Source organism: Apodemus sylvaticus, chromosome 6, assembly GCF_947179515.1.
Source record: "Apodemus sylvaticus chromosome 6, mApoSyl1.1, whole genome shotgun sequence".
Lineage (NCBI taxonomy): Eukaryota > Metazoa > Chordata > Mammalia > Rodentia > Muridae > Apodemus > Apodemus sylvaticus.
Genome location: NC_067477.1, coordinates 21,468,347 through 21,525,381, shown reverse-complemented (window position 1 = coordinate 21,525,381; position 57,035 = coordinate 21,468,347). Strand labels below are relative to the sequence as shown.

The 57,035-nt window shown below is 40.6% G+C and overlaps 1 protein-coding gene and 1 pseudogene across 2 annotated transcripts; both read right to left on the bottom strand.

Annotated features, from left to right (window-relative positions):
• Nucleotides 1-4,324: 4,324 nt before the first annotated feature.
• Nucleotides 4,325-9,224, bottom strand: LOC127687878 (ATP synthase F(0) complex subunit C2, mitochondrial-like; annotated as a pseudogene).
• A 4,051-nt stretch (nucleotides 9,225-13,275) lies between these two features.
• On the bottom strand, nucleotides 13,276-52,633 carry Ppp4r3a (protein phosphatase 4 regulatory subunit 3A). Of its 2 annotated transcripts, none has more exons than XM_052185239.1 (15): nucleotides 51,712-52,633; nucleotides 38,978-39,033; nucleotides 34,752-34,850; nucleotides 31,451-32,068; nucleotides 28,961-29,038; nucleotides 28,740-28,856; nucleotides 27,079-27,234; nucleotides 25,153-25,284; nucleotides 24,953-25,055; nucleotides 22,978-23,136; nucleotides 17,675-17,844; nucleotides 16,685-16,827; nucleotides 15,670-15,860; nucleotides 15,042-15,268; nucleotides 13,276-13,998 (listed from the first exon to the last, which is right to left on the bottom strand). In XM_052185239.1, the coding sequence occupies exons 1-15, from the start codon at nucleotides 51,851-51,853 to the stop codon at nucleotides 13,888-13,890; spliced, it is 2,502 nt and encodes an 833-aa protein (XP_052041199.1). In that variant the 5' UTR covers nucleotides 51,854-52,633; the 3' UTR covers nucleotides 13,276-13,887. The 2 variants fall into 2 exon arrangements, with proteins under 2 accessions (XP_052041199.1, XP_052041200.1); XM_052185240.1 differs by having other exon boundaries at nucleotides 27,118-27,234; nucleotides 51,712-52,632.
• Between the last annotated feature and the right edge of the window lie 4,402 nt (nucleotides 52,634-57,035).

The window sequence follows — 57,035 nt, the reverse complement described above, 5'->3', positions numbered from 1 at the left end:
ATGTCTTAAGAAAGTCACTCTACCTTCTAGTTTTACACACAATTTAAGGTCCTATCCAGTGACACAGAAATGGCATTAGTTACTGCATATCTGAGGTTGCCTGTGGTCACTGATGGACTGGCCAACACTATTCTTTGGCTAGACCTCTTATTCTGGATAGGAAGGTCCCTCTTCCCTGTGACCAGCTCTGCTCTGAACTCCAGGGGTGGTCCAGTTATAGTTAGAAAGGTTTCAAACAGTGAGGTTTGCAAGTCTTGGAAAGCAAAATTGGGAATTGCTTTCCCTGCTCAAGGATTTCTAGGTAAGTTGGAAGTTCACAGTGAGGCATGTAAAATTTTGAAGCGATACACAACCACTGTGTCTTCCTCATCTTGGTCCCGATTCTGCTGCTGCTGCTGCTGCACTAATGAGAACTATTCACTTTGACCTCTATCGTGGGGGGCTGAGTTTCAGGAGAACTAATGAACTGCCAGATAGTGTCCTTCCACTGGCCTTTTCCCTCTTAAAATGTGTCTGTGCAGCCGGGCGGTGGTGGTGCACGCCTGTAATCCCAGCACTCTGGGAGGCAGAGGCAGGTGGATTTCTGAGTTCGAGGCCAGCCTGCTCTACAGCGTGAGTTCTAGGACAGCCAGGGCTACACAGAGAAACCCTGTCTCAAAAAACAAAACAAAACAAAACAAAAAACAAAAAAAGAATCCAAAAAAAAAGAAAGAAAGAAAAATGCATCTGTGCATTTCTGTATATAAATGTGTAAGTTGCTTTTGCAGTTCTTGGATGGAAGAATTCTTTTTGGTTTTTTCGAGACAGGGTTTCTCTGTGTAGCCCTGGCTGTCCTGGAACTCACTCTGTAGACCAGGCTGGCCTCAAACTCAGAAATCCGCCTGCCTCAGCCTCCCAAGTGCTGGGATTAAAGGCATGCACCACCACTGCCTGGTTCTTTTTTTGTTTTGTTTTTTAAGATTTATTTATTTATTATATGTAAGTACACTGTAACTGTCTTCAGACACCAGAAGAGGGCATCAGATCTCTTTACAGATGGTTGTGAGCCACCATGTGGTTACTGGGATTTGAACTCAGGACCCTTGGAAGAGCAGTCAGTGTTCATATCTGCTGAGCCATCTCTCTAGCCCCAAGAATTTCTTTCTTTCTTTTTTTTTTTGATTTTTGTTTTTTGTTTTTTTTTGGGGGGTGGGGTTCGAGACAGGGTTTCTCTGTATAGCCCTGGCTGTCCTGGAACTCACTCTGTAGACCAGGCTGGCCTCTAACTCAGAAATCCGCCTGCCTCTGCCTCTCAAGGAGTACAGCGTGCGCCACCACCACCCGGCTAAGAATTTCTTTTACAGACAGTCTTACTGTGTAGCCATGGCTTAACTTGCTATGTAGATCAAGCTGGCCTAGAACTCAGATCTGCCTGTCTCTACCTCCCAAGTGTTGGGATTAAAAGCATGGGCCACCACGCCCAATAGGAAGCAGGTTTTCAATTTTTATTCTGATAAAGGAGTTTCTCCTCCCTCTCAGGAAATATTGACTCAATCATGATAACTAATAACATTTCTGTGTCACCTGATAAGAACTTAAATTGTGTGTCCAACTAGAAGGTAGGGTGATTTTATGGTTTATTAGCATATATTAATTATGCATAAGTTTCTTGGACAATATCATACATATATATCTCAAATGTACTCACTACCATTACCCTCTCTACCCTCCACCCTCCCTGCCACTCCTGCTAATCACTTCTCTGTCTCTCTGTCTGTCTCCCTCTCCTCTGTCTTCCCTCATTCCCCTTTCCAGTGTCCTTCATTGAGATTGTAGGAGCCTGAGTAAGATATTATTTACAGAAGCATAGATTGACCTCCAGTCTTTACATTATGGAAGAATCAGCAACCATTAATTGTATAAAGTCAGAGAGAGGTGGGGCTTCGCAAATCCCCTCCCACCTCCCCACTCCACCCCACCCCCACCCCCAACAGGATGTGGATGGACTTGATCTTGGCCAGGTAAATAACAATTGCTGTGAGGTCAAGAGTGTCGTGCTGCTGCACGCCCAGAAGAAACAGAGTTTCATGGCTTTTCACTCCATTCTCCAGTATCTAATGCTCTCTACCCCTTCTTCTGCAGCACTCTCTAAGCCTTGAAGCCAGTGATACAGGTTTACTGGTGTAAAGAGGTCAAGCCGGGCAGTGTGGCTCACACCTGTAATCCCAGCACTCTGGGAGGCAGAGGCAGGCAGATTTCTGAGTTGGAGGCCAGCCTGGTCTACAGTCTACAGAGTGAGTTCCAGGACAGCCAGGGCTATACAGAGAAACCCTGTCTAAAAAAAACCAAATCAGGGGGCTGGAGAGATGGCTCAGCAGTTAAGAACACTGACTGCTCTTCTGAAGGTCCTGAGTTCAAATCCCAGCAACCACATGGTGGCTCACAACCATCTGTAATGAGATCTGATGCCCTCTTCTGGTGTGTCTGAAGACAGCTACAGTATACTTAGATATAACAATAAATAAAATCTTTAAAAAAAAAAAAAAAAAAAAAAAAAAAACCAAATCAAAAAAACAAAAAACAAAAAAAAAAAAAACAAAAAACCAAAAAAACATCAAGCACTCAGCAGTCTCTGACTCCTGGGACTTTGAGCAGTCATGAGTTGCTGCAGACCCAGTACCTACCGTAAAAAGATGCTGCTTTGACCAAAGCTGACAGAATCAGTAGCCTGTAGGCACAAGCCCTTATTCAGAAGGCAATTGGATGCCGGGCGGTGGTGGCGCATGCCTGTAATCCTAGCACTCTGGGAGGTAGAGGCAGGCGGATTTCTGAGTTCGAGGCCAGCCTGGTCTACAGAGTGAGCTCCAGGACAGCCAGGGCTACAAAGAGAAACCCTGTCTTGAAAAAAAAAAAAAAAAAAAAAAAAGAAGGCAATTGGATGGGTTAGCAGAACAAGGGCAGGACAGCAGCTTTCTCTCTGGAGCTTGTGATCTCCCCCAGACATGAGCTTTTGACTAGGTTTATGTGTAGCAGGCCTCAGCTGCCCAACTGAGGGTGTCAGGGGCCTCCCTAACCAACAGTTCATAAGGGGTACTGGGGCTTGAATTATTATTTAATAACTGTGGCTTTGGGGAACAGTTTTATTTGCCTATTCAAAGCACCTCTATTCAAATGCTTTAAAAATCCTCTTTAGTTTACTTGTGTACATTAACATGTTGCCTGCATGAATGTACATACGTGTTCCTCGTGTCTGCCTCCAGACAGTTGTGAGCAGCTGTGTGGGTGCTAGGAAGCAAACCCAGTCTTCTGTGAGAACAGTAACCGCTTTTAACCACTGAGCCATTTCTCTAGACCTCCAAATTTTTTTTGTGAGGTGTTTTGGCCTAGCTATGAGAAAAATGCACTCTAGCCACAGGTTTTAGTTCTGAAGCCTTAATTCTATTTGGCCTGTATGTCAAGACTACATGAGGTCTTGGTCACTACTGCTTTGCAATAAACTTTTGTTGGCTTGTTTTGTTTTGTCTTGCTTTTTTGAGACATGCTTCTGTGTAGCCCTGGCTGTCCTGGAACTCACTCTGTAGACCAGGCTGGCCTTGAAATCAGAAATCCGCCTGCCTCTGCCTCCCAAGTGCTGGGATTACAGGTGTGCGCCACCACGCCTGGCTCCTTTTTTCAGATTCTTTCAACAGTGTTTCTATTTCTGGATATGGATATAAACTTGGCACTTTTATTAAATGTGCCAATCCTTCCCAATCTTTTTTTTTAAGATTTATTTATTTATTTGTTTGTTTGTTTGTTTATTTATTATATGTAAGTACACTCACTGTAGCTGTCTTCAGACACTCCAGAAGAGGATGTCAGATTTCATTGTGGATGGTTATGAGCCACCATGTGGTTGCTAGGATTTGAACTCAGGACCTTCAGAAGAGTAGTCAATGTTTTGATTGCTGAGCCATCGCTCTAGCCCCTTCCCATTCTTTTTGTAATTTTTTTTCTTATTAATACAGTATTTAAAAAAAAAAAATTCCGGGCGGTGGTGGCGCACGCCTGTAATCCCAGCACTCTGGGAGGCAGAGGCAGGCGGATTTCTGCGAGGCCAGCCTGGTCTACAGAGTGAGTTCCAGGACAGCCAGGGCGACACAGAGAAACCCTGTCTGGAAAAAACAAAATCTAAAAAACCAAAAAAAAAAAAAAAAACCAAACCAAAAAACAGTATTTATCTTCTCTCTGTCAAACCCTGAGTCAAGCCCTTTCCCCAGACTTCTTGGGGAAGTACAGGAGAAGAACCATACAGGGCAGATGAGACACAAAAGAGCTCTGGGAGGTGGAAGTGGAGACAGCTGCTTCACATGGTAAGGAGGATGAGGAAGGCCACCATCAGGCAAAAGAGCCCCATGGCCTCTGAGAGGGCAAAGTCCAGAAGAGATGTTGCTTCAGAGAAAGGTTCCTGGCATAGCCAATGATGAGACTCCAAAACCAGTCCCAATCCCTGCCCCAGAGCCAGCCACCCCAACTGTTGCAGGCCAAGCTCCAATGAACTTGGCAACTGTGTCGATGTCCCTTGAAATGGCAGTGGTTTGGAAGCTGCGGCTAGGGATAAGTGAGGTCAGAGGCCGTCGGCCTGCCACGCTGCTGAGGCTGGCACGTGCTGGCATGTGTGGTCACTTTAACTCCACTGCAGACAGTGGACGGCTCAGCACCTGGGAAGGGCTCCTGCTCAGTGAGCGGGCAGAGATGAACTTGGAGCAGGGGTGAGGGGCAGAGGCAGGAGAGCTGCTTCAGGGTAGAGAAGAACCTTTTTGTAATTCTTAAGTTCTTGAGGGCTACACTATCACACTGGTCTCACACTGGTCCATTGGCTTGCCACAGGCAGGTTGCTCCTGATTTTGGCATACTCTAGGGCTAGAGAGCTGACTCTCTGGTTAAGACCACTGGTTGCTTTTGAAGAGGACCTGAGTTTGGTTCACAGCACACGCATGGTAGGACTCACAACCATCTGCAACTCCAGGTTCAGGGGATCTGACACCTTCTTCTGTCTTCCAAGGGCATAGTACACAAACATATGTGTAAGGCAAAACAATAATAACACATATATTTAACATCTGTATATAATTAGACATTTTCATCTGTTTATTTCTTTGAGACAGTGTTTTTGTTTTTGTTTTTTTGTTTTTTGTTTTGGATTTGTTTTTTTTTTTTTTCGAGACAGGGTTTCTCTGTGTAGCAACAGTGTTTTTCTATGTAGTCCCGGTATCCTGGAACTCACTCTGTAGACCAGGTTGGCTTTCAATTTAGAGATCAGCTTGCCTCTGCCTCCAAAGTGCTAGGATAGGATTAGGGCATCTACCAGTACTGCCTGGCTTATTTACCTACTTATTTATTCATTTATTGATTGATTGGTTGGTTGGTTTGTATTTTTTTTTTCTTTTTGGATTTGGTTTTTTTTTGAGACAGGGTTTCTCTGTATAGCCCTGGCTGTCCTGGAACTCACTCTGTAGACCAGGCTGGCCTCGAACTCGGAAATCTGCCTGCCTCTGCCTCCCAAGTGCTGGGATTACAGGCGTGTGCCACCACTGTCCAGCATTTTTTTTTTTTGGTATTTTTTTATTTTGTTTGTTTGTTTGTTTGTTTGTTTGTTGAGACAGGATTTCTCTGTGTAGCCCTGGCTGTCCAGGAACTCACTCTGTAGACCAGGCTGGCCTTGAACTCAGAAATCCACCTGCCTCTGCCTTCCAAGTGCTGGGATAATAGACATGCACCACCACTTCCTGGCTTACTTATTTATTATTTTTGTTGTTGTTGTTGGCCTCCTATGTAGCTCTGGCTAGCCTAGAACTCACAGAGTTAGTGCCACCTGCCTCTGTCTCCCAGTGCTGGGACTAAAGGTGTGCCACCACCATGCTTGGCTTTAAAACAAGTCTTTTTTAAAAAGTTTCTGTGAACACAAACTACTTCTCTTCAGATCATTCTGGCTTTCTTTGGGTGCTGCTGGGAGTTTCTGTTGTTTTTCTTTGTCCACATTAACAGATCTCTTTTCCAGACAGAATTATTTTATCTTGGATATAAACATTCAAGTTGAAGATCTATGTACTCTGGAGATATCCTAGTAGGCAGCTGTACTGGCTGTTTTTGTGTGTCAGTGTGACACAAACTGAAGTTATCACAGAGAAAACCTCCCTTGAGGAAATGCCTCCATGAGATCCATAAAAAAAATTTAAAGATTTATTTATGTATATGAGAGTTCTGTCTGCATGTATGCTGTAGCAAAATATAATCCTAATCTGTATCAATATACAAAGTCCGTACCAAATGTAAAAATATTTGGCTTGTTGATGTTCTTTAATCTAAAAGACTCAATAATCTACCCTTTTATCCAGTTATTACTATATCCCCTCTTTTTTCATCCCTTCTCCTCCTAATACTAGATAGGAGAGAAAGGAGGATAGAGGAAAGAAAAGTCCCTGAATCTAAACTCCCTCATTTTGCTTCCTCCTTGTTCAAGACCATAACAACTTTTAACAACCCCCCTTAAATGATGTCAAGTATCCATTCTCCACTGAACGACCAAAACCATCCACCCCACTTCTTGGGAATGGGGGTATCGTTCTCTTAAAATTGTGTCCTGTTGATTTGGGAGTGTCATTTTCCTTTTGGGGCCCCCTTAATAAAATTGGTACATTGGTTAGTCTTAAGAAAGCTAGCTGTAGCATTTTCTGTGCAGTCTCTGCATGCTATGAAATTTCAGGGCTTCTCCGAAGTCTGACTCGAACAGTCTGTGATGCTGGATGATCTAGCTAGTCCTATCGAAATTGTCCTAGATTCGATTTTTAAGGAAACAGCATTGAAATGATCTAAGGCAGAATCACCTGGCCTACTTGTTTTCTTTGGTGTCTTTGGTTTCTTTTGCTTTGCAAACATATAAGCTTTCAAAGATATTATATATTTCTACATTAACTTAAGTTTGGAATGTGCAGTATGCACAATTTAGTTTTTTTGTTTTTTTGGGTTTTTTTTGGATTTGGTTTTTTTGAGACAGGGTTTCTCTGTGTAGCCCTGGCTGTCCTGGAACTCACTCTGTAGACCAGGCTGGCCTCAAACTCAGAAATCCGCCTGCCTCTGCCTCTCAAGTGCTGGGATTACAGGCGTGTGCCACCACCGCCTGGCACAATTCAGTTAATAATGATTCTTTGCTCTAAATGCAAGCAGGTAAAGCCATCTTGTAAGCAGGTAACTTATAAGTTAGCTTAGATTATATAACCAAACTGTAATATATATTTCTATTTATGCCATTATGATAAATCTTGAGAATTCTGTACCTAACAAGATTTGTTGGCTATGTCTAGCTGAAGTCTTGGCTGGCGACATTTTCATGTCTCAGCCAGTCTCAGCGATGTCCCCATGCAGAGGGATCAGTGATGCAAGTTACCTGTTCTATTGGTCTTCATGATTTCTTTCTTTCTTTCTGTTTTCAGGGTGTGTCCTCTTGTCAAATCTGGAAGGAATCCACTGCTTTTCTTTTCCTGTTGAAACAAAGGCAAAATCTCTCCACCAAAGTTACACATTTCTCTCCTTCCAGTCTAAGGTTAGGACATCCTTAATAGGCTGATGTAGTTCAGCATTTTCTCCATAGTTCAGTGTCTCTTGGCAGCTTTGTCATCTGTCTCATTAACATTAAAACATTTGAAAGCAATAACACATTAATCTGTCTCTAGATCTCATATCCCCCTTCCTCTGCCTGGCTAGGAAATCTGGGAAGTGCTTGTTCCCAGACTTCCACTCTGGGTTTTTCTCAGGCTTGGATTTTTAGCTAAGTTTGGATTACATGCCTACCATAATGGATGCTGCTTGTAACCCTTAGACTCTTCCACTGCACCTCTGTTCCCTGAAATAACGACTGAGACTTCGTAGACAGGAATACATGCCTGGGCCCATAGCTTTGGTTCATTTCTCTAGCACGTGACGGTTTCCCCCTAAACTAGTCTAAGTCATGCCACGTGGTTATTTGCCTCTCCTCAGGCTCATGCGGCTCTCTCTATCCATACTTGAGGCAAATCTTTCCCTTGCCTGACAATCTCAGAAGCCCTCTCTCCTTGCTAGAATTCCCACCTTCTATTTCTTCCTAAGCCAAAAGACCAACAACTTCTATTGACAGATCATACAGTACACAAGAGTCTCTCTACAAGGTTCTGTGAATTCTAGGTATTTAATTTTAATTAATATACCATTCTTGCTGCATAAACTGTGGATGACTAAGAGCAGAAAATTTTGGATACAGATGAAATAGTATAGTTATCTCCCTCCAAGTTTTGACTATATCAACATATTTGGGGTTAGAAATGTAGCTTAGCTGGGCGATGGTGGCACATGCCTTTAATCCCTGTCTCGAAAAACAAAAAACAAAAAAACAACAACACAAAAGGAAATGTAGCTTAGTGACTGAAATCCATGCTCAGTTACTGTGCATGTATGGGCGAGTGTGCATGCACACCCACACCCACAGCTGACTTGATTTGGTGGTAGAGCATTTGTCCTGGATTTGACTTCTCAACAACCCCTGAAGCAAGTATATATACACACACACATCCTTTGCAGCGCTGGGATATTAAAGTGACCATCCATTTAGGTAACATGGCATTAAGATAGTTGTTTTACACAAGCCCTTTTCTTTAGCCCTCTGTTACTATGAAGTTTTCAGTAAAGGTAAGGATTAAGAATCTTAAAACTTGGCCTGTAATCCCAGCACTCTGGAAGGCAGAGGCAGGTAGATTTCTGAGTTCGAGGCCAGGCTGGTCTACAGAGTGAGTTCCAGGATAGCCAGGGCTATACAAAGGAACTCTGTCTCGAAAAAAACCAAATCAAAAAAAAAAATAAGTCTTAAAACTTATATGCTCTACTATGCTCTTGCCATTGCCCCTTGCTGGGAACCAAGTTGAGGGTTTCCCATACTGCAGGCCAGACCAGTACCACTAAGCTACATCTTTTCCATTAGTTTAGAGTTAGCTGAGCAATCAGTGGACAGGAAGGACTTCCATACTGGGGCTCCCAGATGCTCACTTCACTTTTGATTGTGGCACACCTACCTTGCCTTATTCTTCTTCAAAAGATGGACCCTCAAGTGCTTGAATAGCAACTTGAATTTCCAAACACCCAGTTCTCCTGGGTTCTTACATGTAAGGCCTGTACCTATCAAAAGCTACCTCATCAGGACCATCATGGAGGCTGAGAGCATACAACTTTATGGTCATTTCCTCTAGAGTAGTGCTTAAGTTATGAGAGCACACAAACTAGTAATTTCTGTATGAACTTGTAAAATATAAACTGTACCTGCTTTTCTTCCTATATAAGTTTGTGTGTATGTATGGGTGATAATATACATGCGACATCAGAGGAAGAAGGCTCATGAATAGAATGCTAACCGAAATTGTCAAGATGCTTGTCTCAAAACAATCCAGAAGCCAGGTCTCAAGTTCTACCTGTTTGGGAGCTGAGACTAAATTGCTTGAACCCAACATGATTAAAATAAGATTAAAATACAAAGCTGGCCCTGGAGAGACACACAGACAGAAAATGATACAGGACGATGCAGGAGGATCCCAAGTTCTAGGCCAGGCTGAGTTCCATCTTTGCTGTTCTGTTGGGTATGGTGGCAGAGTAGGGCCAGGAAAGATTTAAATTTTAGTAATTATTAAAACTACCTCTTCCTTTCTGACAGAGTTCCTCCTCTGTGTAGCCCTAGAACTCGGTTTTTAGACCAGGCTGGTCTGACATTCACGGATCAGCCTGCTTCTGCTTCTGGGACTAGAGGTATACACTATTACACCCAGCAGGAATTATTAAAAATATACTCAAGGCCGGGTGGTGGTGGCTCACACCTGTAATCCCAGCACTTTGGCAGGCAGAGATCGGGATTTCTGAATTTGAGGCCAGCCTGGTCTACAGAGTGAGTTCCAGGACAGCCAGGGCTACACAGAGAAACCCTGTCTCAAAAAAAACCAAATTAAAAAATACACACACACACACACACTCAAGCCACATTAGAAATGCCAGTAAGCCGGGTGGTGGTGGCGCACGCCTGTAATCCCAGCACTCTGGGAGGCAGAGGCAGGCGGATTTCTGAGTTCGATGCCAGCCTGGTCTACAGAGTGAGTTCCAGGACAGCCAGGGCTACACAGAGAAACCCTGTCTCAAAAAAACCAAAAAAAAAAAAAAAAAAAACCAAAACCAAAACCAAAACCAAAGAAATGCCAGTAATGTGGACCCTACAGATCCAGATTATTAAAAAAAAAGTAGTAGTCCTTCCATTTCTATCCACTAAAAAGGGAAATTTATGGTTGTAAAACTAAACTATGAGCCATCAGCAGACTGAGCACATACGGGTCTTTTTCTGCACTAAGCATTTCCAGAGAGTGACATGGAGGTAGGTTCTGTGGTGTGAGGTGTTGGTTGAAACAAGATAGAGTTTTTTTTTTTTTTTTTTTTTTTTTTTTTTTTTTTGGTTTTTCGAGACAGGGTTTCTCTGTGTAGCCCTGGCTGTCCTGGAACTCAGAAATCCACCTGCCTCTGCCTCCCAAGTGCTGGGATTAAAGGCATGCACCACCACTGCCCGGCAAGATAGAGCTTTTAACCAAGGATTAATAGGATGTCTGGGGGAACATGTTGAAAGACTAGAGGAATGTTCTGATAAAATTGCATACAGGATTAGAGGACAGCTGGGCAAGAAACAGCAAACACAATAGCGTACACAAGTACAAGGGTAGCATTTGTGGGAGAGGGTGTTTCTGGAGTAATTATAAAGCGCTCATCACTTCAGGAGGTTAAGTTTAAATTTTTCTCACCTCAAACACTACAAAATGAACAAAACAACTCACTGGTATCACTAAGGTGAAAATAATTTATACTATATTCACACCAGCTACCATGACAGTAGTTGATCTTAGGGGTGTGGACTTACAGCATGTGCTTAGGGTACTAGAGTCCAGCGCTGAATCCCCAGAGTAGAAACCATACTGTAGCCTCTGAAGTTAACTATGATTTCCAGAGCTAAATGTCTGGTAATTTCTGGCTGGTGGTAGATCTCCACTAGAAGTTCCTTTTTACCTAGTTTTGTAGTAAACCATCAAGTTTGCTTAAATAACCATAGCACTAAGAGTTAAGAAAGCAGTAATCTGAAAAGCATGGCCAAAGGCCAACACAGATTTCTTTAAAATAAGTGGATGATTTATGAAGTCTGTCCTCTGCCCAAGGGTCCCAATATCAAAGCAAGTTTCCCAAGAATCATTCTGCAAAGTCAGGAAGATCCTGAGTTCAGATAGAGATGCTTTCTTGGAAAAAAAGAGCGTTTACGATACCATCATTAATTGACACAAAATATTCTAGGTAACAGTGAAGACAGTGTTGACTTAGATCTTATTTCTTCTATATATACAAGGTAAATTGACTCGGGTATGGTGGCAGATACTCTAGAGGCAAAGGCAGGTGGACCTCTGTGACTGGTTTATATAGTGAGACCCAAAAAACAACCAAGCCAAAATAGTTGTTAACTTCAAAGTTCACAGCCAAAATCTGACTCAGGAGGTGGTCTACCTGCAAGATAGCATTAAACATTGACTCCAGCATCCAGGAAAGCCAGTCTGGTCTAGAGAGTTCTAAGTTACTGTCTAAGTGCCTGTCTTAAAAGATCAAAAAGGAAGCCGGGCGGTGGTGGCGCATGCCTGTAATCCCACACAGAGGCAGACGGATTTCTGAATTTGAGGCCAGGCTGGTCTACAGAGTGAGTTCCAGGACAGCCAGGGCTATACAGAGAAACCCTGTCTCAAAAAAAAACAAAAAAACAAAAAACAAAAAACAAAAACAAAAAAAAAAAAAACCACCAAAAAAAAAAATTTCAAAAAGGGGGGTTGGAGAAAGGCTCAGTGGTTAAAAATACTTATGCTCTTATAGATAACCAACTTGGCTTACAGAGATTAGACTCCTGACTCCAGTGCTGGGATTAAAGGTGTGCTCCACCACTACTTGGCTAAAGTAGAAATATTTTTATTTATGTGGCTAGGTGTTTCCCTGCATGCAATATCTGTGTACTACATTCCGCACAGTGCCTTCAATCAGGCATCAGAGTCCCCCTGAAACTGGAGTTACAGATGGCTGTGAGCAGCCAGATGGGTGCTAGGTACTTGGGTCCTCTGGAAGACCATCCAGTGCTCTTAACCACTGTGCCATCTCCAGCTGTGTAGATATTTTCTTTTTTAAAGCTCTATTGTGAAACTAATTAAGTATTTTATACTTTATTATGCCTCAAACTCAAAGATCCACCTGCTTCAGCTTTCTAAGTGCTGGGATTAAAGGCATGAACCACCACATGCAGTGTATTCTAAATTTCCTGTTTTTATTGAGGATAAGCAGCAGCTAGGACCACAATAGTGTCCTCTCCTGGGCATAAAATTTTCTTCATTTACAACTACAAAGTAAGGTCTGCTTTTCACTTTAAAAAGCAAGGGTTTTGGAACTCAGACACTCACTTTCTTGAAAACATTTTAGTATGTCTAATAATGAAGACCCTATTTAAGAATAGATTATTTTTTGGTGGTAATGTAGCTGAAAATTGTAAGGGTCCCACCCCATTCTACTGTTAAGCTGTATCACCAGACCCAAAAGTGTCTTAGTAAGGTGACACCTAATAGTCCTCGGGTGTTTAGATACCACCACTTACAACTTGTATTCCAAAGGGCATATGTTAAAAAAAGAAAGAAAGAAAAGAAACATACAATTAATACAATTTCTCTTACTCTTCACTTTTCTTTTTATTCAAAAGTCAAGTATTACTTTTAAATCATCCATCCTCAATTTTGATTTAATGTACCGTCATTTCTCCAAGATATGAAATTTCTGAATCTCTTTGGAATACTAATTTCATGTTTCTAGGTTTAACAAAACTGTTGAAGTTTTAAATTCCACTCTATTTCCCTGAAATCTCAAGACAGCTGCTGATGCAAATTTTAATATAAAATATTTAGTCACAAAATAGTATTGCTTTTGTATGCACATAGTTGTAAGATTACTTTGCTTTTGTCAATAAAAACTATACCATCTTTCATAAAACTCTAAACAAATTAAGAACTGTGATGTAGAACACAAAGTACACATGTAAAGCAGGTGCCAGCACGTTAGGCTATATTACATCAAAAAAGTTTTAATGGTCCCAAATATATATATTCAACAACTAATCATACACTCAGGGGGAGAGAAAAAAAACAGAAACAAACAAATAAAAAGAAAAATTATGACACAAATGACCACATCTAGAATTCCACTCAATCTTTAATCAAGTAGGGACAAATCCCCACTTTGAAAAAAAATCTGCAGTTTGAAGGGCAAAGGGAACAGATTTTTTAAAAAAGAGGATACTTTATTTTGCCCCTCCCCCACAAAGGTTTTCCAAACCTGCTGTAGCTTGACTAAAATGTCCAGAATGTCCGATTTTAAAGGCAGGTCTCGTTATACAAAGAAACTGCTGGCGTTCTTTACTAGTGAGGAGCGACGGCAGGAAGACCCATTCTTCTGTCTCAGACATGGCCCAAGAAAGCAGGTTCTGATTGCAGCAACTGACCAGTCAGTCCAGAGTTCCACTGACAAAACCCCTGCCCTGTTGGCTTTTTATTTCCATTTCCTTCCCTGAGAAAAGGGCAATGTGTGGTCCAAGCTGGAGAGCTCACAGGCTTATGTCTTCCCCCTAACTGCACGGCATCCCCCTCCTCCTGCTCCATTGAATTGGCACTTGATGAGCAGAAGTCCAGTGTGGTGCTGATCTGCGTCAGTCAGTCACAAGAGACCACTGCAGTTGATGTGGATTTGTGGGGGAAGGGTAAAGAACCAGTTTTGTCAACAGGTACTGATCACAGGCAGTTGCTGTTATTAGGACTCAAACTTTGCTTTCTTTGACACTGGTAGTGTGTCTTCCTTGTCTTCATCCTCATCATCATCTTCATCATCATCAGGATAATCTACCAGACCCACAAGTCCTCCCTGTTGAGAAATAAGAATTATGTAAAGAACAAATGTACTACATTTGAAATTACCCACTGTTAAGCTTAGAAAAAGTATAGGCCCAATACCAGCATGCTGAAAATACTTTTTATATACATTCTAAAATTTCCATATTTTTGTAAGGTTCTTTAAAGCTACTTAAAATGGCTTATGCCTAACTGTATAAAATTCATTTTATACAGCTGAACACAGAGCTCCACGCATGCTCAAGCCAAGGGCTCTATCTACTACTGCTACATACCTAGCCCTCTTGTATACCTTTTGAGCCAGGGTCTTAAGTTGCCCAGGCAGGCCTTGATCTAGCAATCCTCCTTTTTCAGTTTCTAGAGTAGCTATAGCTGACCTGCAGTACAATGCCTGGCTCAAATGTACTTCGACATGAAGATAAAATGAGATCAAAATGCAGTCAGACACGAAAAAGATTCTATTGTTTCTGTCATTATTTCTTCTGGATTTCCTTTTAGCCCTGCTTCTTCAACAGAAACTATGACAGTACAACTTGAATGGCTATGAAAATTCCTATCACTCTACTCTCAGCCTGTGCCTTAATTTCAACAATGTTAGACTCAGTCTTTGTTCTGAGGGAGGGAATCTCCTGCCTGTCAAATGAAATGAGACTGTGGGGCCAGCAAAATGGCACAGCGCTTTCTCTCAAACCTAATGACCTAAGCTTAATGTTTGGGACACACATCAGAAGAACTGACCTCCACACACAGCTTTGATGTGTCCGCACATAAACAGAAACTCTTGCTTCCCCTCCCAAGTTCTCACCTGGGTTCTAATGGGGAAAGTTAAGATGAACCTGTAGTTTGTTAATTAAACAATACCAAAGGCAGACTATAGATCTGCACTGGACACATTAAGTTCAGGTAGTAGTTGTGATGAGATCTCATCTTCCAGTTCACAGCATTTAGCTAGTTCCAGAAAAGAAAACCAAAGAGATAATAATCCAGGGATAGACTCCTGAGTAAGCTTACAGCACAGTAGGGAAAGGCCAGCAGGTGGGGACTCTGAGCAGATACCTTTGTGGTGATAGCTGCCGTCTGAGATGTACTTTTAGGGACGGATCCGGGAGAGCCTGGAGAGCCTGGGGACCCAGGGGACCCTGGAGAACCAGGCAGGCTCGCTGTGGATGACTGGCTGCTGAGGTTAGTCTTTGTCCCGCTGGACAGGGAAAGTTTGAAACTTGGGCTCTGTCGTCCAGAAAGATTAGTTTTCAGAAGCACCTCCTTCTCTTCACTTTCTTTCACTACAAATGAGAATGTAGAATAACTTTTACTCATTTTTTTTTTTAATTCCTCCAAATGAAATGACACTAAAACACAAGTAACCAGCTTATTTCTTTGCTGAGGAGCAACCCTGAATGAAGCCCAACCTATGAACAAAGCCTATCCAAGGACCAAATACATTACCTAGCAAATATTACAACGCAGAAGTATGATCTTCAGTATTACATTTAGTATCCATAACCTCCAAACCATCTTTCTTACATTAGGAAAACTCAGCCTACATCTTTCCAGTCAGCAATTCAGCTACATCCTGAGAGTCTGAATTATCACATACTCAGAGTAGCAACTTGAATCATTTTCTCAAGAAATAAAGGACCCGGACTGAGAGCCTCACTTTCCCTTGCCCTTTGTTTCAACTTACATTTCTTCCTTTCCATAAATTTACTTATTGGATCCATAATATCATCATCATTCTTAGTTTTGTCAGATGGAGACACCACAGCTTCTCCATCTTCCATGTCATCTTCATCTGTGTTGAACCACATCTCTTCTTCATCTTCTAGTGTTCTGGCATCTCGTCGATATCGATGATTCCTCAAGATGGACCGCATGCTATGAGAAAATGGAAGACTGTAAGGGCTAAGGGGTAGCTTAACAATATCCTGGGGCTGATCGCTGGTACCACCAAAACCAAATTCCAAACTACATTCAAATGACAAATACATAATTAAAAGATGGACCCTATGAAATCTAATATAAGCTACCAGAATCAAACTCCCTATTTTCAAAATGTAACTGTTATAGATCAATATACAGAGTTTTAAACCATATTACAGAGAGGCTAGAGATGGCACAGGAGTTAGGACCCGGGTTCAATTCCTAGCACCCAATAGCAACTCACAAATTATTTGTTTGTATCTCTAGTCCTAGGGAATCCAACACATTCCCTCTCCCTCAATGGGGAACAACCCAAACTGCAAATGTGAATCTTATTTAAGAAGGTACATGGTACTTTAAATAATCTATATTTAACCAATTAAGATAATGTTCTGACATATGGAACCTCACTGCTATTATCATTTTATGCTGCTGTCTGAAGATCTTACTATAATTTATCTACACTTTCAGAAACAAAACTAGCATAGGCATCACCAAGATGGTGTAAAGCAATGGTGTGTTCTGCCAAGTATGACAAACCTGACTCTGAGCCCCAGAACCACATAATGGAAGGAGAGACCCAACTCCTTCAACTTGTCCTGAGGATACACCACCCCCATCATGCTGTACTTGTATGTGAATACACATGTAAAAGATTCTCTGCATGTCTTCCCATCTTCTTTCTAATGGCCAACTCAAACACTGACAAAAAACATGAAAGCCAGCACCACAGCATCTATTGCTGAATGATGAACACGTTCAAATATCTAGTAACTTACCTATCAAGTTTGGGGTTGTCTTGTCTTTCTCTTTGCTGTTCAAACCTCAATTTTAATCCTTTAAAAGTCTGCACATAATCTACATCTTCTAGTGCTTTCCAATAATTCTCAATTACATGGGCAGTTAATGATTTTATATCTTCCTACAGAAAAGAATTATAGTGAAATAAATCAGATATGAAAATAATATTTTAACAAGATAAAATTGGCCTTACTGTGGTAATTCCTGAGAATCATCAAAAATATAATTTCAGTTACTGTACAATTTTAAAAGTAGCCAGACAATAAAAATGGAAAGCCTGCAGCTTTTGGTGCTCCTGGGAACTGCCCACAGGCACTTCCAGAGTGTGTATTCAAGTCCTAAAGAGCCTGGCTCCCCAAGAACAGACACAGTGGCACACCTGCAGTACTAGTCCTTTCAGAGCTGAGGCAGATTGGGGCCAACCTGAACCACAGAGCAAGACCCTCCCTCATCTCAAAACACAAGTTCTGGAGATGGACTTCTGTGGCAGTTGCACAGTAACACAGAACCCCACCCTCAGAGAATACACTTTAGAGTGGTGAGAATGGTAAGCCCTGCATATCTTATTTTTCCCCCAACACAGGCTCTGTGGAACCTTGGCTTTTCTAGAAATCACTCTGTAAACTCAGAGATCTAACTGCCTCAGCCTCCCGAGTTCTGGGATTAAAAGTGCCACCACTGCCCAGCTCTCAAGTTCTGTATATCTTATTGTAATTCTTTCTTTACTGTTTGAGGCGGGGTCTGAGGAGTATTAGGATTACAGATGCAAGCCACCACCTCTAGCTCTATAAAACATGCCAGATAATTTGGGGGTTTCTTATTGGTCTAAATTGAATTACTTTTAGGATTTTTTTGGTAGTGGAGTTCGAAAATCTCTCCACACACTCTAAAAGACAAAATACCAGTAATAGATAAAGTTCCTCAGATATATTAAAACCCAAATCCTAAGGTAAGAAGACAGAACCTACCACTCTAATAAATTCAAACATTTCTATTATGGCGGAGTTCATCAGATTGTAACGAGATCCATTGTTGAGAAATGCTTTGACTACAGGTTCAAATAAAAAACTTTTCATTATGTAGCGGTTATAAAATTCATCTTTTAATCCAATGATTTTTCTCTTAAAACGGAGGGCACCTGAAACACAGAGGTATTGCTGTTCAAACTTGCATATCTCAGAGTCAACAAACAGAAGCTATTTAACAGATATCCATGCTCACTTGTATGCAGAATGTGACCCTGAACATAAGGATCTTAAGAGTACTGTATGTAAAGGCATTCAAAATAGTGTCCTGTAAAATTTCTGCTTGTAATCCAACACTAGGAAGCTGAGAAAGAGGTTTGTTTAGAGTTAAAGGTCAGAGGGGCTACATAGTGAGTTCTAGAACAGCTAGGGCAAGGATGTGAGGAGACCCTGCCCACCCTGGAAGAAAGGTAGTGTATGTTATCATAGAACACAAGTCTTAGGAAGCCAGAAAAGTTCTGGGAATATACCAATCACTATCAGCCAAAATGTAATTTATTGTTGAGGTAAGGACAGATTATAATACTTAAAGTGATCATTCCTTCATCATACTTCTTTAAATACATTTTAAAGCAACCAAAAAGAGCACTGTTTTATTAGGGCAATCTACTGTACTAGAATTTGATATTTCACGTTTTTGGACACTCTTACTATTTTATAGAGTTAATGGATTTACACTGGTTTATTTGTAGATGTGGTTTAAAAGAAAAAAAAAAGACAAGAAACCACAAAAATCTGCATGCCCCCCAAAATTGCCTTCCCATGGTTTAGATATAAATTTGGATTGTTTTAAAATGTGGTCCTCTATTCTCATTATAGCGAGTATGCTTTTTAATTTTCCCCTAGTTTTCCTTTGAATAATTAGGCTTTAACTTACAGATCAGCAGATATATATTTGCATCTTGAGATATGGACTGTTCCTTAAGTTACCATTCATCAAGATCCAAATATACTTAAGACAGCTAGACTTCAGCAAAGCCCTCTTTAACCTATATGGAATTATCAGTAAGTTAATGCCCCAATTACTGTAAACAGTTCAAAAAAGCATACTCACTTCATGTAGTCACATCGTCTTCGGTTGGCAAGATTAAATATTGTGTTTGTATTTTGGTTTCTTTGGAGATCATGGAAGTGGCTCGTTAAATTGCCAATTTGTTATTAATCAAGTCCTTCATGAGCAGGTAGCCAGGCAACCATGCTGACACGGTTTCTGGGTGGGAAGGCAGAGGAGTAAAGCAGCTCAATTTTTCTTTAGTTGGCACAAAGAGGTCCACAATTGAATGCCCAATTAGGTACAGTTGGTTAGAAACTGCCCTAACAATCCAACTTATTTAAGAGTGTATCTTCATAAAGAAACACTCTGGGCAGGGAGTTTCAAAATAGTTTAGAGTAATAACTACATTTTATTTTTAAACTACTGAAAAAATTTAAAAACATAAGTATGGTTGAAGACCTTTTAAGTAGCAAGAGGCATTGTTCTATGTGGTGAATGAAGGCCTGACAAGGGTTTATTTCTAAAACAGTGATTTCTCTTATTTTTGGTTAGCTGGCAAAGGAACTTAGTGAGATAGCTCCACAGGTTTTGATAAAAATCAAAAGCTCAGACTAATAGGTAAATTCTAGACATTTAGTAAGCAAGAACTTACTATTATTATTCTAAGATTTGGAAATTTAACTCTGCAGGCTTTGTGAAGACTTGTGTCCTATCAAAACATCACATTAACCCCAATGCTATCTATATATGCAGTTCCAGGCACGTGAAAAGAATCTCCTACCTTTTCAGAATTCAGTGAGGTCAGGACATGCAGACGAGAGACCCTTAACAACCCTTAAAAGAACACCTAACCCAGGAAGAGCTGATGTAGTAGAACTTTTTGGGGGGAGGGGGGTGTTGGCTTCCTTCTCTCATTTCCATTTGCCCTGATTTACATCAATAATTACTTGTTTAAACTCACATCCCCAACAGCCCCACATCAAAAATATCCAATACTATTATCCTTTGCTACTGAATAGCAAGTTGTTTTCCAAATGTTACCAGTCAATTCTATGAAGTCCAGCCATTCAAAGGAGATTTGAGAAAGCTCCTAGTTATGCCCAATTGGCAATTTTTTTTTTTTTTTGGCTTTGGTTTTTTTGAGACAGGGTTTCTCTGTATAGCCCTGGCTGTCCTGGAACTCACTCTGTAGACCAGGCTAGCCTCGAACTCAGAAATCCGCCTGCCTCTGCCTCCCAGAGTGCTGGGATTACAGGCGTGCGCCACCACTGCCCGGCTCCAATTGGCATTTTTAATGTGAAGAAGTTTCTGCTCACAACACAGTCTATCTTAAGGGGATGAATCTTTTGTGTTCAGTTTTGATCACATTTTTTTTGTAGTACTTTGATTCAAGATTTCATGGAATAAGTCTGAGACTCATTGCCACACATGCAACTAATAATAGAAGCTTTGTACCCAAGCTCTGCCCCCTCCTCCACCGCATCCCACTGATGCTGAGGATCGAGTCAGGGCCTCATGATGCTAGCGTGCACTCTACCAACTGAGCCGCTCTGGCTTTATAATAAGCTTTAAAAACATTTCCTCTTCCTACAGAGTTCTGTTTTAGTTCTCCACTTCGTATGTATGTGTGAGGAGAAGTGCATGTGTCATGCTCACGTGTGGAGGTCAGAAGACTGTGTTAGGAGTTGGTCCTCTCCCACTGTGGAGGTTCAAGGGACCAAACTCAGCAGCTGGCTGCTTTCATCCACCAATCCACTTCTCCATCCTGAGTTCAAAACTTTCTATCTCACTTATAAAAGTCTTGTTTCACCAAATTTACAGAGTTCTTAGGCATACTATAAACCCAGTCTTTATAAAGGACTTACTGATGACTACTATGGTCTGAGATGCTCTCACCCTCAGGTCTGGGAAGAGAGACCAACTGTGAAGGATTTAGGTTTCAGAGTAACCTGTCAGTTATAAAATATGAATATACCTAGGAGAAATGTCTGTGTGATTAAACTGCAGTTTCCAATCAGATTTTCATCTTGTTAAATACTTCGCTACATAGTTCTTATTGGATTACAATTCTTTTTATAATACTACAAGAAGGGGAGTGCCTGAACTAAAGAAAACACCTTTTCTTTTAGGTTCCATGTCTTGATACTCTTCTTCTGGACTCAAGTTCACTATGTATAACAAAATACACCACTCTGGGGCTGGAGAGATGGCTCAGCTGTTAAGAGCACTCACTGACTGTTCTTCAGAAGGTTCCGAGTTCAAATCCCAGCAACCACCTGGTGGCTCACAACCATCTGTAATGAGATCAGACACCCTCTTCTGGTGTGTCTGAAGACAGATCTTCACTTTGATTCTCCAAGTCCAGCTCCTATTAAGTTGGATTTCTGATTTTCACAATCTCTCCTAATAAACTATGAAAACAAAATTATAAAGGTCATACTATCAACTGTAAGGCTTACCTTAGTTTGAGATAAGTATATATAAAGATTCCACCTCAGATTTAATGAAATATAATAGTAGCATGTGTTTAATCTTCTTCTATCTCTCACCCCCTCTTTGGAGACAGGCCTGCCCACACTTTGAAGTACCAGAATTATAGGTGGCACTGAATCTGGCTATTTTATTTGCTGAAATAAAGCTATCTAAACTTAATTCTATTCATTCAGTTTTCCCCTTCTGCCTCCTTTCCCCAAATAGACAAAACTCTTTATGGTGACTTGGTACCTTCACCTCTCCTATGGTAAGTATGGAGAAATGCTTTCATGGGTATGGTGTATGTATATGTATCATGTGTCTGGTGCCAGCAGGAGGTGTCAGATTATCCTGAAAATGGAATATAGCCAGGTATGAATTATCAAGTGGGTTCTGCCAGTAAAATTCAGATTATCTGGAAGACCATCTTAACCACTGAGTCATCTTTCTAAGCCCCAAAGCCCTTCTTTGTGAGTGCTGAGCTCACTAGCAGATGATTTTTTTGTAGTCTTTAGAAAATTTTAAAGTCTTGTCAATAATACAAATGCTATGACAAACATACAGCGTTCTGAACATTCAGTGGAAAGTAAATGCATCAAACGCTCTCTTCAATTTACAAAGACACATTCGAAGTACATGTATTTTCATCACATATGTGTCAAGCAAAGAAACTCAACAAGTGAAAACTTAAATAAAACATGAAGCCTAAAAAAAGGAAAGAAAACGAAAACAAAATCCCAACTTACCTTTAAAAGCCAACTGGCAAAAACTTGGCAGTATCCAAGCCTCCAGAGTATCCCTAAACTTGGTCAATCAACTTACCGATAACTATGGTTTAGACATGCAAACTTATTACACAAGGATTCTCCCTACAGCATAGCCAAAGCATTATGGATTAACCTACTTCTAATTCACAAGTATGTTTTACTATAATAAACTAAGGTGTCAACATTGTGAATATCAGCTTTAAAAAAAAGTGTAACTAAGAATGATTTTAAAAACAAAACAAGAATAATCTTGTTAAAAAATGCACTATTGCTCTTGAGCTAAGGGTGAAGTGGAGTGGTCAAGTGTATGCAAATGGTATTGGTATTGAGCTCAATTCATAGCATCTCACTCAAAAAAAAATAACCACTGCTTGTAAAGCTAGGAATAGTATCTAACACCTACAACCCCAGCACTCAGGCAGTCAAGGCATGAGGATTGCTGTGGGCTTAAGGCCAGCCTGGGCTGCAGAAACACCATCAATAAAAAGTTAAAACAATAGAAACAAACCAAACACCCCCCCTCGCCCCCAGCAAACCGAAAACAAAAGAAACTACAGCTACTAGTTCACAAACCTTCTCCACATGTACATATTTTAGGCTCTGTGGGCCACATACAGTCTCTGTGGTATTAGTTTGTCTTTTATTAAACTGCTCTTTAAGAAAATATTAAACCATTTTCCAGTTTGTAGGTAACTCAATAGAATAGGTCATTGGTAGTTTTGGTTAAACTGTAGTTTGTAGATTCTAAAATAACACCAAATCACCCAAGGATTTAGTGGAAGGCCATTAGTGGAAATATGACTTGACCTGGCAGATACCTTCTAGCTGCTCAACTTTGCATATTCCCTGTATTCCCTTGCATTTCCCGTATTCCCTGCCAAACTGTCATCAGGGCATGAGCTTGCACTAAGATCCTAGGCCTGATGACCCCCTTGGTCAGTTCTCAGCAATGAGCTTTAAAGCTAAAACAGTAAGAGAGAATGGCAACAAATAACTTTTTAAGCAGCACTTACATAATGCCAAGAAAGCGTGCTTGGAGGCCATAAGAACTAGCACTCTGCGAAGAATGTCCTTGTTGATGATATAGTTCTTTATGTGGTAGGTATGGTGCTCCACACAAAATGTTAGCAATTCCAATACAAGTGCTAGTAACTGCGCAGTTTGAAAATCATCTAAAATAAGCAAAATACGATCATATGTAGGTTGAACAGACACCAAACAGTATAAGGAATCAGAGCAAACCCCCTTCATCTTTGGTGTAACTAGGCTCTCTCTGCTTCCCCTCACCTTCATTGTATTCCATGCTTTCTTCACACTCACAGTGAGCTCACAGCAAAGGCATACTTACTGATTAATCTTTACTCTTTAAAGTTTGCAAGTCTTTTTTTTCTACAACTTAGCACCCACTGATTATAGCACAGTACTTTCTACAAAGTTCTTTGTAAATGCTGGGTATCTTAAACATGTTAATTTGGAAACAGGCCTTAAATTTTACCAGTATGAATAAACACAGACAGAAGCAAAATGACATTTCAAAGGCTTGATTTCTAGGGTCACACAATAGTTTATTTAATGTGCTGGGCATGTTAAATTCTAGCACTTCAGAGACAGAGGGAAAAAAGCCACTTTTACTACTATACATTGAGTATGTTTTAAATTAATCATATTACATTGTGAAATTATTAAGGGAAAATAACATATGGGTTCCTAGACAGAGCCTCAACAGCAATTTCCCAATAATGACATTAAAACTATTCTTTAAACACACACACACACGTCCTAAGGAATAAACTATAATTGTTTGCCATTTACCATGGTGTACACATGTGATCCCAGCACTGGGGAGGCTGAAACAAGAAGACCTGAGACCAGTAACCAATTAACCAACCAATTGACAGACGACGGAACCTTATTACTATCTTTTGTACTTTTCTGTTGGCTATGATTATGGTGTTTTGACTTTTTTCTTTCTTTCTTTCTTTCTTTCTTTCTTTCTTTCTTTCTTTCTTTCTTTCTTTCTTTCTTTCTTTCTTTCTTTCTTTGTTTTTTTTTTTTTGTTTTTGTTTTTTGGATTTTGGGGTTTTTTGAGACAGGGTTTCTCTGCATAGCCCTGGCTGTCCCACTCTGTAGACCAGGCTGGCCTTGAACTCAGAAATCTGCCGGCCCCTGTCTCCCAGAGTGCTGAGATTACAGGCATGCACCACCACCGCCCGGCTGATTATGGTTGTTTTGTTTTTAACAAAATTCACTTTAAAAGTCTCTTGAGAAAAACCTCAATCTATTTATAAAACTTTTTTATAAAAATTTATTCATTTTATTTATATGAGTACACTGCTGCTATCTTCAGACATACCAGAAGAGGGCATAGGATCTGATCACACATGGTTGTGAGCCACCATGTGGTTGCTGGGAATTGAACTCAGGACCTCTGGAAGAACAATCAGTGTTCTTCACTGCTGAGCCATCTCTTCAGCCCCTATTTATAAAACTTAAAGTGTTACTTTCCTGCCTCTGTCTTTTCCTTTACAGACTTAATTATTATCATTATTTCTAAAGATTATATATACAATGTTCTGCCTGGACATATACCTGCAGGACAGAAGAGGGCACCAAATTTCATTATAAATAGCTGTGAGCCGCACATAGTTGCTCAAAATGGAACTGTGCCAGTGAGTAGTCTTTGAACCATCTCTCCAGCCCTATTTTTAATTTTATGTGCATTAGTATTTTGCCTGCATATATTTCTGAGACCATGTGTGTGTGTAGTGCCCACAGAAGCCAGAAGGGAGTGTTAGATGAATTGGGACTGAAGTTCAGACTGTTGTTAGTTGCTGTGTGGGTGCTTGAAATCAAACCAGGGCCCACTGAAAGAGCATCCAGTGCTCTTCACCCTTGAGTTATTTCTCTAGCCCCAATGTCTTAAATCTAGTTACTCAATATCAGCTCTGAGTTCCCCAATTCAGGAACTATGACCCTCTATTGCCTTACCTTTACTAGGCTTGTCTTCTGTGGTATTTGCTAGTAAGGGAGCAGTGAGAACATGCATACAGTGCTTGTAGAAGAAACCCAGAAATTCAGTCTTTTCTGTTTTCTATGGAATCAAAAATACTTTGATGAACTTTAACTGTATTGGTTAGCAATAAAACACATACTACAACTATGAAAAAGGAGAAATGGGTATGACTTACATTGGCAGTGGCTAGCATGTTCTCTGGGTCAACTAAAGTTCGAAGCAGGCCCATAAGTTGGACTGCTCCTCCAAGCTCAGGATCTGTATCACAAATCATATGTTCTATAATGAGGTTGATGAGCAAAATATCCTGGTGATAAAAAAATACACATAATATAGATTACTAAAACAGATATTATAGAATTATGGCTACCTCTAGCTGTCTCCTTAATCTCAAATAAGATAGAATGACTAATGCATTTAACAAGCTAGATGGGAGTTTCTCTTTCCCCTGATGGGTAGTTCAAAGACAGTAAATAGTACCAAAAGAACTTTAAAAGTACTCCCCCAACTGTCTTTGAGACAGAGTCCCACTGTGTAGCTTTGGATGGCCTGGAACCAAAAAGCTGGCCTACAATTCATAAGAGATCTGCTTGCTTCTGCCTCCCGTGTGCTGGGATTAAGTAGTGTACACCACCTATGGATTTTAAACTCACGTGATTAAAGAAGGGAGGGGGTACCAAAACAAAACAAAACCACACCACAAAAGTCAGGTTTGCTGTTAAAACATGTCTTGCTTCTGTATGAACTCCACTTGCCTTCTGAAGAAAACTCATGAGCTTCACTTTTATGGCTTCAAAATAAGAATACTTAGCTAGAATTTATAAATCTCCTTTGGTTTCACTGCATTTACTTTTATAGTTTTCCTTTATGAAAATAATAAATTGAATAAAATGAGACAGAATGTTCAGAACAATAGTACAGTATATGGATTTTAAATGTCAAAGAAACCAACTTCTGGTTTCCCTAAAGACCTTTTCCTTTTAGGGCTGGTGTTCTTGGCCCAAGGGATAAAAAAAAAAATTGAGGGAGATAAAGCAGGCAAGCTCCTTCCATTTGTCTATACATGTCGTGGTAAAACAGACAAGGACAAAGAAATTACAGACAGTAGATGGAAATGACTAGAAAAAGAAATCCAGAGGCCTAATGCATGTTTGTGAAGTGTGAAGACACACAGGCATGTCTGCTCACCCAGTGGCTACAGGGCCTACAAGAACAGCCTTTAGTTTTAATTACTCAAGATATTCTGCTTTTTAGGATAGGATTATTTCATAGAAGAAAATGTGAAGTAAGATTTTGCGACTCATGGTACACTTCTGCATGCACTCTAGCACTATAATTTTAAAGACAAACCATAAAATATAGACATTATCAGGCATTCAACTTCAATCTAGCACAGTAGATTTTTAAAAATAGCTGTTTTATTTTGTAAGAAACACTGCAAGCTGACAACATTCTGCAGACTTCCTTCCCCTAAAGAAGATAGTATTTTTCCATTCTCAAGGAATTCAAGATAGTTTAATCTACTGAGTAAAAAGTAGCTTCCAAAAATTTGTAAGGAGAATAAAACCAGAATCATTAGTTTAATAAAACAGAGTGAAGAACCCACAGAGTCAGGCTTCTTCACATACTGTGTGGCACACACTCAATCTACACTACCACAGTCTAAGCTACTTTTAAAGCCAATTCACTGATTCTAATTTCTGATTAAATATAGCCACAGCACACAGGCAATAACAATAGCTTGTTCTTCTATAATACTTTCCAGGGGCCATATTTTATCTCTTTCATTCTGATGAACTCTGAGAATCCACCTCTGGTAGGGCTTTCCAATTTAAGTTACTCATAGTTCCACATTCAGAATGGTCAATTGATTTAAGGGTTTAAATAAGACATTATAGCCAAGCCAACCTCACAATTAAAAAAGTTGAAGTCAAATACAACAAACACAAACTAAGGCAGAGGAATCTGAGGGGAAGAATGAACCATCTGACATTATGGCTAAAAGCACATAATAAAAAGCACAGTAGTTTAGATCTTAAAAATATATAACCCCAACTCTAGCCTCCTATGCATAAATACTATTAGTGTAAATAATATTTACCTTGCTGGTTATTTTTTGCTCTGTTAACTTCTTACTTACATCATCATTCTGTTGTGCCTCCTGCATGACAAACTCTCGTACCATGGATGGGTTATATTCAACCAAGTATGAGAATATATCAGTAGCAGCACTTCGCACCTGTGTATCATCCATGCCCTGCAAAGTAAAAGTACCAGTCCCTTACAACCTTAAAAACACAGAACTTTACTAATGAATTACCACAAAGCACTACTACAATATAAAAGAAACATCTAAATGGTTGCTGGGGAACATACCTGTATAAGCAGCCCTACTTAAAATCAGTGGGTCATGAGAGAGAGAGAAAGAGAGAGGCGGGGGGGGGGGGGGGGGGAACAGAAAAGAAAGAGAAAAGGTGAAAAGGAAAAGAAAGGAAAGAAAAGTCTCAGCACAGTGTATGAAATGGTCAGAACTATAAACATTTATCTAAGGGTTAAGGAAACTGCTTGCTAGATATGAGCACTTGTCATGTAAGCAAAATAAAACAAAACAACAAACCAAAACTCCAAGTTCGAGCCCCCAGAACTCAAAGCACAGCCAGGGATGCTAGTGGCGAAACTGTGACCCCAGTGCTCTCAGAGGAGAAGATAGAAGAACCCCTGAAAGTCCCTTATCTAGATAGCATGTGGTACATGGCAACATAAAGCAAGAGACTTTCTCTCTAACAGGATGGAAGGAAGGGAAAGGTTGATAACCAAGTAGTGCTAAGACCTTGACATGCTCAGTGTCTTGAATGACCATCCTTAAATATACATGCACAAACTCTATCGGGGGTGGGAGGCAGGCAGCATAAATACTAATGTAAAGGGCAAACCTTAGGAGGCAAGTCCTCTCTGGTGTCTACTGCTGTGCTGCATAGTCAAGACTACCTGACCTGTGATGGGAGCTTCTGGACAACCCTGTCTCAGACTCCCATCTAATTATGGGTTCTAGGATTACAGATATATCCCTGTATTTAGATTTATCTGACTCATACCCCCAGCCTTCTTAAGATACATTTAAAAACATTAAAAAAAGGAAAAGGCCAAGAGTGCCTAAATTAAAGACATAAGCATGAATTATGATGTTCAGCCTTGCCTTTTAACGTTTCATTTGATAGGCTACAAAGCTAATTATTAAAGAGGTGAAAATTATTGTTTGTATGTATGTATGACAAGGTCTCAGTATATGGCTCTTAGTGGCCTGGAATTTACTGTGTAACAGGCCAGCCTCAATCTCATAGAAATTTGCCAACCTCTACCTGAGATTAGAGCTGTGTACCACCACACCTAGCAGAAATTACTTTATCTGAGCAGTGTGTTAATTAAACACATGGGGGGACTCTAACACCTGGACTATATTGCTTCTGTTAACTTTATGTAATACATAGCTAGTATTAAATATCAGCTACACTGAAATGATTTGCTTATTATATGAAAACAGTTGGATACACACACACACACACACACACACACACACACACACACACACACACACGCATATATGTAATTAGTAAAGGAAGAGGCCATTACTTTAAGAGAGAGAAAGGTGGTGCATGGGAAGGAGGAAGTGATATAATTTCAAGCAGTAAAAATGTATGACATCACATCCAGCTTTGATATGGGCTCACATTGGTGGTTCAGAATGAAGAGAAGCAAACTTACAAGGATGACTTCTAAAGCTGGTAATATGCCCATGTTTGACAAAGTCTTGAAAAAAGCATCTCTGTTTTGGGGTTGTAGCGTTTGAGAAAATGCACAAAATTCTTTTAAAAAGTTAACCTGAAATCAGGAAAAAGGGCAAGTGTAAAAAGGTTAATCTAAAATTAGAAAAGGATTGAGGTTTTTTTATTTCTTTGCCATCTAGTATGTGTCTGATTTCTTACCAATTCTTGTCTTTTTTCTTCATCTGTTGCTTCATCTGTTAGTTGTGCAAACAAATCTGTCAGAAATTTTTCATCTTCCTATGAAATAAATGACAGATTTAAGTATCTTACTGGTAAGACTGTATAATATACAATTTCAACATAATATAAACTAGCCTGATAAAACAAAGATGATGATTTTAAAAAAAAAGAAAAAAAATTAAAAGATATATGTATGTATACATACTGCCAAACCTTGGGGTGCATACCTTTATTCTCTGTGCTAGGAAAGCAAAAGCAGGTGGGTCTCTGAGTTCTAGGCCAGCCTACCTGGTCTACATAATGAGTTCCAGGCCAGCCAAGGCTACACAGCAAGACAGTCTCACACCAAAGACAAAGATAAACTGGAGATTTACATCAGAAAGATTATCTTTGACAAGATTCTTTCCCTAACCCAACCAGAAAGTTAAGTGTTTCATACCCCCCAGGCCAGGGATTTCTCTCGTGCTACTTCTGTAGGAGACTAGTCAGGAAGTATGCAAATGAATGAGTGTAGCTGTGTTAGAATGACACTTGGCTTAGTGGCAAATACTTAACAATCACAACACTGTGAAGGCAAAAGAAGGCCATTATGAGCTACAGTGAGATCCTGTCATAAACAGTCAAATAAAACAAACATATACAAATGCAGCCAGTGCTTGCCAAGCTCATTAATCAAGTTTATCCGAGCTAATGGTAAAAATTAAGGATCTACAACCTCCTTCCAGTAAGGATGGAAATAAAACTTTCTTCAAGTTTCAAACACACAGAAAATGATTTAAGTTTTTAAATGTTAAAATTAGAGCTCCTAAAACATCTATTATTTGAAGATAACTATTACATATATAGTCTTTAACACATTAATATTTAATTTTTTTGGATTTGGTTTTTGATTTATTTATTATATGTGAGTACACTGTAGCGGTCTTCAGACACAACAGAAGAGGGTGTCATCTTGTTGTGAGATGGCTCTGAGCCATTACGTGGTTGCTGGAATTTGAACTCAGGACCTTCAGAAGAGCAGTCAGTGCTCTTAACTATTGAGCCATCTCTCCAGCCCTGGTTAGGTTTTTTTTTCTTAAAGAAATTACGTTTATGTATATATTAGAAGTAAGGGGAGTGGCATGCCACAAAGCACACATGGAGGGCAGAGAGTGATGCTTGGAAGTTATTTCTCCTTCTAGCACTGAACCATCTTGCTGGTTGTATGTGATAAGTAGTATATTCCCTATGGTAGATGTTTGGCAAACATTTTCTCTATGACACTTGATTATAAAGCTAGTTACTTTTAAGAAAGTATAAACAGGCCTATACACATATGATTCTGACCATAATTTCTTCTTTTATCAAAATTAATGGTACCCAATTCCAATATACATCACAGCTTAGCATCAGAATATTTAATGGTATTACAGAGGAACTAGTCAATGGTAAAATGTGAAACTTTGTATGTATTCATGGAAAAGACTGGTAGGGAAAATTATACTTTCAAGGCTGGAGAGAAAGCTCAGTGTTTCAGAGAGCGTGATGAGAAGCCAGGATCCCAGCACCTAGACAACACACGGGCATGGTCGTATATACACCATCAGCCCCCAGGGCTGGAAACAGGGTCAAGTAAGGACACAATCCAGAGAGGACACCCCCCGGCCTCCGTGTATGCAAAGGTGTACTTAGCTGTGAACACATATACAAATATTACACCACACCCACATGAAATAGAAAATTTCTATTATTCAGTTAGAATAGATTGACATTTTGTCAACTATTATGTGACATAGTTCATTCAAATCAGTCATTAACAGAGATCCATTTTTAAAGCTCCTAAGTTTTACAAAAACATTCAACACTTTACTGTTTGGTTTCACTTGATCTTCAGACACTTCATAGTATCCTATGGTATTAATATGATCAGTTCTCAGACAGGAAACATAAGAGGTTTAACAACTGTTCAAATCACAGAGCACCTACTAAGTAACAACTAAGTAGAATCCAAACTGCCAATACTCTCAACTACTACAAAAACACGTTTGGGAGGGTCCAATGCACATGTAGTTACAGGCACCTGATATGGGTACTAGGACAAAACTCCACTTCTCTAGAAAAACAGTACATGTTCTCACATTCCTAGCTTTACCAATTAGTGTTACTCCCATAAACTGTTCCCTTTGTAACAATGTTTATGACTTATGAGACTAAGTTTAGACTTCCCATGCTAAGCAAGTGCTATCACTCTTATCATTCCTATCTAGCAGATAACAACCATGAGTTTTCAAGAGCATCATTATTTATCCTAATGCAAATGAATAACATCAAAATATTTACCATGTCATAAGACTAAGTTTCAATGCAATGATTTAAGAAATTAATTTTTTGCTTAGAGCAATTAGCATTTTAAATTAAATTAAAACAGGTACTCTTTTATAAGTAGGAGGGATAGACAGGGGACAGGGAATGGAGAATGACCCATCTTACCTGTAACATACCAACAATCTCTACCTTGTTGAAAAAGATAAAGGAGTGAAGTGTTGATAACATGTTTTCCTCAAAGACTGAAGGGGTAGGGAGGACCATATCTTGTATATACTGAACTCTGTATGTCTGATGAATTTTTTGTTTCAGCTCAGGATCTGATATGGGAATTACTTCTTTAAACTTGGCTGTTTTTGTTAAAAATTCCCTGTGTTTTCGTGGTTGTGATAAAGTTGGGTCATATTCCAAGCATCCAATGACGTCCATTATACATTCCTCAGAGAACATTACTTCAAAAAGAGCAGTTCGATTCAAGAGGAAAATCCCTTTGATAATTTCATATAAATGGTGCAGTCCTTCAATGTTTTCCAAATCCTCACACACATGAAACAGCTCTAAAAGCTTTTTAATATAACCCTCATTTTCCAGTGCTAGTGCGAGTTTCTCACGTCGGAGGGGAGAAGGTAAAGATGATGCCACAAGCTCTGCAATTTCCTCAAGTCGACTTAATTCACACGATGGCAATTCTAAACCTGGTGAGGACATATCATCGAATCGCTCCTCTTCAGATTCATCTACCAGGTCCTGAGTGATGTCCACTGAAGGGTCCTTTCCTTGAACCTATAAAAAAAGATTTTGTGGTAGCTAACAAAATTCAAACAGTAAATCTAAACAATATCTTAGATGAAGGACACACTATTTTTTTTTTTAAAACAAAAAAACCCTCCCCAAACCGTAGTAACAAATTTCAAGTTTTAAGAATCTTTACCAAAGCTTGGCGGTGGTGGCGCACGCCTGTAATCCTAGCACTCTGGGAGGCAGAGGCAGGAGGATTTCTGAGTTCCAGGGCAGCTTGGTCTACAGAGTGAGTTCTAGGAAAGCCAGGGCTATACAGTGAAACCCTGTCTCAAAAAACCAAAAAAGCCAGGCAGTGGTGGCAGCAGCACACGCCTTTAAACCCAGCACTTGGGAGGCAGAGGCAGGTGGATTTCTGAGTTTGAGGCCAGCCTGGTCTACAAAGTGAGTTCCAGGGCCAGCCAGGGCTATACACAGAAACTCTGCCTTGAAAAAAACCAAATCCAAAAAACAAAAACAAAAGAAATCTTTTATCAAACTTGATACAACTGTCTGTGATGCTGTAACTCTCCAAAATGACATCTTTTCATGTTTATAAAAACTGAATGTCACCGGGCAGTGGTGGCGCATGTCTGTAATCCCAGCACTTGGGAGGCAGAGGCAGGTGGATTTCTGAGTTCGAGGCCAGTCTGGTAAAGGGATGTAAAAATTAGGTCCTATATGAAATTACTTAGGAGACACAGCCTTTAGTCCCAACACTTAGGTAGAAGACAAGCAGATCTGTGAATCTGAGGTCTTCAAATTGACTTGCAAGTTAGCCAAGGAAAGAGCCTGGTAGTAGTGGGGAACACAAGGATGAGACAGACAGAAACACATTCACAATGTCATATGAGCATACATAGTGATACTGACAGATTTTGAAAGGGTTGATAACTGTTGCCTGGAAATACACTAGAAGGTGATATGACTTTAATTTTAAACCAGTTGAACTGCACTACTGAATGTCAGACACATTCAATTTCTACCAAGTTGATTCTGTGTTGTTAATTACACAAGTTTTCATTATAGCTTTAGGCTCCTAATCTCCCCACTTTATCCACCAAAAAAGAAAAAAAAAAGTAATATTTCTTTTTATTCTTAAACAAAAATAGAGACAAAAATGCATCTCTTGCAGGGCAGTGGTGGTGCATGCCTGTAATCCCAGCACTTGGGAGGTAGAGGCAGGATTTCTGAGTTCGAGGCCAGCCTGGTCTACAGAGTGAGTTCCATGACAGCCAGGGCTATACAGAGAAACCCTGTCTTAAAAAAACAAAACCAAAACAAAACAAAACAAACAAAAAAAAAAAAACCCATCTCTTGAACTCAGATCTAGTAACTGCTAGAAAGGGGAACATTTTTTTTAAGGTATTTTAACATATAAACATGATGAAAGGGCTCCAAGAAAGAGAAACATGGGATCTAGGAAACTAGATCAGAACCTACAAAATAGTATGTAACCAGAGGCCAGGCTGTGGTGGCAACACGCCTTTAATCTCAGCACTTGGAAGCAGAGTTTTTTTTTTTTTTTTTGCTTTTTCGAGACAGAGTTTCTCTGTGTAGCCCTGGCTGTCCTGGAACTCATTCTGTAGACCAGGCTGGCCTTGAACTCAGAAATCCGCCTGCCTTTGCCTCCCAAGTGCTGGGATTACAGGCGTGTGCCAACAGGTCTGGCTCAGAAGCAGAAATTCTTAAAACAAAACACAAACAACAAAAACAAAAACTAGAACCACATGATGGGAGTTTTAATACCCCTAAATAAACATTTGAAAGAATTTACGTAACTATATCACAGATACTTCAATACACAAGTTAAAATAGCCAAGATAAGGAGCCAGGCCAAGAAGCACATCATCACCAGGTAGGCGGATAGAGCAAATATGGTATATAGACTCAATGGAGTTTTATTCAGTTGTAAAGAATGAAATGTCATTTGCAGGAAAATGGATGGAACTAGAGATCATCATTAGACAAGACAGACAAAACTAATTCTTTTTATAGAGAGTCATAAATAGGGCATGAATGTAGAATAGACTATCAATCAAGTAAGAATTTGGCTTTCTATTTTTTGGAAACAGGGTTTCTCTGTATAGTCCTGGCTGGCCTTGAACTCAGAGATTTGCTTGCCTCTGCCTCCAGAGCATGTGCCACCATGCCCAGCAAGTTTGCTCTTCTTGCAGCTGTCCCCAGCTCTGATGACAACATCCTTCCTATCATTCAGGCCAAAACTTGAGTCGTCCTTGGCTCCGTCTTTGCCTTCTACCCCATGTGTGGTGTCTGCAGACTGTGGCTCCTGCCTTCAGGATCTGCTGAGTCTCGCTTGCCTCTCACTCCCCACATCTCTAAACTGGGTGTCTCCCCTTTGCCCCAGTTTATCCTTAGCACAGGGCTGCTATGCTTTGGATAAGTGTATCACAAAGGAGCTCTCAAGAGGGAAGCAACAGTTAGGTAATGGATAAGAACAAAAGTAAACTATGTTTTTTCTTTCACAGACAGAATCTAGCTTTACCAGATGACAAAAGCAGGACTACTTGAGAAAAAGGAACAAGGGCAGAAGAACAAAAGGCAACAATGGAGATGTGAACAATACACAAAAATGTATTTAATATTTAAATATCATGAGACCCACTATTTTGTATGCTGAATGAAAAATTGTCAAAAACATATATTGTCTCTCTATGCTTATAATTACCTGACATATTTTCTCCCAAATTTCATCGCATCCAGCTTTTTCTTGAAAGCTAAGGGCCAAGTCATAATTTTCTGCTTCAGACCACACAATCAGAGTGTCCTTTGAATAAAAAAAAAAGTCTGAATGACTACATGTGTTACCACAAACCCTTCAAGGCATATATAAGCAAACGAATAAAGTAACAGGCAATAAAAATTCAGAACACCTTTTTTACATTGCCAACATTTCTTCTTTTTTTTTTAAAGATTTATTTATTTATTTTATGTTAGTACACTGCTGCTGTCCTCAGACACACCAGAAGAGGGCATCTGATCCCATTACAGATGGTTGTGAGCCACCATGTGGTTGCTGGGATTTGAACTCAGGACCTTTGGAAGAGCAGCAGTCAGTGCTCTTAACCACTGAGCCATCTCTCCAGCCCCGCCAACATTTCTACTGGCAATTATCAATGCTGTTTTAAAATTCACTGTCAAATCTATATAAGTAATACAATGTTTTAAAAGTAGAAGTTTGGCCAATATATGAAAAACACTGTAAATAAAATGTTTATTTAACACTTACATACTAAACAACCCCCCAACCACCCCCCACCAATTATATCAAGACCATCTTCATGCATTACATGTCTATTTGTTTGTGCACATGTGTGAAATACCTATGGAGTCCAGAAGTCCAGTCCCCTGGAGCTGGGGTTACAGATGGTTATGAGCTGCCATGTGGGTGCTAGGAATCAAATCCAAGTCCTTCAGAAGAGCAGCCTCTGCTTTTAACTGCGGAGCCATCTTTTTTCCAGCCCCCAATGTATTTTATATTTATAGCACGAAAATGTCCAAAATCCATCTATCCCTCCCCTTAGTTGTCAACAGCTGTCTTTTACCTATGGCTTCTTTAGCCTCTGAAATTATTGATTAGGCCAGAAATGAATAAGCCATGCCTTTAATCCAACATTTGGGGGGACAGGGGCTGAGGTAGAACGCCTATACTGAATCTGAAGCTAGAATGGTCTATGGAACCAATTCTAATCCAAGCTACATGCTATATATACTACAGAGTAAGATCTGCTCTCACAACAAACATGGTTAAATATGTAACATGTGAGTCACTCATTTATTTTTTCATTTTAAATGACCTTATTACATACATTTATTTTATTTACCAATATCTCGATAATTTCTAAGTTAATAAAACAAACAAACACACAGAAAGAGAGAGAGAGAGAGAGAAGAAAAGCAGTTAAAAAAAAAAGCCATCCTCTATAAGTGGCTCTAAGTACCTTGTGCCATTAACCAGTTCACCCAGGCCCTGGACAAGCAAACAGTTACTTAGCTGTTTAAGCTTGTCCACAAGTACAGGCCAGAGACAAAGCAAGACAAGAAGCAAAGGCTGATGGCCCGTGCTGAGAAGAAAGCTGCTGACAAAGGGGACGTCCCAACGAAGAGATCCCCTGTTCCCCGAGTAGAAGCCAGTCATTTACTTACAGGTTTTTTTTAGTACCTTCCTAAATGCACCATATGTCAAGAAATAGCACATTCCTAGTTTCTACCACCTTTCCCTCCCATTCCAATAGACTTTATTTTATTTCTGAAAAAGTTTTAAGAGAGAAGGCACAGAGTTCAAGAGCATTTGTTGCTTTTGCAGAGCAGCTAAGTTTGGTACCCAGAGCCCATATGGAAGCCACAACTGTTACTCAAGTTCCATGGACTCCAATATCCTCTTCTGATCTCTTCAGGCAACGGAGTACATATGTGGCTTACATGGATGCAAAACATCACATACATAACAATTTATATTTATTAGTGCATGTTTGTGAGAGTCTCTCCCTCCACCATGTAGATGTAGGGGCTAGAACTCAGGTTGTATGGCTTGACAGAAAGTACTTTCACTGGCTGAATCATCATACTAGCCCAGAACTTTATTTTGAAATGGGGCCTCATAGTACTGCTCTATGCAGCTTTGCACTGGGTTGAGTAGCTAAGATTACTAGTACATGTCTCTGTACCTAGTACAGAATTTTGTATTCTAAAGAAAGGGAGGAGGGGCTAATAACCAGCCTAACATCAAAATAAAAAGGAGTTAGGATGCAAAGGTTCAATGAACCTGTGTGCTTACAACAAAGTCTACAGCAATGATTAATTAGCATTGTAAGCAGGAGAAATACTAAAAACAAATATTAAAAAAAATGACCTGCCAACTCTTCACGGAGTCGGATCACACTCTCATGCTCCTGCTGCCATTGCTGCTGCCCCAAATCTCTAGAGCTAGCCCCTCCAGCATCTGGCTCACTTGTCCCATAAGCCACTAGTTCCCTCTGTCACAATCCACTATAACCAAATAGAACTGCCAACCTTGCAGTTGTATAACACAATACTCAATAACCCCGTAGAATCAAGACTCTTAAAGCTTAATTAACCAATCAGGTTTATATAACAATAAAATCACAATTTACAAGATGCCAATACATTAATTTCAGAGCCAAATGATAATGATAAATCTTTATCCCAATATTTCTAACCTTGTTAAACCCATGCGGGATCAGGATTTTCTTCCTGTCCAGCTTCTCCCCTACTCCCTGAGCTGGGTAATCTCTGCTTCCAGCATGCAGTTGCCCCGGCTTGCTGGAAGTAGGCATTTGCCAGTCTCACTAAGCCCACAGTCCTTATCAATGTCCCCACATTCTCTTCATGTTGCTCAGGAACATTTCTGCCAAGTTTCCAGTCTAAAAGTGGGATTGAGGATAGTGGGTTTTAGTGGTTCCTGCCCCTGAACTCTCTAAAGCACCTACCTGCTCTTCCCAACTTCTTGAATTGTAAAAATTTATGTTCTTGATCCCAATGGCTTTGCGGAACACTCTGTATATGTTATTTGTATATGCAAAATACTTAAAGATAATACCTGTATGTACTATATGAAGAACTTACCTTTAGGTTAGAAGGAAATAAAGAATACAGATTCAAATTGAAGTTATTTTCAAAGTTAAGAAATCAGCGCTCTAAGGTCCTACTGAGTTAGTATCAGACTCCTTATCTATAAAACACTGTTCTAAAGGACATTCTAACATTCTGTCTGCAGAATCATCTATGACAGCACAGAAAGGAATTTCAACCACATGGCCGTGTTAGTAGTTGATTATTACACCAATGGCCACTCTTTCCTTCAGGTAAAACAAAGAAACTGCTACTTTAATTTTAGAGAACCATGCATTGCTAGAATGTCTGGAATGTGAACTCAGCATAAGACAGCCTTTTTCTTCTTTAAAATGTAGCTAACAAGTGGTAAAAGTGCTTAGTAGCAATTGTGACAATGCCCCCAAAGCCTAAGGCAGAAAGAATAGACTGACTCCTGAGGTTGTCCCCTAATGTGGTACCCATACTCACACAAAGTAAATTTAAAAAATGGGGGATGCCCCCAAAACAGTAACCTAAAATTAAAAAGGGCCTGAAGAATTGGCTCAGTGACTAAGAGCAACTATTGCCCCAATTATGAGGACTCCAGCTATGTCAGGAGTCTCCCAAACACCTGCAGCTCCAAGAGATCCAAAACTCTTTTCTAGTTCTGCAGGTACCTGAATACATGCACACACACATGCAGACACATAAAAAATAGTGGCTGGTGATACAGTCAAGTGATCACATGCTTGTGAGCCTGCCAGAGGCATAGAGTTCTTTTATCAGCAGAAAAGAAACAAAAAGACAAAATAAGCCAAGGTTACAGAGATGGCTCAGTGGTTAAGTGTATTTGCTGCTCTTGCAGAGGATCTGAGAGTTCAGTTCTCAGCATCCACATGGCAGCTTACAATTATTCCAAAGAGGAGCTAATACTTTCTTCTGGTTGATACCCAATTACTGAGGGCACCAGTCATGTATGTGCTACATAGATATAATTGCAGGTAAAATACTCATACACATAAAACAAACAACACCTTTTAGCCATTAACAAATTAGACTGTGCATGCAAAAAGGTTCAATATATAATGATGGCCATCAAACTTGATAACTCAAGTCTAATACACAGAATAGAGAATCAGCTTCCTCAAGTTGTTCTCTGACCTTCATAGGTACAAGAGACAGACAGACAGACAGACACACACACACATTTTAACATTTATATAACATTTTGGCAAAATGTTATGTAACCTACTCTGATTTTACTGTAAGGAATCCAATGATACTTAATCTCCAAATTGAAAAAATAACACACAATACACAACAGCATAACTCTTTTTTTACCTGCTGTTTCTGGTACGCAGTGTTAGGATTTATTTTGGACTCTAGAAGAAGAGAACCTATAAAACAGGAAAAATTTGTTATTGCAGAACAGAAAATTAGATTTCCATACACACACACACACACACACACACACACACACACACACACACACACATATACATACTTATGCCTATTTTCTCAGTCAGTCACATGTAAACCTTCAGTTAAGGAACACATTTATAAGAAATATAATTTGGGACTGGCTCAGCAAGTAAAAGCATTCTCTGCAAGAGACTGATGACTTGATTTGGATCCCAAATACCACTATGAAACAATTCCTGAAAGCTATCTCTATACGTTCACCTTGGCACAGAGATATTTTCACATATACAAACATAACAATGAACACAAAGAAATTTAAATACAGTAACTTGTAGCTTAAGAAATCTGCTTACCAGCCAGCCGGGTGGTGGCGGCGCACACCTGTAATCCCAGCACTCTTGGAGGCAGAGGCAGGCAGATTTCTGAGTTCGAGGTCAGCCTGGTCTATACAGAGAAACCCTGTCTTGAAAAAAACCAAATCCAAAAAGAAAGCTGTTTACCTTTTGGGGATTTCTGGTAGTAGTACAGCTAAGTTCAAGTCTTAAGTGCACACACGCACCTACCTCCTGGCCAAATTTACTTTTGTCTTTTTTGTTTTGGAGTTTTTTGTTTGTTTGTTTGTTTTGCTTTTATAAGAAAGACATGGTAATATGAAGTGCGAAGACTGGGAAGCAATAAAAACCTAACAATTTGGCCAGCGTAGTGGAGGTGGGAGGCCAGTCTGGTCTACAGAATGAGTTCCAGGACAGCCAGGACTACTCACAAAAACCTTGTCTAGACATCCCCTGCCCCCCCAACTAACCTAACAATTTATAGAAAGCATAAGACAGCAAACCAGAAGTATGAAACTAGATATTAATTTCAAAAATTATACCATTATATTTACACAGAACAGTAATATTTCAATAAATATAAATAACATGTACTGATCTTCATCAGGTTAAAAGATATTTCTATACTATTATTTTGTTTGGAGCCTCTGAAATCCTCAGATAATCTGGGGTTAATAATGTCTGATATGCTTTATGACTTACAGAGTACTTTCAATACAGCGTGACCAGTGTCAAGACCAGTGGGGTTTTGTGGTCGAAATAATTCACATCAGGCATAAATATAACTCAAAATATGAAGAAGAGATCAGTTTACAGGTTGCCTTCAGAAGCCTTGATTTCTATTTTTCCCATCCTTCCTGTTCTTTTGTTGTGTCCTCACTATGTTACATAGACATCAAAATTATGATTCTCCAACCTTGGCCTCTTAAACAGCTCAGATGCTCCACAATGCTCACCCACCATGTCTACCTCCTCCGCCCTCTGCATATTTTAAGAATGAAATTCTACACATCATCTCATCATTCAGTTCTAGTTTATCTGGAGAAAGAATATCTAAACAGGAGTTTTGGATCGAGAAACAATTTTTGTCTGCAGCTGTTTTCTCCCTTCTCATCACACTTTACAGCTGCTCCACACACTCCAAAAGCTGAGGAAGAGCAATGCTTACTACTTCCAGATTCACTTTGGCCTTCTCCTAAGTACTTCGTAAGTGCTTGCTCAGAGCAGTGCTAAGGGACCACTCTGAGGACTCCATCTAAAAGCCTCTTACCCTTTCAGAGCTTAAGGTAACTAAACATTTTTGTGTTCACCCGTATCTACCAAATCCCGTTTCTTAAGCCTTCTTCTTTTTTTTTTTTTTGCCCCTTTCTAATTTCTCACTTACTAAGGTTCATCCAAAATTTACTACAATTTAGGGAGAAAAAAGGTTTTAATCACCTTCCTTTCCCCTAACTTTTATCAAATTAATCATTTAACTCTAGTCACAATTTTCAGATTTTTGTTTTATGGATTAAGATCTATGTTAGTGATCCATCACCAAAAAAATGCAGGCAAATTAACAGAATGTTTAGAACTTCTGAAAATGGTAATGTCAGTGGGAAAGGACACTGTATAGTGGTACACTACATTCTTAGCATGTACAAGTGCAAGTTCAATCCCTAGTACTGTGGAAATAAACAGACCTTATCCCATGTCAACTACTTTTGTATTTTTTTCAATTTGTTTACTACAACAAAAACGGCATCCTATTACTTTCCACTAAAAAGAAAAAAAAATGTTCAGGCCATGTACTTAAAAGCTAAATTTATTTTTTAAAGTATTAGTGAGGACATATATGTAATTACATTTAAAATGGTTTCTATGGGAAAATGCAGGGGGCTGGAGAGATGGCTTGGCAGATTAGAGATTGTATGGCTCTTCCAGAGAACCAGATTTCAAATCCTAGCACCCACCTCAAGCAGCTCACCATAGTCATCACCATCTACAACTCCATTTCCAGGACTCTGCCTGCATCTGGATTCATGTCCCCATACCACCCCACATACATATACTAAAAATAAATCTTAAAAAAAAAAAAAATTCAGCTCAACAAATCCATTAAAAATTACAACTTGAATCCTCAAAAGCAATCCACCTACATGTTGGGAGCTAGAAGTCAGCCAGAGCTACACAGCAAGTCCATCTAAAAACAAAACAAAAACCAATCTAACCCTAAGGGGGGAAAAATCACAAAAATTAAAACAAAACAACAACAACAACAAAAAACTAAAAAACAAAACAAAACAAAAAACCAAACAAAACACACACAACACACCAGGTTTTGTTTTCTAAAAATAAAGTTTTATTTAAGGGGCCAGGGATATAAGCTCACTGGCAATCCTTGCCCAGTATGTATGTTCAATCCTCAGTACTAGACAAGTTTTATTTAGAAGATGCATTACATTTAAAGCTGAACTAAGAGAAATGTTCTTTCTAAAATTAGACTGAAGTAATCTTTAGGTGCCCTAAAAAGTAAACTGTGGCTTTATTGTATACTTTGGGTTGTTGATTAAACATGTATAAGGTGCTTTAAAAAATTAAAGTGGAGCCAGGCAGTGGTCGAGCACACCTTTAATCCCAGCACTTGGGAGGCAGAGGCAGGCCGATTTGAGTTCGAGAACAGCCTGGTTTACAGAGTGATTTCTAGGATAGCCAGGGCTACACAGAGAAAACCCTGTCTTGAAAAACCAATAAACAAACAAACAAACAAAACCCAAGTAAATAAATAAAGTAAAATAAAGTGAATGCTAGAGAGCTGTTAAGGAACCAGGTTCAATTCCAGCAGCTACATCATGGCTCACAACCATCTTCAACTCTAGGGGATCTGACTTTTTCTGATCTCCAAGCACACAGACATAGATTCATAAATTAAAAAAAACAAAAAAACAACAAAAAAAAAAAACCACCACATATCCTAAAAGCCAAACATTATCGTGATATATCAAGACAGAACTGCCAAACTTTACACAAAGGTTATGACATGACATAACATTTGACATGATTTGACAGCAGAAAAGATGTCCAGAATATTATTGTGTATTCTCAGAGATCGCAGATGAACGTTAATGGAAAAACAAAGCCACTGAAATTTGTTCTTCCTGTAAAAGACGAGTCCCTTTCCACTGGAGAAAGGGATTTTAAATAAATCATGTGGCATGACTGCTAAGCAAACTTCACCAAAAAGTAAACTTACAGCAAGACCTGTATTTTCTTTCACTCAAGAAAGACCTAATAAAGTCCTGGATAAGCTCTAATATCTGTGTTAATACTGTCAACTGTCATTGTTAAGGGTATTAAAGAAGATGTCGCAGGTTGTGGTGGCGCATGCCGGTAGGATTTGCTGAAGGAGGCAGAGGCAGGAGGATCAAGAGTTCGAGGCCAACCTGGGCTACACATTTTTAAGCCGGGCGGTGGTGGCGCACGTCTGCAATCCCAGCACTCTGGGAGGCAGAGGCAGGCGGATTTCTGAGTTCGAGGCCAGCCTGGTCTACAGAGTGAGTTCCAGGACAGCCAGGAATATACAGAGAAACCCTGTCTCGGGGGAAAAAAAAAAAAAAAAAAAAAAACCAAATCCAAAAAAAAAAACAAAAGAAGATGTCAAGTTGGTATTTATCATCCAAATGTCAAAGGGATGTACAAATTCATGGACCTTGATAAAAATGGGATGTTCCAAGTGTTTAAAGGAAAACAAATTCATATACTTTAACAAACATGAAGAACTACTGTGAATTTGTGGCCTAAAGTAAACACCTGCTTTAAAAACAAAAAAAGGTGTATGGACTTTGACTGGTACTGTTTCAGCACAGCGTGAATCACTGGAGTAGCAAACTCTGTGGAAGAGTTGGTTCACTTCTTGAGTTAAGGACTCATTAATGGTGCTTCCGTTGCTTTGAAATCATGTGTAATGCAAGCCTTCCTCAAACTCCTGATTCTCTTGCCTCCCAATCGATAGGATTTCAGGTGTGTGCCACCATACTCAGCTTATGAAAAGAAAATCTGTCAGTTAAGTGTTATGCTTATCTGCTATTCTGTGGAAGGTATTCTGATTTTTAATATATTCTCCTGAACTTTTCCTATTGTATATAACATAGTTAGTTTCAGACACATTGAACCTTTCTCTCTTCACCAAATGTCTAAATGTTCATATCTATCATACATACACCCATCATCTACCTATGCATCTTTTATTTAAAAGCCAGGGCTCGGAAGTTGGCTCAGGAAGGTACTTTCATGCAATTATGAAAAAATGAATTCCTAGGACCCATGTAAAACACCTGACACACTTCTGTAATCCCAACATTGGAAGAGTGAAGACAGAAATCCCTGGGATTTACCTACTAGCATCCAGCTACCTTAGCTTAATCTATAACCCCAGTCAAAAGAAGAAAAACCTGTCTCAAAAAACACTGGCACTTGAATGTTTGAAAAATCTAGCCCTAGCTATTAATTTCTACAATGAAGATTAGAAATAAACGTGAAACCGAAGAATGGATAGGAGATATCGTTCTGTGGTGGTATTTGCTTAGCATATGTAAGTCCCAGGCTGTTATACCCAGAACTGAAGAGGAGAAAAATAAAAAGACACATCCACCCACCTTCTTTAGTAGCTGTTAAAATGAATGAAAGCACATTAGCACACAAGACACTGCCAGCCTTCTAATCCCTACAATTATTTTTCAGACACCATGTCCTTTTTCCAACTTTTTCAGTAATGTTACAGAATTAGGACAACAGAAAGGGGGGAAAATGACCATTCAAAGTCGAAGCATTTCACTCCTAGCCCCAAAAGCCTGAGTAAAATAATATTTAGAACAGTGATTCCCTTGGTCTTATCTAAGAAATTACTTTAGAAGTCCAGTTCTGATCCCCAATACTCCCCGAGTAGTATATAGGTTGAAATTGGGGAAACAGTTCTTCAATGTAGGAGTTAAGTAAGGTAACTAAAAAACAAATTACTATTTTATTCCTGTGTTTAGTTTTTTAAAAATTTATTCCAGCCTATCTAATCACTTGTCTGCTATCTACTGATTCTTACTGGGTCAAGTTATGAACACTGGTTCAGCCTGCTAAAAAACGCTCCAATTAGTTGGGCATAATGACCCACTCTTTTAATCCCAGGGCACACCTTGAGTCTGAGCACTGGTGAGGCAGAGGCAGGTGGATCTATTTCCAAGTTTCAGGACAGCTGTGGCTACACAGAGAAACCCTGTCTGGAAGGAAGGAAGGAAGGAAGGGAGGGAGGGAGGGAGGGAGGGAGGGAGGGAGGGAGGAGTTCCAATTATATAGTGCTATCAGCTACAGACCTGAAACAATAATTCTATTGTAATGTATAGGTGTGGATGCTGACATAGAGTTAAATTTCAGCAGAGAGACATTTACCACTCCAACAAAGCAAAGTAAGTATGGTCCTGAGATTAGAGAGATAGCTCAGTGTTTAATAGCCGTTGCTCCTATAGGACTAGAATTCAGTTTCCAGCACCTATATGGCAGCTAACAACTATCTGTAACTCTGGTTGCAGGGTATCTGATACCCTCTTCTGGCTTCCACAGGCACCAGACAAACATGTGGTACGTATAAACCCATGTAGGCAAGACTTCAAAACATAATAGCAATAACCATGATCCTTAGCAGGGGACTTCAAGTAACATTAATGAAGAGTCAATGAAGGCTCTCATCAAAAGCAACACAGGCTTCTGGCAAAAATAACTTAACAGTAACCCCAGTAAGCATTCAGGACAGTCCTTCCCTACTCCAACTCATGAGAAAACAGAGGCATGGTGGCACATGTCTTCAAACGAGTACTTGGAAGGCCTCTCTTTGAGTTTAAGGCCAACCTAGTTTATATAGTGGGTTCTAGATCTACATAATGAGAAAACCCTGTCTCAAAAAAAAGTCAATAGATCAGAAGAAATAAAACACACCCAACCAGTATTTTGTTGATAATCAAACCATTTTCAAGTGAATAAATAAGTTTCAGTTTTAGTTTCCAATACAGTAAATATTAATGGATAAAAATCACATAATTGTGTGAGATCCTTCCTCAAAAGAACAAAGGTATTTTAAGCAAAATCTTGAGAATACCACCAAAAAGTTACTGCGTAGAGTGGAATATTGTGCAACTTGAGAGGTTTGTATAGTCTCACACAGATAACAAAACTAATATACCAATAACAGATGACCAACATCATTCCTCCTATAAAATATAATATGAAGCATTTTCTTTTGATTTGTTGCTATAGCCCCATAGATGGGTTGGGGATGAGTGAGGGTTGCTAGTTATTAAGGAATGTATCACAGGAATTCTCAGAGAACTCTTAACTAATTGGCACACAGGCTTTGTTTTTAGGCTGGAGAGATGGCATTAACTGCTCTTTCATAGGTGCTGAGTTCAATCCCCAGCAACCAACCACATGGTGACTTCTTCTGGTGTGCACTCATATACATCAAGTAAATCTTAAACAAACTTTTTTCGTAAGGTCCAGCAAGCCTGACAATCTGAGTTAGATCCCTGGGGCTCACATAGTGGAAGAACTGACTCTTGTGGGTTGGGTGCCCCATCTCTTCCTGAGCCTGTGTGTGCATGTGCATAGGAGCTGAGATAGTTTGTCTCTACAGTTCATGGTTTTAACCATGGTGTTTCATGCTCTCTTCAGTGCTATTTTCCTTGTTTTTGTTCAGTGTTTTTATAAAAGACTTGATAACAGAATTCAAGAAAAAATTAAGAAAAGTCAAACTGGTGACAACAGGCTACTTGGAGGCTGAGGCAGAAAGAGGGCAGATTCAAGGCCTATGTGAGCAAGCGAGAGAAACTCATCTCAAAATAGAAGTAGAAAGAATGGGCTGGGGAGATGGCTCAGCAGTTAAGAACATGCACTGCCTCTACAGAGCACCAGAGATGATTTCCAGCATATATACCCCAAGATTTATAACTACTTGTACTTCCAGCTCCAGGGGATGTGAATAAAACTAATCCAGGAAATGCACTAACAGCTTAGCAGCACATTCCTTTCCTCTAAAGTAAGGAAAGGTAAGGTACAAATCAACCAAGGTAAATAGCTATATATATATAAATATGTATATGTAAAAATTTTATGTATGTAAATTGTTTATGTATATGTGGCCACAAATACTGACATTCAGAAACTGCCTTATTTTTGGAAATACATGTATGATGGTTTGAATAAGTATATGCCCACGCCCCAAAACTGGCTCATATCTTTGAATACGTGAGTCCCCAGTTAAGTGGAACTGTTTGAAAAGGATTAGAAGGTGAGGCCTAATGGAGGTGTTGGCAGTGAGAGTAGGTTCTTAAATTTCAAAAGACACAGCCACCATTCCCAGTGTGTGTGCCGCCTCCTGCTTGTGGGTCAGCATGTGAACTCTGGAGCAGCTATTGCAGCTACTTGTCCTCATATCTTCTTCACTCTGCCACCACAGACTAACACTCTGGAATCATAAGCACAAGTAAGCCCTGTCTAAGTTGTCTTGGTCATGGAGTTTTATCACAGCAATTTAAAAATAAGACAGTCTGGGATGTCAAGAAAATTAACATATCACAAAAGCTTACTTCAAGGCTGGAGAGATGGTTAAGATCACTGGCTGTTCTTCCGGAAGGCCTAAATTTAATTCTCAGCAACCACAACCATCTATAGATGGCTCACAACCATCTATAATGGGGTCTGATGCCCTCTTCTGGTATGCAGGTGTATATGCTCATAAAGCACTCATACATTAAATAAACAAACAAATATACACTCACTCCAGGGTGATCAATAAGGTGGCTCAGCAGGGAAAGGCACTCAGCTCCAAGCCTAACAACTTGAGTTCTATTGCTAGGACCCACGAAGTGAAAGGAGAACCTGCTGCCCACTCTGATCTGACCTCCACATCCACACACCACTGTGAAGTCAGATGAAACTTTCAGGAGTGGGGATGCACTGCACTTACCTAGCATGTACAGCCCTGGGTTCATTCAAATAACTGTATCTCAAAGTTAGAAATTAAGCATCTTGTAAAGTCAGGTGGTGGTGCACACCTTTAGTCCCAATATCCAGGAGGCAGACGCAGGTAGATGTCAGGGTTTAAGGACAACTTGGTTTTCCAAATAGCCCTAGTACTTTGATTACACATATGTACCTCCAGACTCTGCTAAATTTTCAAATAATCTGAGAAACTCGGATTCATGGGGAAAAAAAGGGGGGGAGGAATATTACCATATTCAATGTTTTTGAAACTTTCCCCCCAGGGGGCACAATTACTAGAAGTCAATCCCATCTGCAATAATTTTTTAAGTTTCTTTTTCTTCTTTTTTTGAGAAAGGGTCTCTTGTGAAGCTTAAGCTAACTAGAGATACTTCTGCTTCAAGCTCCCCAAACATTCTGTTTACAAGATTATAGATTTATGCCTTTTGATTTTCTACTGGACAATGATCCATTTTATGGAAAAAACAAATACTTCCCACTCTGCCAGACATGATGGCAGACACATCTGTGGTTCCAGCCCTTGGGAGATGAAGGTAGGACAGGAATTCAAGACCAGTCTTGGCCATATGAAACCCCCGCTGTTCTTGTAATGGACTGGGGTTCAGTTTTCAGAGCCCACATAGTAGCTCATGACAGTGTAACTCCAGGTCTAAGGGTCTTCTGTCCTTCAACAGAACCAGGCATACATGTGGCACACATACATACAAAACACCCATACACACAGAATAAGTATAAATTAAAAAAAATAAAATAAAAAAGCCTACATTGTCCACACTGGGGGAAAAAATTCTAAATTACATGTAACAGAACAGAGAGCAGCACAATACTGGGTGATCCAAACTAGTAGGAGACACCATAACTTTAGGCAGCTAGGCAGAATCCTAGCTAAATATATAAACAGAACTATCTTACAGCAGAAAGTATGGCTAAATCGGTGCTTGCCCACCACTCATAAAAGCCCAGGGTTTGACCCCCACTATCACATAACGCACGATGGCGCAACATGAGTAATCTCAATAAGAGAAAATGGAGGCAACCTTACTATATAGCTAAGTTCAAGAGACCAGCCTTAGGATACACGAAAATTTGCCTATAACAAAATTAAAGTCTGTAAAACTTAATTTTGTTTTCTTTGAAAATAATCCTTGAGGTCAAGAATAAAACAGCATGTAAAGAGACTAAAACACAAAAGATTACATTCATTATAAGTAGCTGTAAGCGCTTTAAATTGTAGGCTAGCTTTCTCACTAAAATAACAGACCACCACCACCATAGGATGAACTTGTACCAACCTATACTTAGCACCTCAGACTCACAATTATCTATAAAAGATGGCTAATTGCACTACCTAAATTTGAGAATGTTTTAAGAATGTCTGTAAATACAAATAAATTGCTTAAAGAGGCCCTGGCACATAGGAGGTCCCCAATAAACTTAATCTATTAATAATCTTACTTGGAATCTATCTGTTGAGGAGGAAAAAAAGCTTTAGTAATAAAACTATTGATTTCTTCAGGAGTATCCTACACCTTTTCTAAATCCATTTTTTTCCTTTGTTGTTTAGTGGAAATGTTTTACTATGTAACCCCTGACTTTGAGACTCCCCACCTTACCTTCTCAGTGGTGGGATTAGGAGTAAGGTACCACACCCAGCTTAATAAATCCATTCTTCGGAACTAGTTTCCCACATAACACAAATTTAAAGAGGTGGCTCAATAATTATGTTTAGCTCTTTTCCCTCCTGGGTAAAAATAAAAAACATTTTGCTGTCAGGCAGTGGTGGCACACACCTTTAATCCCAGCAATTGGAAGGCAGAGGCAGGGGGATTTCTGCGAGGCCAGCATGATCTACAGAGTTTGTTCCAGGACAGCCAGGGCTACATAGAGAAACTGTGTCTCGAAAAACCAAAACCAACCAAACAAACAAAACATTTTGCTTGTTCTAATAAATTAGAACTTCAAAATTCCAAACAGAAGAGAGAGGCTTAGTTAAAAATACAGTGATAAAAATATAAAAGGGTATAAAAACACCAGACTTTTACAAAAAGTTGTCTGAAGAAGAGATTTTCTAAGATATGACATTAAGTCTACATGCTTATCCTTTCAAAAGATCTTTGTAAAACCAGATGGCTGTGGTAGCTCATGGCAGTAATCCCAACATTTGAGGGGCTCAGGCAGGAGAATAGCTTTGAGTTACAAGCCAGACATAGCCAGATAACAAAACAAAACAAAACAAAACAGGTTAAATTAAGTAATACACCTATAATCCCAGGCTTTGGGAAGATAGGGACAAGAGGATCAGAACTTCCATATTTTGGCCTACACTTGTCTGATTCCAGTCTGGTACAAGAGACTCCAAAAAAACCAAAAGGATCTCTGCATAATCAAATAAAGTAGACTGGTGTAAGTAAGGTTACATGTATTATTTTTGAAATTCAAGGACTTTATCTAAAGCTTATATCTGGTTAAATCTCATAATTACTTGGGTCTTAGAGATAGTTCGGTGTTAGAGCACTTGTCTACCATGATCAGGTCCCTGACTGGATTCAATTCCCAGTTATCCCATCCTCATAAGACCCTGAAACCTACACTTCCACCTTACTGTAAGGAAAGTTTTCCACATGTACAAACATGTAGAGGTAGAGATTACGTGATGTTCATTCAACTTGTATATTAACAGCCAAATAAGAACCCAGCTCGGCAGGGCAGTGGTGGCACAGGCCTTTAGTCCCTGCACTTGGGAGGCAGAGGCAGGTGGATTTATGAGTTCAAGGCCAGCCTGGTTTACAGAGTGAGTTCCAGGACAGCTAGGGATACACAGAGAAACCCTGGCTCCAAAAACAAAACAAACAAACAAAAAACCCAGCTCTGGAAATATACTTACTGTAATCAGAAAAATTTTTTCAGATCAAGTCTTACTATGTAACCATAGCTGATCTAGAACTCTATGCAGACCCAGGCGGGCCTCCAGCTTACCGGAAACTGCCTGCCTTTCATGTTAGAAAGTAATATTTTACCAGTGGAAACTTATTTTGGATATCTTTATAATTACTCCAAATTACCCATTTTCAATTCAAATCAATGTTTCTACAGTCTTCAATTACAGACAGGAAAGTCTTGGTTTTTGTGTAATGAGTTCTGAGTATAGTCCAAAAAAAGGAGGAAAAGAAAAATCTGAAATAAATTTGCATTATTTCAGACACGAAACAGCTACAAATAGTTCTCAACTGTAAAACTGTAAATTAATGCAACAATTTGAAAAGTTTTGACCAACACGTATATTTTCTTTCATTAAGTGAAATTCAGAGAGTGCAACCAAGAAAAATTGCAAACCCTGAAGAAAGGAATATTTTAAAACATGAAACCCGTTATTTCAAACAATCAGATCTTTGGATACTGAAGACGGTTTCAAAAGACCTGAAGCGAAAGCAGAAGGACCTATTCAAATGTTAAAAAATACTTCTCTCCACCATCCAACTGAACCAAATAAGAACCATACGTTTAAACAATCAGAAAAGAATGCAATAAAATGTTCCAAAGGTTCAAGAGTTTGCACAGTAGACCTACAAAGTCTTTCTTAGCCAGGTGTGGCGATACTTTAATCCCAGCACTGGATAGGCAGAGGAAGGCAGATCTCTGAGTTCCAGGCCAGCCTGGTCTACAGAGCAAGCTCCAGGATGGTTGGGGTACATACAGAAACCCTGTCTCAAAACACAAAACAACAGTAACAACAATAATCTCCCTTTCTTATGAAAAAGACAACCAACCCCGGTCAAGATACAAGTGCTCTACCAAGCCAAAGCAGCATTTTCTCTGTCTACTGGAGTTGCCAGATCTATAGACCAGTATTGTCGACCCTAAGATCTGAAAGGTACAGTGGAAAATGTTTAAAACAACAACAAAAATTAAGAAAGAAAAAACCCCCACCAGAAGAGAACTTTCTCAAAGTATGCAACAGCTATGAACTTTATGAGCGCCATGCAAGGTTTTATGTCTGCCTTACAGATTAGTGTACTAAGGGCAGATCCTTTTCGTTAAATGCCTTTCTCAAGGTCACGATAGTGCAAAAACCACTCGGGCAGAGGATCCCAGGTCTCCGACCTTTCCGCACTGGGAAGGCGGCACAGCGCAACGTGCTCCGCTCTGCTCGAAATCCCACGCCACAAGGCCGGCTGTCGGGTTCAGAGGACACCCCGAATGCTCTCCACCGGACTTGGGTACCCGTGGCGTTCCCGCCCGCACTCCCGTGGTCCCAGGCTGAGCGCCACTGCTCTGGAGGGACCAGTGGGGTTTACTTACCGTCGCTCTCTGCCCTGACGAGCAGGGACATGCCCTTCAGCCTCTCCACGTAGCCGGAGGACACATGGCCAGTACCCCGGTCGTCCCACTGCCGGTCCTCGTTGAGCGTGTAGACCTTCACCCGCCGTCGGGTGTCGGTCATGGTGCCGGCCGGGGGCCCCGCCCGAGTGGCCCGGGGACGGTGTCCAGGAAAGGCGGGCGGCCGCAGACGGGGATCTCCGGGCCCTCAGTGCCGCCGCTGGCCGCCGCGGGGCTGCGCCGCCGCTCGCATGGCCCGCTCCCGGGTCCGAGCCCTGGGCCGCCGCCTTCTCTCGTCTTCTTCCCCTCGGCGCTATTGTCCAGGCCGAGCGAGCGCGGCCGCCCAGCAGCCCCGACAGGGACGCACAGCACTGCGCAGCCTACCAGCCCGCCGTTCAGACAAGGTGCAGCTCGATTCACAGCCCTGCTCCTGCCTTCGCCATGACCTCCGCAGAGCCGCTTCCCGCGCCGCCACCTCCTCAGGCCGCCGCCGCCATGTTTTCCTTCCTTGTACCTGGCCCAGCCGCTGCAGCCGGAGCCTCCGCTCCGTTCCTCCCGCTTAAAGCATCCGAAGCCGATGAGGCAGCACCTCCCCGGAAACTCTGAACGCCCCTGGCCACCCGAGAACCCTTGGCTCTTCTTAGAAGTCGCCTTCCCTACTCCGCCGCCTCTTCCGTCTTCCTCACAGAGCCAAAGCCGCCGCCATCTTGACTCGCCCCTCAAAAGCGGCGCGCGGGGCCACCTAGGCAATAGCGGCAGGGGCGGCCCGCAAGCCCCACCACTTAAAGAGACAGGACCGGAGCCAGCAGCTTCGCTCCGGCGGAGGCCTCGCACCGAGGCGGTCGCGGAGCTGCGGGGGTGGCGGGAGCGGAGGAGGCGGGACGCGAGTCGCGCCGGTGACGGACCGGGACTCCCTCGCGCGTCCTGCACGTACTGTCGTGCAAGCGCGGGCTGCGTGCGCGTCCGTCGCACCCTGTAGACGTCATCAGCTCTGCTCGCGGCTGGGAAGGGATGTGGAATCTGCTGGAGGCTTTGGGAGCCAGTCTGCTCGCAGATCCTGGAGCTCGCCCTTTCCCTGGTGTGCCTTCACCCGACGCTTTAGGGAAAACTTTTGCAGTTCGTCCGGGGTCGCGGGCATCTGGCCTCCTCCTCCCTCGGTCTGAGATAGAGAAGTTTCTGGGCGAGGACCGTTTGGACGGCGAGGTTGGCAGGATGCGGTGAGGCACGCACTGGCCGGGCTAGTCTAACACGCGGCCGCGCGGTGTTCGTCGCTTGGCACTTCTCCCCGGGGTCATTCTGAGCACTCACCTCACAATACAGCTACTACTTCCCTTTCTCTGTCGGTTATCAAAGCTGATAGTCTTTAGCCCTTGGCTGGTTTGTTTTTAAACTAAATAAACAGCAAAACACATCTTGAAGGGCTTGCAAAGATAAATGTTGTACTGTATGATTAAGATGGATTTTTTGTTGTTGTTGTTTTGTTTTTTGAGACAAAATCTCACTGTGTTGCTCTGACTGGCTGAAGCATCGTGTGGGAGAAGCTGGGATCTTTCTTAATCTACATCAGTGACAAGTGTTCCATAAAACATACCTGAAAACAAGCAAATAAAACTGGCAAGTATGTAAAAACAAAGCAGTTACTGTTTCTAAATACCGGAATGCAATCTTTTCAAGCATCTAGATGGAGCCCATGAGCGCCAAGCAGAGCAGGTTAGCAGTATGGCCCTCTATGCTGATTATTTTATAGCAAGTTCTCAACCTTACTAATGTTGCGACCCTTTATAATAAAGCTTTTCTTGTGGTGACTCTTCCCCCTCACCATAAAATCATTTTGTTTCACAACTGTAGTATGCAGGATATCTGCTATGTGCCCCGTGTTTGACTGCACAGGGGTAGAGACCCACATGTTGAGAATCACCGGCTTTTTGTTATTGTTTGTTTGTTTGGTTTGGTTTTTCGAGACAGGGTTTCTCTGTGTAGCCCTGGCTGTCCTGGAACTCACTCTGTAGACCATGCTGGCCTTAAACTCCGAAATCCACTTGCCTCTGCCTCCCAAGTGCTGGGATTAAAGGTGAGCGCCATCAGTGCCCTGCTGAGAACCACCCTTTTAAAGGACCTTGGAGGGCTGGAGAGATGACTCAGGGGTTAAGAGCACTGACTGTACTTCCGAAGGTCCTGAGTTCAATTCCCAGCAACCACATGATGGCTCACAACCATCTATAATGAGATCTGACGCCCTCTTCTGGTGTGTCTGAAGATAGCTACAGTGTACTCACATATAATAAATATTTTAAAAAAATCATTAAAAAAAAAGGACCTTGGAGATTGGCTAGCAGAGCTTGCACAGTGACTAGTTCCTTATCTGCCTTAACTCTTTACCCATTAAAGAAAAGACTATTGCTTTCATCCCTCTGAAACTTTTGCTGGAGTACAGAACTCAATAAAACACACCTAGCCAGTCTCAGTATTTTGTCTCCTGGCTTATTCTGAGGAAGGAATTCATTTACAAACTATTTTGCGTCTTCCAGCGCTTTTCTTTGCTATGCTCTGTCTCTCCCTCTCCTCTAGAGGGTGTATTTTAGAGACTTTGTAATGGGCCACACCAGGATTTGTACTTCTCAGAATTTCAGGATAGCTAGTTTGTGTTTTGGGACAAGTACCATGAGGAAATAATTTATTTGGCTTATACTTCAAGGTCACAGTCCTTTGCTGAGGGAAATCAGGGCAGGAACTCAAAGCAGGAGCCTGAAGCAAAGTCCAGGACAACCTTACTCAGGGAATGGTGTCAGCTGGGCAGTGGTGGCACACACCTTTTAATCCCAGCACTTTGGAGGCATAGGCAGGTGGATTTCTGAGTCCAAGGCCAGCCTGGTCTTCCAGGACAGCTAGGGCTACACAGAGAAACTCTGTCTCAAAAAACCAACCAACCAAACAAACAAACATGGAATGGTGTCACCGCTGTGGGCTGGGTGCTCTTACATCAACTAACAAGACAACCCCCCCGCCCCCCAGCTATGCCAAACACATGCCCACAGGGCAGTCTGATCTAGGCAATTCCTCAACAGAGTGTTTTCTCTCAGTTGACACTAGGCTGTATCAACCTGGCAAAGCAAAGTAGGGCCCATGAGATCTGTGTAATTAGAGGAATGTGAAGCAATCTTGCCTTCTATCCTGGTGCACACAGCCAACCCTAGATTATTTACAGAACCAAAAGTTCATCTGTGGGGTAAAAGCAAAGTTCTAGAAGCAGACTGCAGTTTGCTTGCTTCCCATATCTTGCTCTTTCTATTCACAAATTTCTTGTCATCAAGAGATAACTTCAGCAGAGCAGTTTAAAGCCTGTCTGCTAATATATTGGATATACATAAGAATATGGGAACATTGTTCAGTTTATTGAAAAATAAAATGAGCAGCTGTGAATTGACATATACAATATACCATTAGCTTTATTTTCTGAGTAGTAGTATCTTTTTCTCTATCTTTATATTTTGAAAAATAAGACGCCAGTGTTCCAATGCAGGGCCTTATTTGTACCTGACAAGCACTGTACTACTGAGCTACATCCCCACTGTTAAATCCTGTTTCCTTTCCTCCTCTCTTTCTGCTCCCATCCCCTTCTCTGACAGGTCTTATATACCCCAGGCTAGTGACCTAACTTTGAACAGATTCCGGCAACAGGAAATGCAATTCACTCTTTAGATATGATAACCTTAGTATCTGATCCCAGCACTTCAGAGGTGGAGGCAGGGAGATCCAAAGTGCAAGGTCATCTCTGGTTACATAGTCAGTTGGTCCCTGGAAATTGTAAATAAAGAAGTTTGTACCTGCCCACGTTCTGAGAGGGCCTTAAGCAGAAAAAATGGTCATATATCTTCCTTGCTCCTGTTCAGGAGGCCTGGATCCTTTCCAGGTCACATCAAATCTCTACTTCCTTTTCTGTCTTGTTCTTTACTAAGTCCCAGTCCAGTTGCGCTCAGCTTAACATCTCTGGTGTTCAAATGACAAGAAACCCTTTTATTTTGAAGGATTACTTTGTGGTGGGGTTTTTTTTGTTTGTTTTTTGTTTTTTTAATAATTGACAAAAGAAAATGGCCTATCTTGTTTGACTATACAGGTGCCTGTGTACTCCATTCTCTTTGCTGCTTTGAGACAGGATCTCATATATCCTAGGATGGGTTCAAATGCACTGTGTAGTCAAGAATGACCTTGACTTTTCCTGGTCCTCTAGTCTCTTCCAGAGTATTCCAGGCCTGTGCCACCACTCCTGGCTTCTTTTCCACCTTTGATAATCCAAAGTGGCAAAGATGGTGGACATAAGTGTATTGATTTAAAACAGAGAACAAAGAACAACAAACAAACAAAACATGGTCTTGCTATGTAGACCAAGCCCATCCTCAAATCTCTATTTTCCTACCTCTGCCTCCTGAATACAGTAGTATGCCATCACTACACCAGACATTTTTTTTAAAAAGCTATCTTTAACGTCCTACAGGCGGTGTCTTGGTTTTTGTAATTCCAAATACTCTCTTTTTTTGCCAAATTCTCTCTCTCTCTCTCTCTCTCTCTCTCTCTCTCTCTCTCTCTCTCTCTCTCTCTCTCTGTTTTTTTGAGACAGGGTTTCTCTGTGTAACCCTGGCTGTCCTGGAACTCACTCTATAGACCAGGTTGGCCTTGAACTCAGAAATCTGTCTGCCTCTGCCTCCCAAGTGCTGGGACTAAAGGCATGTACCACCATCGCCTGGCTCCAAATACTTTTGCTAATTTTTATTTGGGGCTAATGTGATATTCCTTAAAGAGTGGGACATTTCAATACCTCAATACCTGATCACGGTGGCTAGGGTTGTACTTGACGAAAGTCAGGCCAATGTAGAGCTTACATTTTTCAGACTGTTACTGAGGTGGGAGGGATGAGGATGTGCCTATCATGTGCATCCACAACTCCATCCCAAATGTAAATAACTGACTGCACCATTGAGAAGAAAGCAGAACATTCTGTGTGGGCTGAGTATTCTCCTATAATAGAACAGTTCCTTCCTGAGTTCTGTTAGTGAGATGGATTGCTCCTTTATATAAATGTAACTTTTATTTGCCTGTTCTAATTGTCATCTTGGATGCTTATCGCCTCTGTCTGCTAACCTAGGCCTAGTCCTAGAAGCCTCTGTCCTCTGCACAATCTAATCTAGGCCCAGAATGTCTTCAGCCTTTGAGACATTCTGAATAATCTCATTCCTTTCTAGTTCTTTCTGGTCTCTGGCTGACTAGTCTACTCAGCTGTTCTGGCTCAAACTCCTCTCCAATTTGGCTTC

Bases quoted from the DNA above. Each gene is read 5' to 3' on its own strand.
- Ppp4r3a (XM_052185239.1), bottom strand. From the start codon at position 51,853: ATGACCGACACCCGACGGCGGGTGAAGGTCTACACGCTCAACGAGGAC. The intron at 23,137-24,952 runs GTAAGGCAATAG...TGCTTATTTTAG, and splicing joins AGAAGACAAGCCTAGTAAAG to ATGATTTTCAAACTGCGCAG. The intron at 13,999-15,041 runs GTATCTGCTCAG...ATTTCTCAACAG, and splicing joins CGGCAGCTATCACCACAAAG to GGAGGACTTGTGGGTCTGGT.